The sequence below is a fragment of the Panthera pardus genome, unplaced genomic scaffold (genome assembly GCF_024362965.1).
Source record: "Panthera pardus isolate Hobbes unplaced genomic scaffold, ASM2436296v1 HiC_scaffold_3, whole genome shotgun sequence".
NCBI lineage: Eukaryota > Metazoa > Chordata > Mammalia > Carnivora > Felidae > Panthera > Panthera pardus.
This window is the reverse complement of record NW_026526876.1, coordinates 3,659,813-3,730,476: the sequence shown is the minus strand read 5'-3', so window position 1 is coordinate 3,730,476 and position 70,664 is coordinate 3,659,813. Positions and strand designations below refer to the sequence as shown.

Genomic DNA, 70,664 nt, shown 5'->3' with positions numbered 1-70,664 from the left:
TTCAGCCTGCCTTCCCTGCTCCTCTGGTAACCTGGCTGTTAAACTGAGAGGTTCTCTGAGGCCTTAACCCGAGACCTCCTCCTCTTCCCCACCTCTCTCTCTCTCTCTCTCTCTCTCTCTCTCTCTCTCTCTCTCTCTCTCTCTCCCTACGTGATTCACTCATTCCTAAGACTTCAGTTTCCGCTGGTGCAAATGACTCACAGGTTGATGTCTCCAGCCCAGACCTGAAATGTGAGATTCCATACGACATATGAGAACCTGGCTTTCTCACGGGCACCTCGAACCTAATGCATCCAAAGTTAAACTTTCCGGATCCCACCACAACAAAGCTGGCCCTCTTCACGGTTCTTTTCTCTGAGACGGCCACCAGCTCCCGGCCAGATGTGCAAACAGAATCGTGGGGGGGGGGGCGGGGGGGACATCCCTAACTCTTCCCTTTCCCTCATCCCCCATACCCATTCCATTACCATTTTACATCCCAGATATCTCCAGAACCTTTACCTTTCATGTTTTCCCTGCCATGACTGTAGTCCAAACCATCGCTGTCTCTTACCTGCATTATGGCCACAGCTCCAAACTAGGATTCCTACATTCGTCAGTTCTTCCCTCCAGTCCACTCTCCATATTGCATCCAGGGAAAGCTTTCTTAAAAATCACCGTCACTGATGGGTGCCTGGGTGGCTCAGTTGGTTGAGCGTCCCTCTCTTGATGTCAGCTGGGGTCGTGGTCTCAGTGTCATGGGATCAAGGCCCACATCAGCCTCCGTGTTGAGCATGGAGCCTGCCGAAGATTCTCTCTCTTTCTTTCTTCCTCTGCCCCTCTCCCCGGCTCACACACACTCTCTCTCTCTCTCTAAAATAAAATGACATAAATTTTAAAAATAAATAAAATCTTTAAAATAAGATAAAATGAGCCTCTTGTAGGCATCATATAAGTATTATTTTTTAATCCAGTTTAATGACCTCTGCCTTTGGCAATGCGGGGGAAGGAGTAGAGTGGGGGGGGGAGGAAGAAAGCTAGTGGATTTCATTAATGGGTTAAGTATAATAAGCATAAAATATGTGTAAGGACTTGCCTTCATCTTCCAGAAACTCTGATGCCTGCCAGGAACCCAGTGGTTCCAAACGTGTGGTCTGGACTCCTGGGGCCCAGGGAGACCCTTTCAGGGAGTGTGTGAGGTCAAAATTATTTTCATGTTATTACTAGGATATTATTCACATTTTTCACTCTGTTGACATTGGCACTGGTGATGCAGAAGCAATAGTGGGTAAAACTATGGGGGGCTTAGCATAAATAAAGGCAATATTACCGAGTTGCACTAGCAGTCACAGGGCTCTCACGCACACAGAGATCTAAAAATAAATAAATAGGGGCGCCTGGGTGGCTCAGTCGGTTAAGCACCCAACTTTGGCTCAGGTCATGATCTCGTGGTTCATGAGCTCGAGCCCCACATCGGGCTCTGTGATACCAGCTCAGAGCCGGGAAACTGCTTCTAATTCTGTGTCTCCCTCTCGCTCTCTGCCCCTCCCCCACTCACACTCTGTCTCTCTCTTTCCCTCTCTCTCTAATATGAGTAAACATTAAAAACCGTTTTAAGGGGCGCCTGGGTGGCTTGGTCGGTTAAGCGTCCGACCTCGGCTCAGGTCACGATCTCGCGGTCCGTGAGTTCGAGCCCCGCATCAGGCTCTGGGCTGACGGCTCAGAGCCTGTAGCCTGCTTCCGGTTCTGTGCCTCCCTCTCTCTCTGCCCCTCCCCCGTTCATGCTCTGTCTCTCTCTGTCTCAAAAATAAATAAACGTTAAAAAAAAAAATTTTTTTTTTAAAAAAAGAAAATATTTTAAAGAGAGAAAACATAGTCTTTTGTATTTACCTACTTTTTTATCGTTTCTGGCGCTCTTCATTTTTTCCTGCAGTTCTGAGTTTCCACTTCATTATCATATCTCTCAAGCCTGAAGGACATTTATTATTTTTCATTGTGCAGTTCGTTTAGCAACAAATTCTCTCAGCTTTTATCTGAAAATTCCTTTATTTATTTATTTTTTTATTTTTATTTTTTCCTCACTTCCACAAACATTTTGTTTTTTAAGTAGGTTCTATACCCGGCATGGGGCCCGAACTCACGACCCTGAGATCAAGAACCACGTGCTCCATCGACTGAACCCGCCAAGCACCCCTCAAAGAATATTTTTTGATAGATACAGAATTCGAGGGTGGCCATTGCTTTTCCGAACTTTAAAAATATTTTACTGTTTTCCTCTGGCCTCCATAATCTCTGATGAGAAGGGAATGGGTCCTTCTTTTCCTAGTCCCTGAATATATATTTTCCTCTGGCTACTACAAAGGTCTTTTTATCTTCAGTTTTCAGAGGTTTATGATGTGCTGAAGTTAGATAGACAGGGAGGGAGGGAGAGAGAGAGAGAGATCTGTCTTACTGGCTTTACTGAGCTTCTTAGGTCCATAAGTTGGTGTTTTTCAGCAAATTTGGGGAGTTTTCAGTCATTGTTTCTTCAACTGCTTTTTTTCTGCCCACATTTCACTCACTTCTCCCTCCTCCTGGGCCTTGAAGTACATGCATATTAGATTGTTTGACATTGTCCCCCATGTCTCTGAGGCTCTGCTCAAATTTTCTTTAATCCCTTTTCTGTGGTTTCTCAAACTGATCTGTCTTTAAGTTTACTGGCTCCTTTATCATCTCTAATCTGCTGCTAAGCCTTTCCACTACATTTTTTGTTGCCATTATTTTTCTTTTCAATTCTAGAATAGAATTCTAGAATATCGAGAATATCAATAGATATCTAGAATATCGAGAATATCAATTCTAGAATATCTAGGGGCACCTGGGTGGCTCAGTCAGTGAAGTGTCTGACTCTTGATTTCAGCTCAGGTCATGATCCCAGGATCACGGGATTGAGCCCCGCATCAGGTTCCACATGGAGCATGGAGCCTGCTGAAGATTCTCCCTCTCTGCCTCTGTCCCCCTCTCCTGCTCATGCTCTCTCTCTAAAATAAAATTTTAAAACATCTCAGATAAAGCATTAATAAGCAAAATGTATAAAGAGCAACATCAAACTGATAAAAAAGAAAACTTGTATAAAAATGAGAAAGGGAGGAGCACTTGAGTGGCTCAGTTGGCTAAGCATCTGACTCTTGATTTGGGTTCAGGTCATGACCTTGCGGTTCGTGGGTTCAAGCCCCGCGTCAGGCTCGGCACTGACGGCACAGAGCCTACTTGGGGTTTTCTCTCTCCCTTTCTCTCTCTCTCTGCCCCTCCTCCACTCACTCTCACTCTGTCACAAAAATAAACAAATTTTTTTAAAAATGAGAAAAGGATGGGGCGCCTGGGTGGATCAGCTGGTGAAGCATCCCACTTCGGCTCAGGTCATTATCTCATAGTTCATGAGTTTGAGCCCCACTTCGGGCTCTGTGCTGACAGCTCAGAGCCTGCTTTGGATCCTCTGTCTCTCTCTCTCTCTCTCCCCCGCCCCTTTTTGCTCACTCTCTCTCTCTCTCTCTCAAAAATAAACATTTAAAAACAAACAAACAGGGGCGCCTGGGTGGCGCAGTCGGTTAAGCGTCCGACTTCAGCCAGGTCACAATCTCGCGGTCCGTGAGTTCAAGCCCCGCGTCAGGCTCTGGGCTGATGGCTCGGAGCCTGGAGCCTGTTTCCGATTCTGTGTCTCCCTCTCTCTCTGCCCCTCCCCCGTTCATGCTCTGTCTCTCTCTGTCCCAAAAATAAAAATTAAAAAAAAATAAATAAATAAATAAAAAATAAATAAAAACAAACAAAAACAAACACCATGTATCTTGAAAAAACAATGAGAAAAGGAAATGAATGGGCAATTCTTGGGCTGATGAATGTGAAAATAAACATATAAAATGATGAATGCCTAAGAATGCAGTATAATATAAAATACACATTAAAATAATAAAATATTGATAGTATAACGTAGGAAAGAGGACGGGGAAATAGGTACACTGTGAAAGTACAGATTAGTATTGCCAAGTCACCAAGATTCTAAACGTATGTATTCTAAATCCCAGCTCTCATCTTTCCAGGCATCTATCCTACAGAAATAACAGCAGGACCGCAAAACTGCTTGGATCGGCAAAAAAATCGGAAAGAACCCAAATGCTTATCAGTAAGAGTATATATAAATACAGTGCATGCATATATCAGAACACTAAGCATCCATTTAAAAAAAGGAAGTAGACTTCAATTGCTTACGTCCACAGGATAATGCTGAGAATTAAAAGTGAATTGCAAAACAAAAGAAACAGTAAAACACTAGCTACATGTGTGTGTGCATACACATATACATAAGAATCCGGTCAGTCAGGTACACATCAAACTTAATTCTAAAGGATAGGAATTGGGGCGCCTGGGTCGCTCAGGCGGTTCAGCACCCGACTCTTGATTTCAGCTCAGGTCGTGATCTCACGGTTGACGAGTTCAAGCCCTGATTCAGGCTCTACGCTGACAGTGTGGAGCCTGCTTGGGACTCCCTCTCTCCCTCTCACCTGCCTGTGCTCTTTCTCGCTCTCTCAAATAAATAAACATTTAAAAATAAATAAATAAAGAGTGGGAATTGAAGGGGGAACAGAAGAACGCTTACTTTTTATTTTATATACTTCTGTATTGTTTGAGTCTGTTGCAAAAAATATTTCCCTTTTGGGTTTCTTTTTAAATTTTTTTTAAATGTTATTTTGTTTTTGAGAGAAAGAGAAACAGAGTGAGCAGGGGAGGGGCAGAGAGAGAGGGAGACACAGAATCCAAAGCAGGCTCCAGGCTCTGAGCCATCAGCACAGAGCCCGATGCGGGGCTCGAACTCACGGACCATGAGATAGTGACCTGAGCTGAAGTCAGACGCTTAACCGACTGAGCCACCCAGGCGCCCCTTTTTTTTTAAATTTTTTTTAACATTTATTTATTTTTGAGACAGAGAGAGACAGAGCATGAACGGGGGAGGGGCAGAGAGAGAGGGAGACACAGAATCCAAAGCAGGCTCCAGGCTCTGAGCTGTCAGCACAGAGCCCGACGTGGGGCTCGAACCCACGAACTGTGAGATCGTGACCTGAGCTGAAGTCGGATGCTTAACCGACTGAGCCACCCAGGCACCCCCCAAAACATTACAGTTTTGTAACTTAACAACAATTTGTGTGGGGGCGCCTGGGTGGCCCAGTCGGTTAGGTGTCTGACTCTTGGTTTCAGCTCAGGTCATGATCTCGTGGTTTGTGGGTTTGAGCCCCACATGGGGCTCTGCGCTGACAGTGTGGAGCCTGCTTGGGATTCTCTTTCTCTCCTCTCTCTCTCTCTCTCTCTCTCTCTCCCTGCCCCTCCCCCAGCTCGTGCTCGCACGTGCATTTTCTCTCTCTCAAAATAAATAAATGCACTGAAAAATAAATACATAAATAAATAAATAATAAAACGATTTGTGTGTGTAAGATTAGATGGACTATTCCAATCTGCTACTACTGGTGAGGTCCTTTAACGTCTCAGCAGCGGGCATGACTGCCACCTGGTGGTCACCTACAGCCATGGTAAATTGCCTAGCTGAGGGTTTTTCAACCTCCATGCAATTGTCATTTGGAGCCAGATAAATGGAGGTGGGGGGCGGGGGGGGGGTGGTCTGTCCCGTGCATTGTAGGATGTTCAGTAGCATCCCTTGCCTCTGTGTTCTAGATGTCAGTGACACCCTGTCTCCAAGTTGTGACAACTGAAAAGGTCTCCAGACTAGTAATTGTCCCCCCCCCCCCCCCCAGGAGATAGGGCAAAAAAACCACCCTGGTTGAGAACTCCTGATCTAGAATGGAAGTCTCGTGAATATACAAAATGTGCTCATTCATTCACTCACAAAATCACAGTAGACAAAATGTCTTTCTGAGATACTTTGTTTTTTTTTTTTAAGTTTATTGATTTACTTTTGAGAGAGAATGAGAGAGCGGGGTAGGGGCAGAGAAAGAGGGAGGCAGAGAATCCCAAGCAAGCTCTGAGCTGTCAGCGCAGAGCCCGACGCGGGGCTTGAGCTCACGAACCGTGAGATCACGACCTGAACTGGAACCAACAGTCAGCCAGCCGCTCAATCACCTGACCCACCCGGGTGCCCCTCTGAGATACTTCCTAACGTCAGTTGGGATCAGTGATCTCTTACCCATGGTTGCTCTCACACAGAATTCTTTGCACAGCTTTGTGATATTCTGAGGTTTCAGTTCAGTAGCAGGAAAAGCGATTCTCACCCAGCGAATCCCCAAATGCCTCAGGCAAAGCCTGGCGCACACGTCCCGCACTCCACTCACAGACCTATGGCAGGAAATCACAGCAGCCCCAGCCCAGTGCTCCAGTCAGTAAGTGCCACCAAACAGTCAGTAAGCCGGTCCCCTCCTGTCCCTCACTCAGCCCACTGATTTCCTCCCTCTGGAATCATCTCTCTGTCCACTGTACCCATGGCATTACTCCCCTATGGTCTATATGTCACCCAGAAGTATTTGGGGGAAAAAACGTCTGTAGATGGGCTGCCTGGGTGGCTCAGTCGGTTGAGCATCTGACTTCGCTCAGGTCACGATCTCGCGGTCCGTGAGTTCCAGCCCCGCGTCGGGCTCTGGGCTGACAGCTCAGAGCCTGGAGCCTGCTTCAAATTCTGTGTCTCCCTCTCTTTCTCTCTGCCCCTCTGCCCCACTTACTCTCTGTCTCTCTCCCTCTCTCTCAACAACAAACATTATAATTTTTTTTAATTCAGCTCTATTGACTAACACCCCTCCCAAAAAAACACACACACAGAAACAAAAACATAAAGCAAACATGGCCTGAGCATATTATTAATCTCTCCAGACCTCTATCTCCTTGTTTATAAAACACAAGATCTATACTAGATATCTGAAGTTCGCTTTCAGTTCTAAAATCTATGCTTAGAGAGGACTGGAAATGAGCCACTATAGGCTTTGCTATTCCTACTGAAACAGAAGTATTTTCTCCAGTAAGGATTTTCCTGTATACAATTAGGCTGGTGTTACTGGAGTCTCTTGTATACTTACTTAAGTTCCAGGATTTGGTGTCCTATAAAATCCACAATGCTAAGCATAGAATTCCAGGCCATAGCTTCACAATACATTGATTGTATTTCTAGAGTTTGTTGTTTGTGCCAGTGTGCGTTATCACATAACAATAATCTATGGGTAGACATTGTCCCAAATATTCCCACTTTCATTATATTTATAGGTTCTGTTTTATTAACATCACACGTGCATTGTCTGATGCAGATTAAGGTGAACCGAACACAGAAGGCTTTGCTGTAGTTTTAGGATTTCCCTGGGGTGAATCTGCAGATGTAGAGCAAAAGCCTAGCGAGACGACACAACGGGTCCCCGCAAATTCACAGCCTTTTTAAAGTTTCTTTTCGGTGTGAATTCTCCCACCAAGAGTGAATGAAGCTAAGACCAGAGGCTTTGGCACCTTTGCTGAGTTCACATTCTTCTCTCTGGTGTGAGTGATGGAGTGAGGGGTAACAGGTGTGTCACAGCCAAGGGTCCTCCACTTTTAAGATATTCGCAGGGTTTCTTTGCCGTGTGGATTATCTTATATCAATTAGGTTTCAGTGATTACTGGGGGCTCTTCCATACTTACTACACTATATGGCTTCTCTCTAGCAAAAGTTTTTTTTAAGTTTTTTTTTTATGGGGGAGGGGGGCGGCGCTGGGGACCAGAGAGGGAGGGAGGGAGGGAGGGAGGGAGAGAGAGAGAATTCCAAGCAGGCTCTGCCCTGTTAGCGCAGAGCCGACGGGGGGGACTTGAGCTCACAAACCGTGAGCTCACTAACGGTGAGACCATGACCTGAGCCAAGATCAAGAGTCTGACACTCAATCCACTGAGCCACCCCGGCACCCCTAGCATGAGTTTTGGTGTAGAGTAAGATATCTGTCTATATCTATATCTAGACCTACATATATAAAACGGCTGAGAGCTATGCACATATATCATGGCTCGTACGTTATGCGCTATATAAAGAATATATAATGACCGAGCATTACCTTATATTTGGGAGCTAAGCAGCAGTACTGGATTTTAAACCTAACGTTAAAATTACAGTGCTAAAAACAAAAACAAAAACACATTACATTCCTAGCATTTGTGCAATTTGGGGCTTTCATGAGGACAACTGTTAATTGCCTGAAACCTCTCTTGAACAAACGACTTCTCTGCATCTTTCCTGAAGTGTTCCTATACATTTCTAACCAGTTCTTATTATCTTCACAGTCTTCTTCTTTTTTTCATTTAATGGACTTCTATTGAAAATGCCAGTAGAGTTAACATACAGTGTTATGTTAGTTTCAGGTGTTCACAGTCTTTTTCAAACATGGAGCCCAAAGAGACATTTCCCAGAATCTTTCCACTACTATTTTCTCCTCTATGGGACTCCAGGGGGGCACGATTCATAGAGATTATGGTGCGACTGCCACTTGGATCCTTTAACAGTGGTCCTGCTAACAGGATCAGCTGGAGTTAGAAAATAGAAGCTCTTTGAGAGTACGGGTTATGGAGACACTCGGGAAAATTTCAAAGTATTTGAAACGCCTACGAAATGCTGCCCTCTTTTTCCTCGTGGTAAGTAGATGGAACTGACAGAATGTGACTAATAACTATTTTTTTTAACATTTATTTTTGAGAGACAGAAAGAGATGGAGTGTGAGCAGGGGAGGGGCAGAGCGAGAGGGAGACACAGGATTTGAAGCAGGATCCAGGCTCTGAGCTGTCAGCACAGAGCTCGATGCGGGGCTTGAGCTCACGAACCATGAGATCATGACCGGAGCCAAAGTTGGATGCTCAACCGACTGAGCCAGCCAGGCACCCCATCTCTTTTTCTGATAAAATAGAAAAACCCCCCAGTGGTGTGTTAGAGCCATCGGCACCACTCCCAAGAGCCAATCACGCCCATTTCTTCCCAACTCAGCGCTATTGGTAACTTGAAATCAGGCATGAGGGGACTATTTGCACCGCAGAAAATGGCAAATACTACAAATCGGTCTCTCCCCACTATCCCTCCTGAGAGCTACTCATTGAAAATTTACCAGCACACCAGTGGGTATACAGAGTTCCACATGTGCCTCTCAGTGAGAGAGGCCACATCTTTGCAATGAAGAACATGTAAAATCAAGATCCCCCAGCTTATATGTGGAGTCTAAAAAACAAAACAAATGGGTGCCCGGGTGGCTCAGTCAGGTAAGTGCCCGATTCTTGATTTCGGCTCAGGTCATGATCCCACTGGTTCATGTGAGCCCTGCCTTGGGCTGTGTGCTGATAGCACGGAGCCTAGTTCTCTCTCTCCCTCTCTCTGTGTCCCTTCCCCACTCGCTCTCTCTCTCTCTCTCTCTCAAAATAAATAAATACACTTAAAAAAATACAAATCAATAGGGGTGCCTCCATGAGTTTGAGCCCCGCGTCGGGCTCTGTGCTGACAGCTCGGACCCTGGAGCTTGCTTCGGATTCGGTGTCTCCCTCTCTCTCTGCCCCTCCCCTGCTCATGCTCTGTCTCTCTCTCTCTCAAAAATAAATAAAAACATATGTTATTTAAAAACACAAATGTTTTTAAGTGGGGGAGGGGCAGAGAGAGAGGGAGACACAGAATCCGAAGCAGGTTCCAGGCTCCAAGCTGTCAGCACAGAGCCTGACGTGGGGGCTCGAACCCACGAACCGTGAGATCATGACCTGAGCCGAAGTCAGACGCTCAACTGACAGAGCCACCCAAAGTTTTTTAAAGTTTCCCTAGCTTCAAATCCTGTAAAATGGAAGCACGCTTGGTTTATTATGTTCCTAAAAAAATAATCAGGAAGTTTGTCCCCCAGGGTCTAAATAAGGTGAAAGAACATGGTCACTGAAATTATCCTAACTTGCCATTTCTGCCCTCTGTGAACAAGAAGAGATGAAAACACTCTTCCCCTTGGCCTAGATCCTACCCTCATGGTTGCCTGGCCTATCCACTGAGATACCCTTGTCACAACCAGTCCTTCCATTTTCTTCCCCCATGGCTAAGGGTGCAACACCAGCTGTGGGGGAAGGTAAACAGGTGACTTCTGGGTGGGCAACTTGACAACAGGTGTTCAAAATATGGGTACAATTTGACCAACAAATTCCATTTCTGGGGCGTTACCTTAAAGATACAATCAGTTAGGGGCACCTGGGTAGCTCGGTCAGTTAAGCATCCAACTCTTGATTTCAGCTCAGGTCATGATCTCACGGTTCAGGGGATCGAGCCCCGTGACATGCTCTGTGCTGACAGAGTGGAGCCTACTTGGGATTCTCTCTCTCCTTCTCCCTGCCCCTCCCCCACTCGTGTCACACAGGCTCTTTCTTTCTCTCTCTCAAAATAAACATGTAAAATGAAAAGATGCAATCCGTTATATCGCAAAGATGTACAGAAGTACCGGGCGGTTAACACTCCCAAAGCAAACCTCAACCAATGAGGAATGGAAATTGGTGAATATATATCCAGCTTCCTGGGCCCTCGTTGGGACAAGTCTGAGATGCGTTCTACACAATCTCTCAGGGGGTCCCCAGAGGCACTGAGCCTCAATGGTCATCTGCTCATTAACTGCCCTTTATAGACTTTTCTACCTGTTTCACTTCCCCAGTCCCTCACCATGCTTGTTAGGATCACCTCCAAATTAACTATTTACCTCCAAACACTTGTCCGAGTCAGCTTTGGGGGAAGTCCATGCTAATACTGTGTGTGTGTGCACATGTGTGTGTGTGTTTAAACCCAAACCACTAAGTTATTCATGGGTCCTCATACTGACTTATCTTTCTCCTCACCACACACACACCCAGGAAAAAAATAAGAAGGAAAAAAAATGGGGGGGGCCCCTGGGTGGCTCAGTTAGTTAAATGTCTGACTCTTGATCTCGGCTCAGGTCATGATCTCAGGGTTTGTGAGTTCGAGCCCCACGTCAGGCTACGCACTGTCCACCGTGTAGAACCTGCCTGGGATTCTCTCTCCCTCTCTCTCTCTGTCCTTCCCCACTCACACTCTTTCTCTCTCAAAAATAAATAAACTTTAAGGAAAAAAAAAAAGGAAGGAAGGAAAAAATGAGGGTTATTTTTTAAAGCATTACTCGATACAAACTAGTCTGTAAAGTTTTGTAAAGTTACAGACCAGACCCTATCCATCCCTGAGTGAGGCCCGCCGTGGGCTTAAGGCCAAGCTGGCATTCTTGGTAGACAGATCTTTAGGTTATTGTGCAAACCCAGCATGATTGTGGGGTGCAGGGGCTATTTGTCTTGGGGGCCGATTGCCTTCAAGAGACAAAACATTGGTAGCCTCGATGCTCATCATCTTAGGTTGATTTCTGCGGCCTAGAAAGGGTCTTTTTGGCTAGGGCCAGCCCACAGTGATCCCTGCAGTCTCTGAAGGCCTGCAGCCCACACAATGGCTAAAATATGGCATGTTATGCCAACTACTCACTTTGAAGTGGGCCAGGCTCCTAACAGGGCCTGGCGATCCAAACTGGCTAATCACTGGGAGAAGGGAAACTGAGGCAGGAGGCAGATACCTGGGTTTGCAGAGGGATAGGTTCAGCCCAGTCCCCAAACACCCCTACCCCAAGCTATCAAGGTGTGCAGCAGGAAGGAGCTACGCTGCCAGGGGGTGGGACACAACCCAGGCTCCCTCTGGGGTGTTGTTCCCTTCCCCTGTGTTGTAAGGATCCCTCCTGCCTGGGAGCTTGTTCTTCAAAGGGTGCTGGACCCAAAGTGGCCACGGTCAAGTGCTCCCACCCCAACGGCCTGTTACAGGGTCTTCCCTTGGAGGAAGGGGAACCATGCCCCACCTCCTTTCCCATCCCTCTGTCTCTGCAATGGGGGGACATTTACCCAGGAAGCAACTGTGTGGCTTCCTAGCCAATCAGCAGATGTAGTGTTTCCTCTCCGCCCCCTTCCTACCCTCCTAGTCCCCGTTTGGTCTCCATGACAACTCCCAAATGTCCCTCATTACCTGCCCCCCCCCCCTCGGTCAACTCAATGTCAAAGAGCAGCTATGCCAAAACAGGAAAGGCAGGAGAAAGGTGATTAATTTCTGTCTTTATCACCTAAACAGGTAGGGCTGTCTAAGGGGAAAAGGGTTTCACGCCTCCACCTGGTTCATGAACGAGAGATTACAGTGAGAAAGGTTGGGTTCGTCCAGAAACAGGAACAAGACGCCAGTGAACTAAGTGCGTGTGAGCATTCCCAAGAAAGAAAACCTGAGGACACATTTTAAAAGTGAAAAATAATCACCGGCAACTCTTTTTCGGGGTCCACGAGGAAAGCAGGCTAAAGGGATACAAAAAAGAAATCTCCTCCCCAAATAGCAGAGAAGTTGGACAACCTTTATAGCCAACGTAGAAAGCAAAGAGCCTTTCCTGAGAGGGAAGGGAACTAAAGCATTAAAAGACACTGCCTGCAACTTGGATCAGCTTTGGAGGAAAGGACTCCCCTAACTCATCTGTGATTTTCAAGCCTTTTCCTCCTCTGTTGGAGACCTTTCCCCTCCTCATGAGCAGGGGATAATGACATAAATCCACATAACACTGGATTAGGAATAATTTCGAAGCGTCACAGGAAGCACAGGCCATACTCTTAAAATGACGAGAAGTAAAAGGAAAACAAATCTCAAGGATTTCTGCGTTCTTTTCCTCATTTCTTGGAACTCATCTCTGGCCTCTTGAATTTACGCCACAGAGATGCCTCTGAATCCCTTCTCATGTGTGGTTATTGCTAGGTCAATCACCAAGTACAAAGGAGGGCTAGGGGGCACGATTCAGAAGGCTCTCTTCAGAAAGAACAATCAGTACTCTTTTTTTTTTTTTTTTTTTTTTGAAATGCAGGGCTTGAACTCACAATCCTGAGATCAAGACCTGAGCTGAGATCAAGAGCCCAATGCTTAACCAACTAAGCCACCCAGCCCCCTGCCTCTACTCTTAAGAGGCCCCTGACCTTGTCACAGTCATGAGTCGTAAGGACCACGTAGGAGCTGTCAAAAACGTTGGCCTCTCTAAAAAGGGCTAGTTAAGTAAATTTGGGCTGTTCTATCCAAGGAAAACCACTCTCTGATTTTCCAGTATGCTATTTAATACCTTATTACACTTACAGCAGTTGCCTAAGTAGGCATCATAACCTGGAGTATATTAGAGAGGGCACCTTGGTCCAGAACACTCTCTTTTGGAGCCTGGATAGGAAAAAATCCCAGACAACTGTCTCATCCAATAAGGCTCCCTTCGGATGGTATCTTTTTTTTTTTTTTTTTTAATGTTTATTTATTTCTGAGACAGAGAGAGAGACAGAGCATGAGTGGGGGAGGGCAGAGAGAGAGGGAGACGCAGAATCGGAAGCAGGCTCCAGGCTCTGAGCCATCAGCACAGAGCCCGACGCGGGGCTCGAACTCACGAACTGTGAGATCACGACCTGAGCCCAAGTCGGACGCTCAACCGACTGAGCCACCCAGGCGCCCCTGGATGGTATTCAATGTGAAGCGTACTCTCACTCCGAGCTTAGCCTCTAAGCCAATATAGAAGCTCTCTACTCTTGGCAGCTTGTCTTCCCTAAGGCTACCGGGTTGGGTAACATGGAGAAAAGCAAGTTCTGAGATCTGTGGTCCCACCCAGTCACTTATGCATCTGTCATCCTTACCTAGCAAGTAGTTCCATTCAGTTACCACATGCCCTGGTGACTGGCATGCCCAGCAGCCTTCCTCAACTGATCTCAGGGCCGCACATACATCCCACACGTGCAAAGAGGCAGCGTCGCCAAAGGGTTAAGAGTCTTGAGCCAGACTAGCTGAGTTTAAGTCTCAGCTCCACGCCGCTTCTGAGTAGGCCGGTGACTTTCCTTTTCTGAGCCGTGGTTGTCTCCTCTAGAAAACAGGGATAAGAGTACCTATCTAAGAGCACTGTTGGGAGAAATGAATGAGCTGGTGCGTAGAGGTGCCTGAACAGTGCACGGAGTATAAAAAATCTTCACAAGTATTAGCTATTACTGCCAGGGAAATCATCTGAAAGGGGTTTGGGGAGACCTAAATACAAACAAAAAACAAATGGCAGTTTGGTCATTGACTTCTACCTTACCTTATGCTTGTAAAAGGAAAAGAATGGATCTTTTTTTTAACTTTTTTTTTTCTTTTTGAGAGAGACAGAACGTGAGTGGGGGAGGGATAGAGAGAGAGGGAGACACAGAATCTGAAGCAGGCTCCAGGCTCCGAGCGGTCACCACAGAGCCCGACATGGGGCTCGAACTCTCAAACCATGAGATCATGACCTGAGCCAAAATCAAGAGTTGGACGCTTAACTGAGTGAGCCACCCAGGCACCCCAGTATATGAATTTTTAAAACCATGTGGGGGCACCTGGGTGGCTCAGTTGGTTGAGCACCCTACTCTTGATTTTGGCTCAGGTCATGATTCCAGGGCTGTGGGATCAAGCCCTGTGTCGGGCTCTGTGCTGAGCATGAAGCCTGCTTAAGATTCTGTCTCTCTGCCCTGTTCTTGTGCGCTCATGCTCTAAACTTAAAAATTTAAAAAAAAAAAAAAAAAAGTGTGCAGGTACTTTGCTTAAAGTCAACAACAAAAGACCTAACATGATAGTTACTTTCCTCACAGGGAGAACTGTGTTAAAGCCAGAGAGAAAGCCCAATACGAAGATCGAACTAAAAATAGATTTTATAGGCATATATGAGGGATATAATGAGTGGCACAGGTTTTCAGAACAGATTATTTTCAACTGTGGTGGTCAGGAACAAGGTGACACTTTAAGTTGGGTCTTAAAGAAGACTAACTTGCAAATTAAAGAGTGATAATGTAACAACTGCCTCTTTTTTTATTTTTTTAATGTTTATTTTTGAGAGAGAGAGACGGAGTGTGAACATGGGAGGGGCAGAGAGAGAGGAGACACAGAATCTGAAGCAGGCTCCAGGCTCTGAGTTGTCGGCACAGAGCCCAACATGCGGCTTGAACTCACAAACCGTGAGATCGTGACCTGAGCCGAAGCCGGACACTTAACCGACTGAGCCACCCAAGCGCCCCACAACTGCCTCTTGATTAAAAAAACAACAACCCTAAAAAATAGTAATGCCTCCTCAGAAAAGGCAGAAAGTCCTGCTTTAATCAACAAAGATCTGGTCCCGCAATCCTCAAATCAAACCTGGAGTCAACATACAATGAGCTCATCACAATAGTGAAATCTATCCAAGCTTCTTGGAGGAGTTTGAGATATAACATGTATATTCATTTTCCCCTTATTCAACACAAGTAAGTCAACCATGAGTAGTTTTAACCACATAAGTTTGTTTTAACAATATAAACTTGTTCTAAACATAGATAATCTTATCTATGATGAGGCCTCTGGAGGTAGGGCAAATGTTTCTCCACAATCCAAACCACTGGCTCCAAAGAAAAGCTTTTGAAAGGACCTTGCTACCTAAGGGGTTATTGAACATTATTTTAAGGGCTCGGTTTCTAATAACAGACACTGTTATGGAGGACTCTTTTCCCTCACCTGGAATTTCTGGAAGTACTAAAAAATTCATGTATTTCAATGATTATTTCCAGATGTCACCATTCCATCAGAGTATTTTGTCTTACAGTTTTTGGAACAAAAAATCCTTTTTTTTTTCTTCTCTATCTTCAGTTGTGCTTTTCAGCTCTGAAACTCAAGCCCTGTTGAACTTGAAGCTGTAGCTAACACTATATAAGCACTTTAAGTAGAAGGATAGGAAAGTCAGTGAGAAGGGAGAGTTCAAAGGAGCCCTTTTAGTGAGGACAGTATTGCTAGGGGTAGGAATAATTGTATAGTAAGGCAAAGATTCATAGAAAGGTCGCTGAATATACGATCCACCATGAGTCGACTGAACTTGGACACGGCAGTATTCCAGTCAGTACAAGGAAGAGCTATGGGCTCAATTCTGAACTAGAACTCCTTTGCGTGTTGGAACAGCCTATCCCTGGGGCCGGGGGGAAAAAAAAAATCACTTCCTGGTGACATTAGTCATTTTCAGGTACAGATGAAAATACACACATACACGCACACACAGAAAGTCTGATGGTTGGAGTCTCTTGGGCTACTCCAGGTTTCAGATCAGTGTTTCTTCCTGTGTATTTGTGGTATTCCGGCAGCTAATCCTTTGCAGGAGGAAACGGGAGCATTTTCAGCATTTGGAAAAAAAAAAAAAAGATCACAATTATAATAACCCACGAGAGTCTGATTCTTTGGTATTTAACAAAGTGAAGAGTCTGGATGACACGTTCAGAGTGATTCTCCACTATGAAGTCTTTGATGCCTAATGAGGGCTGAACTACACCTAAAAGCTCTCCCACATTCATTACACTCACAGGGCTTCTCTCCAGTGTGAATCCTCTGATGCTGAGTAAGATGGGCACTTCTGCTGAAGGCTTTCCCACACTCAGGACAACCAAACGGTTTCTCTCCAGTGTGAATCTTCTGATGCTGAGTAAGAGACGAACTCTGGCTGAACGCTTTCCCACAATCTTTACAGGTGTAAGGTTTCTCTCCTGTGTGGATTTTTGTATGTTTTATGAGAGTTGAGCTCTGACTGAAAGCTTTACCACATTCTCTACACGTGTAGGGTTTTTCTCCAGTATGAGTTCTCTGATGGCGAATAAGGGCCGATCGATCACTAAAGGCTTTCCCACAGACATTACAGGGGTAAGGTTTCTCTCCAGTGTGAGTTCTCTGATGTTGATAGAGGTGTGAGCTCTGACTGAAGACCTTGCCACATTCACTGCATTCGTAGGGTTTCTCTCCAGTGTGAATAAACTGATGGACGATAAGGGACGAGTTGTGGCTAAAGGCTTTCCCACATTTACTGCATTCATAGGGCTTCTCTCCAGTATGAATAAACTGATGTTCAATACGGGATGAATTGTGACTGAAGGCCTTACCACATTCGTTACATTCAAAAGGTTTCTCTCCAGTATGAATTCGCTGATGTTGAATAAAGTGCGTTGTCTTAATAAAAGCCTTCCCACATTCATTACATTCATGGGGCTTCTCTCCAGTATGGATTCTCTGGTGTTGAATAAGAGAGGCACTATGATTAAAGGCTCTCCCACATTCATTGCATTCATATGGTTTCTCTCCAGTATGAATTCTCTGATGTACTGTAAGGGCTGAATAATTACCAAAAGCTTTTCTACATTCACTACATTCATAAGGTTTCTCTCTGTATTGGGTTCTCTGATGCTGAATAAAAGGTGCATTCTGAATTAAGGCTCTTTCATGCGCATCATATTCCTTCCCACCATGAACACTCTGACGATGTTTGGTAAGGTACGAGTCCCAGATATAGCCTTTCCTATCTTCATAAGACTTCTCTCCAATATTGGTTTTCTCATGTTCAGTGTGGTGTATGCCATGGCCAAAGGTCTTCCCATATTGATTACATTCCAAATTTTTTTCTCCACTATGAGCTACACAATGTTGCACATATACTGAGCGATCACTGAGTAGTTTACTACATTCATTACACTGAAGAGCTTTCTCATTTGTGCTATCTTTCTGATGTCTTGCTAATTTTGAATTCTGTTTAAAGATCTTTCCCTGAGCATCACATATATACGGTCTCTCTTCTTTAGGATGTCTTGATTGTGTAACAAAGTCTGACTTTTGACTAACACGTCTGCCAGATTCAATACATTTGGGGTTACTCTCAGCTACAGAAGTTAGTTTCTTGAAGATAACCGTTGCTTCTTTCCGGAGTCTATCTTGAGCATCCTCTTTGAACTCTGTATACCCCCAGGCTTCTTTCAAACTTGCATCAACCTCTGTGTTTTTCTCCATACTTATCCCCTGGTATGATTCTTCTTCAGAAAATACATTCTTTGGGCTTAATTTTCTGGTCTCCAAATCTGCAGGGGAAAAGTAAAAATGTTCCCTGTACTAGAAGAAGGAAATGGCTACAGCATGAATGAGATAATAATTGCATAAATACTATTGGTCACGAATATAAGTCTAGTAGTCAAAAAATAATTTACAGTGGGCACTTGGGTGGCTCAGTCGGTTAAGCGTCCGACTTCAGCTCAGGCCGTGATCTCAAGGTTGGTGAATTCAAGCCAAGCCCCGTGTCGGGCTCTGTGCTGACAGTTCTGAGCCTGGAGCCTGATCCAGATTCTATGTCTCCCTCTCTCTCTGCCCTGCCCCCACTCACGCTGTCTCTCTCTCTCTCTCTCAAAACTAAACATTTTTTTTTAATTTATAAAATTATGAATTTTATTTATAAATAAATAGATAAATAAAATAATTTATTGAATACCTATTATGGGCTAGGACTCAGTGATGAACAAAGACATAGTACAAATCTCTTTTGAGATTTGTAGTCTATTGGGGAAGATAGGTGTTAATCAAATAATTTCAAGAATGATGACGCTGTAAAATAATGTGTTATGGAGATTTCAACTGTGAGGTGATCAGTGTAGGAATGATAGCTGCCCCTAGCCTCTGAACTGCTAGAACCTTCCCTTGCTTTTGCTACTATCACCACCAACAGTCCCCAGGCCCCTCATCTGGAGTTCACTACAGCTAGGGTCATTCTTCAGTGCTACATCTTCTGTGCCCACTGGTCTAGTTCCACAGTAACCCTCTTTGATGACGTCTGAGCTTGCTATCAGATTCAGTAAGATCATTTCCCATATTGTCCTTTGCTACCATGAATGTTACCATTTGCCAGAGATCTCCTTTAGCTTTCACTTTTTTCCTTCTCTCTGGGCCTCCAAAATACACACACACACACACACACACACACACAATCAAAGACAAAGAGGGTCAAAGCTCAGGAGAACGCAGAAATTTTAGGAGGATCAGGGATTAGGCTTACTACTGGTACTAGTTCAGCCTCCTCATAAACTACACATGACATACATTTTAATTGTAAAATTGGGGCTTCGTAGTTGGGGATCTTGTAAGTACTTTACCAAGGGTCAAACAGAGCATACATGTTTTGCAAGCTGGACCATTTTCAAAGTAATCTTGTATGTGGCTTATATAATGTACGAAAATGAAACTTAAAAGAAAGCAATGGAAGTGAAGCAGGGGACAAGAACAGTAGCAGGGGGGCTAATCCACTATCGGATTAGCCGAAAAGAAGGAATGACATATTAAGTCCAATGGACACTCTTCAGGTCTTCTTCTCTTGATCTCATAACGCTATGAGCACCTCCTCTCCTTGAAATGTTCTTTTCTGTTGGCTTCAGTGACAAAATCTGACCTGGTTTCCTCCTACTCTGGCCACCCTGTCTTAGTATCCTTTTTGGATTTTTTCATTTACATTGGATTTTCATTTACATTTGGATTTCCTTCATTTACATTGATAAAATTTGTATGACATATCTTTACTGCCATCGCCCATTATTAAAAATTATTACCATTTTATTATTTTGATACCATTTTCCTCCTGTGTTTATTTTTGAAAAATTACACAAGTGATATAGATGTATACATAGACAGACAGATAGCAGATACTTAAATGTGTATGTTCATTGGGCTTCTAGGTTCTCTTTCAATTTTTCATGCTCTATTTCTCTATTTTCATATTTCATCCACTCCCGCGACTTCAATTACCATCTATTATTCTCAGATGATTCTCAAATCTGTACAACCAGTTATGATCTCTTTCCTTCACCAAAATCCATTTGACATCTCTTTCTTATATTTATCTACTTTCCAGACACCCCTATTTAGGCCAGAGTTTCTCAACTGCAGCACTACCGGCATTTTGGCAAGACGAGTCTTTGTGTGAGAGGTTGTCTTGTGCATTATAGGATATTTAGAAGCATCTTTGGCCTCTACTCACTAGATGCCCATAGCACCCTCCCAGTCTTCAGACATGTCACCTGGGGGCAAAACTGCCAGTCTTTCAGAACTACTGGTGTAGACCTACCATTGACTCTTCAAACAGCTCAGAATAAACAGAACTTATCTTCCACGCCCATCCCCAAACTTGCCATTTCTCATGCGTTTTCCATCTCAGGGAAAAGAACTTCCATCCACCTACATCACCAAGCCAGAAACCTGGAAATCATCTTTGTCTGTTTCTCCCTCACCTCCCACATATACTCAGCAAATTCTATCAATTTTACAACCTTAAAATTGGATGTAAGATCACATTCCTTAAACTTACATTCAAACTCCTTCATACCCTTCATACTTTTTAGGGAGGACAAAAACCAGGTGCAATGAAAACAAAGTAAATGAAGGAGAGACTCCAGCAACTAGACAGGAAAAGGGAATGACCTCATACAATGCCTGGAGTGAGGCACAACAGTGATCTCTGCATCGAGTGTCAGGGCTATAACTTTAAGGAGGAAGTACACCATTCTTTGAGTCTGGGAAGAAGTAGAGTTAGGCTAACAAGACTCTGATCATGTCCAAATGAAGATGAGACTTGAGGAGGCCTCAACATTTTCTACAGGCCAGAGAATTTGGGGAAGAACCCCTAACTCATATTTCAAATGATGCTGTCTGCCTTGTTTCCACTTACATGTGCAGCTGCTTCTTAGTACCTCTCCCTCCTGCATCCGTGGATTTACTGCTTGTTCCAACTGGGAGATGATATCAGGTTTAGAAAATGGAAACCCTACTCAAGGAAAAGAAACGGAATGTGATGATCGGTTTCAAAGACCGAGGACCACCCCATTTCCAACCCTACTCTTGTATTTTTAAGAGCAGAAAACAAAATAACTAATTGCCAAAAGCAATTAAATATTTTCAACCAACGTGGGGTGAGAAACAGTTTAAGGATCTGCTCTGGAAACTGGAGGGAAAAGTTAACCAAAGCCTCCTTTGTGATCTTCCCCTAACAGGAGCAAGGGACTCTTTAGAAAGCAAGGGCATCCCAAAAGGCCTACCTGAGGTGAGGACCCAACCTTACCCAAGGAGACCAGGTTCCTGTAGTTCTCCAGCATTACATCCCTGTACAAGACTCTCTGCACAGGGTCTAGTTCTCTCCATTCTTCCTCAGTGAAGTTCACAGCCACATCCTTGAATGACACAAAGTCTTGAAACACCGGCAAGTGGTTCTGAAGGGATGGATGAATAAGGCAGAATTAGGGGAGGCTGAGGGAAATGGAGAGGAAATGGATCCAACCATGTTCACAGTGTCAAAAGCATACTGACTTGTAGGTTACGGAGTCTTAAAATGTATATACCCTTTTGACATGCCAATCGTATAACTAGAAATCAATTATAGGGGCGCCTGGGTGGCTCAGTCGGTTGGGCGTCCGACTTCGGCTCAGGGCATGATCTCACAGCTTGTGGGTTCGAGCCCCACATCGGGCTCTGTGCTGACAGCTCGGAGCCTGCCTCAGATTCTGTGTCTTCCTCTCTCTCTGCCCCTAACCCACTCGCATTCTGTCTCTGTCTCTCTCAAAAATAAATAAACATGAAAAAAAAATCTATTATAATAAAATGGTCAGAGACATGACAAAAGGGTTATAAACAGATTCTTATCTATTTATAACTTACGATAGCACAATAGTTCTAAATAACGTAAATGTCCGAGGAGAGTGGCAGAAACTGCTAGCTACACTTCCCCTCCTCACCTTTCTCAGTAGACAAACGTTCCCAATCTCCTTTGCAGTTAGATGGGGCCGTGTGACTGAGTTCAAGACAAGAGAACGCACCACACGCAGGCCTGACTCATACATTCCTCCATGCTGTTCTCCCCTTCTGGCTGGCTAGTATGGATGAACCCAAAAGTGAATTTGGGAGCCATGTGGTAGAGATATCAGAGCTTCGGGCAGCTCGTGGCCCTGAATGGCCACACTATCAACCCACTGACCCAGTCATGGTTGATGAAAGAAACCGATGAAAGAAACAAGAACAAGAAAGAAACTTCTGTCTTACCGCAGCCCTTATACATTTGGGGTCTATCGGTGACACCAGTTACAAGTTAGCCAATCCTAATTAATTCAGAAACTAGCACCTTGAAGCGGAAGGTGTCATAACAAAAACCTCAAATATACCGGGGCACTGGCTGACATTAAGGCAGCGAGTTTGAAAGAAATGGGTATTTAAGGCTGGAATGATGTAGACTCTTGATACACACTGGCAAAGTAATTAAGAGCCATGAAAGCAACACCAAAAGTTCACTGAGCCTGTAGCTCTGGGGGAAGAAGTAGGAAAGAGCCAGAATGCTAGTTTGTGCAGGAGGCTTCTGGATGTAATGGGCAAAGAAAACAAAGACTTGCGCTCTGGAAGGAATTTACTGACTTTCAAGCTAAAATAAAATGGAGTCCCAAAATTGGGGGCTTCACATGGTTGGAAAAGCAAACTGTTTCTACACCTCATACAAGAGGAAGTAAATCTCAGAAAGGCTTTGAGCGACAAAGGCCCATTAAAACTTCTCAGCTAAACAAAGTAACTTAACCCAAAAAAAAAGATTGAGTTAAGGATAGGGTGTTCCCATTCAAACCTACTGTTCAGCAAGCCTTAAGGTTATCTTCATTAAGAAAGAGACACAGTAGGGGCATTTGGGTGGCTCAGCTGGTTAAGGGTCTGACTTCGGCTCAGGTCATGAGGTCATGAGGTCATGATCTCCAGGCCCATGACTTCAAGCCCCGTGTCGGGCTCTGTGCTGACAGTTCAGAGTCTGGAGCCTGCTTTGGATTCTGTGTCTCCCTCTCTCTCTCTATTTCTTTCTCTTTCTTTCTCTCTCTTTTTCTCTCTCTCTCTCTCTCTCCCCCTCCCCTGCTCATCCTCTGTCTCCCAAAAATAAATAAAAACATTAAAAAAAATTTTTTTTTTTAAAGAGACACAGTAAGTAAGAAACAGAAGTATACCAAGCTTGAGAATTAAATCTAGGAAAGAACTTTGGGTGTGATTATCAGTACATGGCAAACAGATCAGAAGCTTCTTAAGTTCTTTAAGTTTTTATATCCATGATTTCAATGACTTCCTTTCTTCCTGTCTCAGAGGAAGCAGTACGTCTCCTCAGTTCTAAGCTGCCTATGTCACTGACTTCCCAAATATTTCTTCTCAAAAATCTACTCATCCTTCAGGGCCTATTTCAAATCTCACTGCTTCTATTAGCCGGGGGCTCCCTAAAAGGGCTTAAAAGTGCCGACTGAATGAATAAAGCCTTCCCCAATCTCTCTTAGCCAGACACGCTTGCTCACTCTCCTCTGAAATCATACATTTTCCCTAAAGCACTTGGAGGAGGCTCTCCATAAATTTACTGATCTGTGCCACACAGATTTGTGTTCATGTCTTTTTACCCCACAGAGAACATTCTAAGCAGGTGGATACCATAGATATTTCATGGGTCTTTGCTGATCTAAGCCAAATGCCTCAAGGGGACAAAAGGAGGCCTGACTCTCACCCAACCATGCTCCCAGACCTCTCCCTCCCCATGTCCTCTATTGCCAACTGATGGGAGTTGGCGGTCCATCCCACCCTCTTGATGCTATCTTTTAAAACTACTGATGCGGACAGGGCTGACGAGCTTCATGTGAAGAGAGAGAAACTTATTTGCTTCAGGAATTAAAACGAAGTTTCAGGGAGGACAGGAAAACCCCCGACTCACCTGAGACGTTGCTGCCCCAACAGCAGCCATATTCTCCTCAAGAGACCTCTTTTAGAAAAGGGCAGAGTCCCAAGATGGCAGAACTGGAAGGAAAGTATGAAAAAGTAATACAGTTTATTTTTTTAACTTTACTCATTTATTTGGGGGGGCGGGGGGTGGGGAGAGAATCCCAAGCAGGCTCCGCACTGACAGTGAAGAGCCGGACAAGGGACTGGAACCCACGGACCAGGAGATCATGACCTGGGCCGAAACTAAGAGTCAGACGCTTAAGGGACTGAGCCACCCAGGTGCCCCAGGATCCCATTTATTAATATGTATCTCAGACCTCTTATTTTGGAAATAGCCTCTTCTGACAAAAAGTACCTCTGACCTTGGCCTGTCACATGGTTTGAAGGATTCCCGCAGACATCCACATTATGAGGCTTCCCAGATAACCTTAGAGAGTGGACTGAATGTAAACTTGGGGAACGGTATGATCATTAACTGGGTTCAGGACATACCTGAGCCTGTTCCCGGAGAATGAGGATCCCCGTGACACACACCAAAAAAAGCACATACTGTTAGGCTTGGCAGGAAGCTAGCTTACAGATCTCCTGCCTCCTTTATTCATGAACAGAGAAACTTTCCAACTTCACAGAACAAGAAAAAGGGGCCGCAGAGGAAAAGGGCAATGGTACCCAAGCTGGTGGTCAAGGGCACCGGAAGCATCAGCTGCCAGATCGTGAGTGTTCCAGGCCCCCACCAAGTCTACAGCCATCCTAGGTTCGTTCCATCGCACAGGTGACCCACTAAATCGTCGTCTGTCATCTCAGCCTCCCCTGCATCCCAAGCACCCAACATAGTATACCAGACGGCAACAGGCCCAAAGTGTTGGGAATGAATTAATGATCCCCTAACTTCTTTGTCGGACCCCATGCCCATCAAGCACCTTCCTGTTCGCGACTGCCTTCCCCATTTTGATTTTTTGCCTACTGGGAGAAAACCAATAATGTTAACTTTGAGCACTTCTTTGAGCTTGTCTCTGGATGGGACGGTTGCACACCATTTATTTTACTCCGTATATAATTCGGTTGTCCTAATACTCTACAGTTTATTATTCAGCTCTCACCCTCCACCACCACCAGAAAGGAATACGTAAAGCCCCTTGTGGATTTGTTTGGGGAAGAAATAGGAATTTTAAGCCCTTATCAAAAACAGTTTAGAGTTTCATGATTTAAAAAAAAAAGAAAAAAAGAAGTATGCCCGCCCCTAAATGTTTTCTCACTAGAACACTGCCTCTGGAGGCCGCCTGCCAGCTTTAAATCCTGGGCTCTGCACAGCTACAGGCAGGTTTCTTCTGTGCTTCAGTTTCCTCATGTGAAAAATGGGAATAATAATAGTATCCGCCGTGAAGCATTGTGCATTAACGTATATAAAGGGTTCAAATCAGTAAGCATTCAGTAAAGGTCATTTGTCAGTTAATTCTTATTACTATTTTCTGCATATCACCACTAACCAAAATTTTATGGGATTTTCTTTCTAGCCTTTGTTTTATGAAAACAGAAGGCACAATCAATGTATTTGGTCATACCCCAAACCCCGACTTCCCCACAAGATGCCTGTCCCCTCCCTGTGCTGAACGCTGAAAGATAGGGTAGAGACAGGAACCGGTAAGTTTCAGGGCCTTGAGGGGCACCTGGGTGGCTCCAGGGGGTTAGGCGTCCGACTTCGGCTCAGGTCGTGATCCCACAGTTCGTGAATTCAAGCCCCACGTCGGGTTCTGTGCTGACAGCTCGGAGCCTGGGGTCTGCTCTGGATTCTGTGTCTCCCTCTCTCTGCCCCTCCCTCGCTTGCACTCTTCTCTCTCTCTATTTCTCAAAAATAAATAAACATTTTAAAAAAAAAATGTTTCAGGGCCTTGAGAAACCAGAGGGGTTGCAGGCAGGATGTCTGAGAAAACCAGACCACAGATAGACCGCAGAATCCCCTTCTAACCTGGGCCATCCCTTTGTATCTCCCTCCTTAAGAGAGAATACTTCAGAGAGTCTGAAAGGAGTCCTACCAGAGCGGGCAATGGGCCCTGTAGACACAAGCCCCTGAGCTCCCCCAAGTGGTAGAATGCCAAATCAACTCATCAGCCTCTCCCTGCCCATTTCCTTCTCTCCATCCAAGGAGTCTGGCACGCCCCCTTGTCCTCCTTCGGAGAGGCATCTGGTATAACAGAAAGAGGACGGAGGGTGAGAGGTCTTACCCTTTGGAGCTTCAGGTAAAAAGGGAATGATGTTAGTAAAATTACTACTACTCACGGCACTCACCATGTACCGGACGCTTTCCATAAATCACTTGTTACAAATGGGGAAGTTGATGACGCGTGTCAGACCTGCCCACACACATTTTACAAGGCTGCTGTAAAGACAAACCAAAATGAGGTTATGTGCGCACCCTGAAGGGGCCCAGCTAACAGCAGAAGCCTGTCTCCCTTGCAGATCTTACCTCTGTTCTGGGGTTTGCGGATCTGCTGCTCCTGAACCACAGCCTCCACACCACCATCTCCGTAGAGCGACCTCACCCAAATCCTCCATGCGTCCTCCTGGGGATTTACCAACATTCTCCCAGAAACTCCGGCAAGAGATTCTGGACTGAATTCTTCTTTTTCATGCTCTGAGACCCCCCCCCCCCCCTCGTCACAGTAATCAGGGAGTCTGAAGCAGTCTATTTTGAGCAAAGACTAAAGCCAAGAAGTTCAGCCGTCACTCAGGCTTCAGGAAGCCCTATTCACAGGGGAGTCTCAATGTAACTTTTACCCCAGGGCCCTGCAGAGACAGACACCCAGGAACATAGATCATCACAGACGAGTGAAGATACCGTTACCAACGTGCCTTTAGGACACACAAGTGCAGGCCACGATGGCAAGCGGCCCTCCGGGAGTGAAGGCACCCGGGTTCTCATTTCTACTATGGACCAGCTGGCTCGGTGACCCAGAGCAAGTAACTTTTCCTCCCTGGGTTTCTGTTTCTTTTTATGTACAAGTGGGAAGGGGGATACCGACTATTAATAATGGCTACTACTGATCCAGCCCTTACTTAGTGCCTGGCGCTGTCTCAACTGTCCCATATCAAATTTCCATCTAACCGTCACAATCACCACTTAAAAGGTAGGAACAGTAAACTTCGCTTGACGGATACGACACGGGGGATGCGACGTTCGGTATGCTTACGGTTCCATCACTATGCAATAACCGCTTTCTCGAGCTGTAGACACACAGATCCCTTACGTCCACAGCGTCTCACGTCAATACTGAGTCTACGCAATGGTTCCACCACGCCGTGGGTTGCAAAGGCACAAGGGCAGGCGCGCGTTGGTCTCCGACCTGGCAGCACGGAGAGCCTTGGGCCCTACCTGCCTCGCCTTCCAGCCAAGCGCTTCAGGCTATGCGGGCGCGCAGCCCGTTTCCCAACAAAGGACCTGAGGTATCCCAGACGTTAAGCACACGTACACACCACCGTCACGTACACACAAAAGCCAGAGCAGAGGGGCAGGGTCGAGGTGGCCGAGCCCAGACAGACGGCACCCCGACTCCAGAAGAAGGGATTATGGTCAGGTCAGCAGGCCCTGGGAGAACCCCAGTGGGACGCGGTGAGACCCCCCCCCCCCACGCCTGACAACCCACTGCTGGACACACACACCCCCGTCCAGCGTCTGCTCCTCCCCGGTCCAGACACCGAGCAGGTCACTTTAAGGGAGCACCGCTAGGACAGAGCTGCCGCGAGTAAAGCCCGTCCAGACAAAAGAGCCGGAAGCGGAAGTGTGCGCGGAGGCTTCTGGGAAATGTAGTCCCTCCCTGCCCCGTGCTGGGACGCCCTGCCTCGGCCGTGGCCTCCCCGGCTCCCGCGTGTTCTGCGCTCAGAGACGAGCCGTCGCACGGCCCTAAGAAGGGAGGTTAACGTTGGCGGCCCCGGGAAAAAGTGGACAGGAACCATTGCGGGCGTCTACTAAGCCATCTATGACTGTCGAGAGTATTTGGGGGCGGGGCGGGGTGCATCCGGAGAGCAGAGGTCTCGTCCGGTGGGCTGGTCCCTTTGGTCACTTGTCATAGAATGAGTGGAGCTGCAGCCCTGCTTCAGAAAACCCGACACAGCAGTCCCACGCGTGAGGTTCCGCGTCATTACCGGAATCCGGGCGGATACCCTGTGCTCTCACATTCTGTGGCCAGATCTTCAGTGGTTCCGACGCTCCCACATCCTCAGCCCAGAGCACGCGGTCGTTTGACGGCCTTTAGGGTTCCTGTCACCCAAGTGTAGTATTCTGATACGTGGAGAAATGGGACCCTCCCCGGGCGAGGAACAAATCTAACGTGTAAGGCTGTTCTTAGCACCATGACGTTTACATGTCCCTGTCCAGAGATGTGCAGCATTGTCCCCGTTAGTTCCTGTTTGCTAGCCACTTTCATAGGCATGACAGTCCTCTGGATCCGTTGGTTGATTGATTTGATATGTATACAGATGCAGTTAATTTAGTTTCTTGGGGGTAAATTCTACAGCCAACCTCTCCATGATAGGCCCATCAGAATGTGCTTCTACTCGGTGCTACTGGGACAAGACTGAAGCTGGTTGAGCTGTTGGTGTCTTCGTTGTCACTTCCAGAAGCAGAAGGTGCTGAGAAGGTGAATACTCCAACTTCTAGAACAAACCCTCAGGCTTACCACCGCCTTTACCACCCACCCCGCTTCCACAGAGGAGGAGAATCTCTATGTAAATACAGCCTATTCGGTCTTCATATCTATGCCCTGGATCCTGTCTTTCTAAGCTCTTTTCTACCCAGAATACAGTGGGAATCCACAAAAATCCTGTAAAAAAAGCAAACCATGACATACTTGTGCTGGGATTTCAGAAGAAATGCTGAGGCCTCTATTATTTTGGGGGAGGGTTGTTTTTTTAATGTTGGTTTACTTTGAGAGAAAGACAGGGAGAGAGTAGGGGAAGGGCAGAGAGAGAGAGAGAGAGAGAAAGAGAGAATCCCAAGCAGGCTCAGCACTGTCAGCACAGAGCCGGACGTGGGGCTCAAACCCATGAACCGTGAGATCATGACCTGTGCCAAAACCAAGAGCCAGATGCTTTACCAACTGAGCGACCCAGGCACCCCTACAATTTGGGATTCAGTAGGGAGATCCCACAGAACACTCTACCAGCTGGACTCTCCCATCCCCACACTATCTCCACCCCCCAAATCCCAAAGCCCCCGGTTGTCTAATGGTCCGTTTTAAACGTGTGAGCTAATGGATGCAACAAGAATGGAAAATTGTTGAAAATTGTTGACAGTGGATGACAGATAAATGAGGGCTTATTAAGCTATTGCCTCAACTTTCGTGTGTTTGAAATTTCCATAAATTTTAACAGTATAAATTAAGTTAAAAAATAAAGCGGGTTTGATCATATCTCTCCTATACTCAGAGAATTTTTAGTCGGCTTCCCGTTGCAGAATAAAATCCAAAGTTCGTACTACTAAGGGTTCTTGTAATCAGTTTAGTGCCACACCACCAGCATTTTTAGAGAGTGATATAGAACACAAAAGAAGAAAAACACTAGAGTCCATTACGTGTAGTGAGAATATGTCTTGTTCGATGCAGTGTTCTGTGTACGTGCGTATTTGATTATGATGGTGTGTGTGTGCGTGTGTGTGTGCGTGTGTGTGTGTGTGTGTGTGTGTTCTGTGGGTCATATCAATAAAGTTTCAAATTATTGCTGTCGTGATCCAATCTCCAACCTCACATCTCTCTCCCGTGTCTCTTATCACTACTTTACCCTCCACCCCCGTCCTCAATGCACGCCAGCCTCCTGGCTATTCATTAACATGCCACACTTAGCCCCAGATACCCACATAGCTCCCACTCCCTCACCTTTTGCAAATCCTGTTTGAACGTCCCCTTTAACACCAGTTAAAGGGGAGCCCTAGAATCTCATTCACTATCTCCCTGATCTACCTTTATAATTCCTTTTTTTTTTTTAAGTTTATTTATTTTGAGAGAGAGAGAGAGAGAAAGCCTGCGTGGGGGAGGGGCAGAGAGAGAGAATCCCAAGTAGGCTCCCTGCCACCAGCACAGAGCCCGACTCGGGGCTGGGACTCACAAACTTTGAGCTCATGACCTGAGCTGAAATCAAGTCGGTCGCTCAACCAACTGAGCCACCCAGGTGACCCCGTTATACTTTCTTGATGATACTTATCTCTACTTGACATACATTTATGGTTATCTGTTTACTACCTTCCTCTCTCCTCTCCAAAGGGAAGCTCCTCCGTTTTGACCAATGTTGTATCTGAAGTAGACACTTAAGAAATATCTGTATTGTCCTGGGCATTCTTTATTAGGTTAACACCTAGGTATTTTTGTTGAGCTTGTGACAGGCATCGTACAACATTGGCCCCTTCCACCATGTGAGGACACAGCAAGAAGTCCACAGTCTGCAGCCTGGAAGAGGACTGTCACCAGAACTCAACCACACCAGCACCCTGATCATGAACTTCCAGCCTCCAGAACCGTGAGAAATCAATTTCTATTGTCCGTAAGTGACCTGTTGTATCCTGTTACAGCAAAACAGGCTAAGTTTATTAGAATTTGAGAAGTAGGCATTATATCAAACATTTAAAAATGATACTTGGTTGGGGGGGGGGGTGCACCTGGGTGGTTCATTCGGTTAAGCGTCCGACTTTGGCTCAGGTCATGATCTCACAGTTTGTGGGTTCAAGCCCCATGTTGGGCTCTGTGCTGACAGCTCAGAGTCTGGAGCCTGCTTCAAATTCTGTGTCTCCCTCTCACCCACTAGTGTGCTCTCTCTCTCTCTCTCTCTCTCTGTCTTTCAAAAATAAATAAATGTTAAAAAAAATTCTTTTAAATGATATTTGGGAGTGCCTGGGTGGTTCAGTCGGTGAAGCATCTGACTCGATTTCAGCTCAGGTCGTGATCTCACGGTCATGAGATCGAGCCCCATGTTGGGCTCCACGCTGGGCATGGAGGCTGCTGAAGATTCTCTCTCTTCCTCTCCCTCTCAAAAAGTATAAATGAAGTATACATTAAGTTAAAAAATAAAGCAGGTCTGATCATCTCTCTCCGATACTCGGAGAATTTTTAGTTGGCTTCCCATTGCAGAATAAAATGCAGAGTTCATACCACTAAGGGTTCTTGTAATCAGTTTAGTGCCACCCCGCCAGCCTTTTTAGAGAGTGATATAGAACACAAAAGAAGAAAAACACTAGAGTGCATTACGTGTAGGAAGAATCTGTCCTGGTCTCTCCCTTCTCAAAAAGAAAAATATTTCAAATATGGTCATGGTACGAATATTATTAAGAAAATATAATATATTTTAATACAGCTACACAAAAATCATTACATAAATTATAGAGCCCTCGGCAGCAGCTTTTAGTATTTTCCCAAAGGGAAGTATTGTATTTCATTGTAGATTATTTTTGTGTTCTACAGAGCACCTGTGCATACACACTCCAGGAGGAAAAACAATCCGTATTGCAAGTTGCAACTAGCATAGCATGGAATTGTTTGTTTTTTTTTTTTAATTTTCACTGGTAGTTTACAGCCGAAAATTGTTTTATTAGGAACAACATACAGAGTCTTGGGTAAGACTATCTTCATCATCCTGAGTCCTATTTTACAAAAGAAATCTATCTGGAAGAAATATAGTGACGTATAGTAGCTTACGGTTTACTTATTTCCCAGATAGGAAAAGAAGAAAGAAATTAATACTTAATGGCTGCTTTCCAAGTGCTCAGTTCACCATGCTATATATATATATATTATCTTATTGCTATATATATATATATATATATATATATATCTATATATATATATATATATATAATCTTATTTACTCTAAGAAGAATGTTCCTTTTTTTTTTTTAAGTTTTATTTATTTGAATAATCTCTACACCCTATATGGGGCTCAAACTCACAACCCTGAGATCAAGAGTCACATGCTCTTCCAACCAAGCCAGCTGGGTGCCCTGGAACGTTCCCATTTTAAAGATAGGGCTGAGGTGCCTGGGTGGCTCAGTCGGTTAAGTGCCTGATTTGGCTCAGGTCAAGAGCTCACAGTTTGTGGATTCAGGGCGGTATCGGGCTCCGTGCTGACAGCTCAGAGCCTGGAGCCTGCTTCGGATTCTGTGTCTCCGTCTCTCTCTGCCCCTTCCCCACTAGTACTCTGTCTCTCTTTCTCTCAAAAATAAATAAACATTACAAAATTTTAAAAAATAAAGATAGGAAATATTTCCTTTTTTTTTTTTTTTTTTAATGTTTATTTTTGAGAGAGAGCACAAGCAAGGGAGAGGCAGAGGGACAGGGGGACAGGGGATCTGAAGCTGGCTCCATGCTACAAGACAGCCCGTTATGGGGCTCGGACTCCAGAACCATGAGATCATGAAATCAAGACTCAGACACTTAACTGACTGAGCCACCCAGGGGCCCCTCATCATCTCCTTTTAAAGACAAAAAAAGTGGAGGCTCAGGGAGTTACAGTAAATAGTCCAAAGTCACACCAGTGGAAAAAGACATTCAAGCCAAGAACCAGGTACCATTTAATCCACAAATCCTGTGATATGTTCACTATGTTCTGCCTAAATGAGAAGAGATTATCATTTTCTGATGAAGATATAATTATATAGACTATTAAAATATCAAAGCACTTGGTCTGGTTGAGCTATAGCTCATGTAGAGTCCCCTTCAGCTGCCTCCCAGAGACTATTATTGGGAATAGAGGCACTACTGAGTCTTTAAGAGCCGGGGTTGTAGAATCTGAAAGCTTGCATTTGAATGTGGGCCGCTACCATTAATAAATCTTTCTACGTCTGGGTTTTCTCATCTGTAAGACGGAGATAATAGCATCCAACTTAGCCGTTTGTTATTAGGAATGAATGCAATAAGACAGAGCTCTTAGCATGATTCCTGGCATGTAAAAAATGTTCAGTAAATATTAGCTAAATTGATTTGTGTAGGAAATTTTATTTTCCAACAGTAAAGGGAAGGAGAAAGCTTTGGGAAGAGAGGAACCTGAATAAAATGCAGTGGGATAGAATGGTCCCTGGGATTTAGCGATTAGATGGTAAAGGCCAGGAGTCAAAATACCGTTCTGGGGCACCTGGGTGGCTTAATCAGTTAGGCATCTGACTCTTAATTTCAGAGCAGGTGAAGATTTCACAGGCGTGAGATCAACCCCTGCATCAGGCTCTGTGCTGGCAGGGAGCCTGCTTGGGTCTCTCTCTCTCTCTCTCTCTCTCTCTCTCTCTCTCTCTCCCCCCCCCCCCCAGCTTATGCTCATGCACTCTCTTTCTCTCTCAAAATAAATATATATGGGGAAAAAAAAGGTTTCTCTATCTTAAAAAAAAAAGAAAACCTGTCTTGTTGAGAGGCTTTATATAAAATCAATCAGCAGGAGAACCCCTCCACATCCAGCTGACCGGCAAAGAAAAAGCCATCCTTCCCCACCTCTTCATGAACTTAGTACCTTCTAAACACTGTGAAGATTGGCAACTTGGGAGTACCAAGAGGTAGAATAGTAGAATGGTCCGTGGTTTTCTTTACTACTGGCAATAATGAGTCTCCTTCAACATTTGAGCAGGACGTGAATGTTCTCCAGGGGAGCCAGAGCATGAACAGGAGAATGAGGTGAACCCCCAAGTCTGGTTTATGCCCATGTAGCTTCTAGAACCTCACTGTGCACTCCCAGAAATGCCTGGGGTGACCTTGAAGGAGGGAATACAAGAACAGAAGGCAAGAGCAGCAATTCAGGATTATCAATTGTAACATGGTATAATAGCATATCTTCATGGTGTAAAATCTGACACTTTTGGTAGATTTTAATATTTATATTATATACACACATAGGTTTATATAGATGGATATATTGGCATCATGATCTCTTTCTTCTGCAAATTCATTAATTACCCCCCCCCACCAAATAAATGTAATATAAATGTATAATGCATTGGGAAAGCAAATTTTGTAGAGCAAAGATTTATCTAAATGACAGAACCCCTGACTTCCACAAATTATTTTTAGGTTGTTAGAAAATAGGAGAAAAAAGAACTCCCTTTAAAAAAAATTTTTTTTTAATGTTTTTCTTTATTTTTGCGACAGAGAGAGACAGAGCATGAGCAGGGGAGGGACAGAGAGAGAGGGAGACACAGAATCGGAAGCAGGCTCCAGGCTCTGAGCTGTCAGCACAGAGCCCGACGCGGGGCTTGAACCCACAGACTGTGAGATCATGACCTGAGCCGAAGTCGGATGCTCAACTGACTGAGCCACCCAGGCGCCCCAAGAACTCCCTTTTAAAAGCTTATGATATAAATATGACACATGCACACGAATGCATACTGCTTCAAATAATAGTAAAACATGCCCGTGTACCTACTACCCAGCTTGACATTCTGTGACCGGTATGTTACTTTCTGTGACAGTTGGTGTAGAGGAATGTTACTGGTATCAGTAAACCAACTGAATCTAGAAACTTGGCTAACCGATTTTTTACGGTTTTAAGGATTTGTTGCTTCTTTCAGGTTTTCTCTGTAGATATTCGTATCCTACTACATCATCCGCAAAGAACTAAATAAAATACATATGAACCCATTTAACCCTCCACCTGTATAACTCATTTATCTTCACAACCATCAGGGAAGTACATATTATTTATTGTCCTCACTTTACAAAAAGAGAAATGAGGTATAGAGAGGTTAAGTAATGTGCCTGAGGTCAGACAGTATGCAGCAGAGTCAAGATTTTAAATTTAAAACCTGGCAGTCTGGCTCTAGGGTCTGTGATTTTAACTTCTATGTATATAAGTAATTTGCCATTCAAATTTTGTCTCTTCCAGCATCCTAACCAGCCCCTCCCCCCCCTCCCCCCCCCCCTGCCCTTCCTATACTGGAGAGTACTGTACTCTCTCTTCAACTATATTTAACATCAACAGTGCTAACATTCTCGTCTCATTCCCTCCCAGGCTGAAGGGACTACTCCTAAGCATCTGTGTTAAATTCACATTTGCTCTGGGCTTTTGGTAAATAGATTTTACCAAGTTAAGGAAGCTTATCTGAGTTTTTAACCTAATCATTTATAGATAATGAACTTCACCAAATGAAGTTTCGGCTTCTGTTGATTTCATCGTTTTATTTAATCATGTAATCATTTTATTCTTATCCTTTAGAGTCCATTAATGTAGCAAATGGCATAGCTAGATTTCCTGATGTTAAACTCTATTTGATCATGGTACCAGCCAAATTCAGTTGCCTTAAGTTACTATAGATATAGGATTTTTGCATCTCTATCGAAAAGTTGAATTAGTTTATAATTTTTGTGTTCCACATAGTGTCCTTATCCATTTTAAGAACGAAGGTGATCCTGAGTCACTAAAACAAATACGGCAGCTTTGTCTCTTTATTTTCCTGTTTTTAGAACATCTTGTACAAGATAGAGATTTGTTCCTTGAGAGTTGGGTAGAATTTGCAGTATGGTCTCTTATTTCAATTTCTTTCATGGTAATTGATTTCCTAAAGTTTCCAATTTAATTGTGTACTGATATTTTTTCATTTTATACTTTCCTAAATTTATCTACTTTATGTTTTCAAATGTATCGTTTAATAATTTCTGTTGTGTCTCTATTTCTGCTGCTTAATTTCATCTGTCTGCTTTCTTTTTTATTCCTTTTTTTAAAGTTTGTTTGTTTGTTTATTTAGAGAGACAGAGCATGTGCACAAAACCGGGGGAGGGGCAGAGAGAGAATCCCAAGCAGGCTCCGCATTGTCAGCTCTCAGCCCTACACAGGGCTCAATCTCACAATGAGATCATGACTCAGCTGAAATAGAGCTGGACGTTTAACAGATTGAACCACCCAGGCACCCCCGCTTTCTTTTTTTAGATTCATCGTTCTCTCTGGAGATTTGTGTAACTTATTAATGTATTCACCAAACCAGTTTTAGGGGTTTTTTTTTTTATTAATTAATTGTTTTTAAGTAATCGCTACAGCCAACATGGGGCCATAATTCACAACCCTGAGATCAAGAGTTGCACACTCTTTGAACTGAGTCAGGTAGGCACCCTACCAGCTTCAGGTTTTGATAATTTTCACTACTGGTTTTGGGGTCTAGTAGTTCATTTATTTTAACTCTTTATTATTTCTATATTTCTTATTTCTTTGGCTTAATCCATCCTTCTTTTTAGCTCCTGGAACACACTCCTTAGCCCACTTGTTTCTAAGTTTTCTAAAATGTGTTGAAAATTATATGTGTATCTCTGGGGGTTCCTGACTGACTCAGTTGGTAGAGCTTGCAACTCTTGGTCTCGGGTTTGTGAGTTCAAACCCCACGTTGGGTGTAGAGATTACTTTAAAAAAAATCTCTAAAAAAATTATATGTGTATCCTTTCAAGTATCCTTCTAGTTATGTCCTCCAATATTTGAATGAAAATTTTCAGTGTGATTCAGTTCTATGTATTTCTTTATTTTTTCCATTATTTTCTCTTTAACCCAAAATTTATTAGTAGTATATTTTATTTTGCTCTTAATATTCAGAAGTAGAGAATTTTTAGCTCCCTTTTCAATTTTTATTTCTATTTTATCACATACAAAGAAGATGGATCTGTGCTATCCAATATGATAGCCAACAGCCACATGTGGGTACAGAGAACTTAAAATGTGCTTAATCTAAATTGAGGCATGCTCTCAGCATACAATACACAACAGATTTAGAAGACTTAGGACAAAAATGTGAAGTGTCTTATTAATAAGTTTGATACTGATTAAAAGTTAAATATAGTGGATATGTTGAATTATTTAAAAAAAAAATTTTTATTTATGTTTTGAGAGAGAGAGCGTAAGTGGGGAAAGGACAGAGGGGGGGGGGACAGATGATCCAAAGCAGGCTCTGCGCTGACAGGCCGACAGTAGCGAGCCCAATGTGGGGCATGAATTCATGAACCGCGAGACCATGACCTGAGTTGAAGTCGGATGCTCAACCCACTGAGCCACCCAGGTGCCCCTGGATATATTGAATTAAATAAGTATATTTATTTAATGCATTTTGCCTCTTAAAAAAAAACCTTAAAAAATATGACTATTAGAAAATTTTCAATTACATATGTGTCTTGCATTCTATTTCAATTATCTATAATATATGTAGTGACATAGATATCTGATACTCATTTTGTTTATTTATTTATTTTGAATTTTTTTTTTTTTTAAGGAGACTCCACACCCAGCATGGAGCCCAAATCAGGGCTTGAACTCACGAGTCTGAGATCAAAACCTGAGTTGAGGTCAAGAGTCAGGTGGCTCAGTTGGTTAAGCATCTGACTCTTGGTTTTGGCTCAGGTCATGATCTCACGGTTTCATGAGTTTGAACCCCGCATCCGGCTCCATGCTGATGGTGCAGAGCCTGCTTGGGATTCTCTCTCTCTCTGCCCCTCCCCCACTCACGCTATCTCTGTCTCTCTCAAAACAAATAAACTTAAAAATATATATATTAAAAAAAAAAAAAAGAGCCAGATGCTTAACTGACTGAGCCACCCAGGCATCCCTGATACCTAATTTCATTGAGGCATCTTCTGTATTTGAGCATATAGTTAGTTTTTCTGAATAATGCATGTATGCTAGAATAGAATGTGTATCTGTTTGTTGCATGACAAGTTGCTGTAAATCTATTATCTTGGGCTTCTTAATCCTGTTATTAAAACTTCTATAGCTCTCCTTCCTCTTGTCTGCTCGGTGTATACTTTCTCAGGGGTTATGTAAAACTTTCCTACTACCATTACTGACTTTTCTGTCAGTCATTCTATCTACTTGATCTCTCATTCATTTTTTATAGGTATATAATGGGTTCAGACAAGAGGATACGTAGACTGATTTCTCCCTGATCCTTCCTGCTGAGTTCATTATAAGTGCTAGAAATAACAAACGAGAGCTCTGATAGGTAGAAAGAGGAGGATGGACTGGGTAGAGAGACAGACCTCAGGACTAGAGGAACCCCACCGTGGCAGAGCAACTCACAACCCAAACCTAGCATGAGAAGGTGGCCCAGGTAGGCTCATTCTTCTCCCCAATCAAATAGAGGCCCTACCTACAATACCAGAGGAGCCTGATAGCACTGGAGAGGGAACTTATTGGAAGGCCCACTGACAATAAGAACCAGGGAAAGCATTCTCTTTGCCTATAAGCCTGACCCTCCTCACCCATCCAGAACACCAGCTGTATGGGGAACACCTGCAAGTGGGGAGGGGGGAGGCCTGTCACAATCACACAGCCAGGAAGCCTCTTTGTCCCTTGGACCTGAAACTCCCCTCCCCCGCCTAGAGCTGAAGTAGGAGGGAAGTGTCACTTAGAAGAAATGGCACTGACAAGGGGGATCCCACCACTACAACTGATTGAGAAGCTTCCATGTTCCCCCAAGCCTGAGACCCCTCTCATGCACAGAGAGAAAACAGGCTTTAATCTGCACATCCTGGGGGATCTGACCAAGACAATCAGCTGGCCCAGAAAGCACTCTCTGTCCCAGCCAGCCCTGGGAATCTCCACCTCCACACCCAACACACGTCCACACTCACATCTGGAGACACCAGGTGGTTGGACCAGCAGGGGAATGCCACCACATGAAGGGCCCAAACTAGGAAGCACTCTTTTCCCCCGTGAGCTGGAGACCCCTTTCCCCACCTTAGCCCAGCCTGCGGAAGCTCTTTCTACCCACTCGGGCAGCACCAGCAAGGACCAGCGGGAGCCCCAGTCGGATCCGATAAACCAAGCAGACCGAAATAGTATCACAAAGGCTCTGAATGTTAAATGCTTATTGAAATCACAGCCCACAAAAGTAGGCCGAGACTTGTATGCTAAACCTAAACAGGGTGACAGCGGTCTAAAACAGAAGATTTAAATAGGACCCAGAGTCTCCTAACGTAATCGACAGAATATCCAGGAATCAATACAAAATCACTCATCATACCAAGAACCAGGACAATCACAACCTGAAGGAGAAGAGACAGTTGACAATGTCAGCGCTGAGAAGAATCAGATGTTTGATTCATCCAACAGGGATTTAAAGGAGCCATCATTTGAAAAAAATGTTTCAGTAAGAATTTACAAATTCTCTCAAAACAAATTTAAAAATTTTAAATCGTAGCAAAGAAAAGAGGTTATACAGAAACAAATGAACATTATAAAACTAAAAAATACAAATACTGAAATAAAAACCTCACTGGATAGGCTCAATAGTAGAGTGGAGATGAGAGATGATAGGATCTATGAACTTAGGTACAGATCAATAGAATGAACTCAATCTGAAAAACAGAAAAATACACTGAAAAAAAAAAAAAAATGAACAGAGCCTCAGGGACCTGTTGGGATAATGACAAAAGATTAAGCAATGTTAACATGAGTCCCCAAAGAAGAGGAAAGACAGAGTGAAGCTGAAAGAGTAGTTAAGGAAATAATGGCAGACAAGTTCCAAAACCTGGTAAAAGACATAAATTTACAGATTCAAGGAGCTGAACAAATCCCAAATAAATAAACATAAATAAATCTTGAACAAGACACATCATAATTAGAATTCTGCAAACTAAATGCACAGAAGAAATCTTGAAAGCAGCAGAGAAATGTCACATTACCTATAGGGGCACACCACTGAATGACAGCAGGTTTCTCATATTTGAAACCATAAAAGCCAGAAGGAAATGGTACATTTTCAAGTGTGTCAATTTGAAGGGAAAGAATTGCCAACCATGAGTTGAATACCCAAAGAAACTATCCTTCAGGAATGAAGAGGCATTCCAGACATTCTCAGATGAATGGTAACAATGAGAATTTGTCACTTAGCAGACCTACCCTTAAAGAATGGCTAAGAGAATTTCTAACAACAACAACAACAAAAACAACAACAAAAAAGACATGATAAAGGAAGGACTCACGGAGCATCAGAAAAGAAGAAAGAACAATGGAAAGAGTAGAAATCTAGGCCAATACAATAGATTATACTTCTCGTGAGCTTTATAAGTATATAAGGTCCCTCTTTTGTCCATTATGTTGTTTTTACCTTGAGTCTAATTTTATTAATAATAACATTTTATCTAGGTATTCTTTTAGTTCTTTGCCTGGTATATCCTTTGCCATCACTTTGTTTTTAATACTTCTCTGTTGTTTAGTTTCCAGTGTATCTTTTGTAAAAAATATATTGCTGCATCTTGGGGTTCATGTTAGGTTTTTGTTTGTTTTTAATTCAGAGATTCTCTGCCTTTTGACGGATGGGTGTGACTCATTTACATTTATTGTGATAAATTCTATAATAAGTCTTATTCAATGTTTTCCCTTGATCATACTTTATTGTTGTTTCTTGTTTTCCTCTTGTCTGGGTTTCCATTAAATAATCAATTATTTTCTTCTGGTTTGAATGTTACATCTACTTTTACTCTCATGGTACTTGTACCTAACTTATTAAAACTCACACCTATGTTTTTCCCCCAACTCCATCCATTTATTAAGCTTGTGAATATGTGTATTCTCCCTCTAATCAAGACAAGTAACTTAATTACCTCACTTTTGCATTTCTACTTCCCACCCTCATCCCCAATGGTATTAAAATTTTAGTACTGGATCGTTGGGTACACGTAGTTGGTGTCACCCTGTCTTACTACCTCTGTTCCTTGGTTAAGATAATGATAAACTCTTTACTAAATTCTTTCCAAGATGATGATAAACTCTTGGCTAATTATTTCTCTTTATTTATATCTTGAAGCATTTGCTTGAATTTTTTCTTCTTGCAGAAATACTTCATCCAAGAATATTTCCAAGGTCCTGTATGCATAAGAGCATCTTTATTTTGCCTCAATTACATGGTACTTAACTAAAATTCTAAGTTTTATATTTTCCAATTTGAAAACACCATTATACTTTCTTCTTCAGTCAGTACTACGATTGAACAATCAGATTTATTTACGCAATTATTATTTACTGAAGGGCCACACAATTCCAGGTGCTGTTTTTGACACTGGGGATTTAGCATCGAACTTTGTTTTGTAGGTGATCTGTTTTGTCTCTGGGAGTTTTTAGAGTTTCTTGTTATTTATTGTGGAAGAGATAATCAAGAGTGACTGCCAGTCGAGCTGTGAGTTAGACCCAAACAATGGGAGGCTCCTTGCCCCCTCCCTTGTCCTTGGAAATATATATTCTGCCCACCATTGCCACAGTAAGGGTCATTTTGGGGATGCAGCCTTTAGAGAGTGATGTGTTATTGAGACCATGTGGACTGAATATGTGACTGAACCCAGTTAAAGCCTCTTTATAAACTTTAAAGATTCTGGTGGGTGGGTGCAGAGATAAACTTGTCTTGCAGCACTCAAGACAAGCTGGTATATAAGTTCCTTTGCTTATTAAAATTGCTGCTTATTGGGGCACCTGGGTGGTTGTCGGTTAAGCATCCAACACTTGATTTCTGCTTTATATGTTATAAATTGATCAGTTTATTTTCTTTTTATAGCAATAAAATTCTTCAGATATCTCCCCCCCCCCCCCCCCACCCCCGTGGGCCCAACAGGTTATAAGCCGATAATAACAGGGAGGGAAAAGAACCAAGCCCTGGAGTGTTTCCTTTATCCTCTTCAACTTACCAGGAAGGGCACAAGCTGTAGATCATATGTTTGTCTGTGGAGATGGCAAGGGGCACTTAGGGGGATTTGAGTTATTTTTAAAGCAGAGAATCTATTGCGGTAACATTTGGGCAAGATCACTCCCCATATACCACCCTCTCCCTAACAGATTACCTTATCCCTCAGAGGACCTATCTCTACCTCTTTTTTTACAATAATCAGCTGGCTCACTGTGTGTGTGTGTGTGTGTGTGTGTGTGTGTGTGTGTGTGTGTGTGTGTCGGGCTGGGAGAAAGCTGAATAAAATCCTTTGAGATGAATATACTTGCATCTATCAGTATCCACTCTTCTCCCAGCCCAGCTCTAAGGCTACGCTGTGAAATGGTGAAGGAGTAGGCAAGGAATTACCCAGCTCAATGTGAGAGTAGATGGAAAGGACCAGAAAACAAAAAACAAAAAACTAAAAAAAAACTAAAAAGCAGCCCCACTCCCTATAGCACCTACCTGCAGTCTCCTTTTGGCATCTGTCTTCCACTGCTGCTGCCATTCTGTCCCCACCTACACACACACACACACACACACACACACACACACACACCCCCTAGGACCAACTGTAGCCATTAGTCTTCCAATCAATTTTTCAGTAGTCTCTCAATCCAACAACTTCCCTCCTGCCACAGGATATCCAGGTTGGGTTTGGGGAAAGGAGCGAGACATTTAAGTTAGGATGCTGTATTAGTTAGCTTTTCTTTGCATGACAACATTGCTATACATTTAGTGGCTCAAAACAGCATGCATTTATCATCTCATACTGTCTTCAGGTGAGGTCTGAGCACAGCTTAACTGGGTCCTCAGCAGCCAGCTATTAAGGTGTCAGCCAGGGCTAGGTTCTCGTGTGAAGACTATCCTAGAAATGATCCACTTCCAAGCACCAGGGGGTTGTTGGCAGCGTTTGGGTTCTTGCTGGCCACCCACAGTTCCTTGTCATGTGGGTCCCCCCCCAACATCAATCCTTTTTATATCAAAGCCAGCAAGGAGTCTCCTAGCAAGAAGCATTAGAATCACGTCACCTTTGTCATGTGCAATTGCTTAACAGTGAGTCACCGGTTCTACCCACACTCAAGACGGATTACACAAGGGTGTGAATGATGGGAGCTACGCCGGATAACGGGGGCCAGAGAAGGGGTGCCTTCTTGTGGGGACTAAAAATCATTTTTCCCCAAAGTTTTTGAAAACCATTTCAAAAGATTTTGGCAGTAAAGTAACGTTATATTCTTGCTTTAGAATGATCCCTGACCAGCAAGTGAGCAGAATACACTGGTGGGAAAGAAAACTTGAGTTAGGGACTTGGAGATAGACCGTGAAAAAGAAGAGTTGAGCATATTCTGGTTCTGGCTTTTGCAGAGGGGTTTGTGGGCAAACGACGAATGAAAGTCATTCGTCGAGATGAGGAAAGGCAGTTTAGAGGCTTTAGAGTTTGGTTAGTTAGAGGTTAGTGAAAGAATACAGTCAAAGACTAACCACCCTCCCTTGGGCAAACAACCTCTTTTGATAAATTTCAATTAATTGTTATGGCTGCAAAGAATCTGCTGCTCCCACTTGTTGAAACTGGCCGAGTCTTTTCAACTCATCTATCTCACAGAAGTCAGTGTTCTGCATCACAAGCCGTCTATGGATGCACGAACAGCGGTTTGGGGATACAACCCGCTGTTCCCCAAAATACACTTTTCACATTGTTTGAAGGCAAAGGAGGAGTTTGGGAGGACAAAAATACGGGGAAAGCCACATGCCCTCATATAATCTGACAGCTGAGTCGTCAGGGTTGAAGTCCTCAGCGGCCCTAAGCACTGCGCGGCGGTCCCACGAGGAGACAAAGCTCGGGTACCCGCGGACGCGGCTCCGTCTCTCGGCTTCCGCGCTCTCCCCGGGGTGAATCCGACACGAGCGTTGCTGCCCGATACTCTCGCGAGAGGAAAGGAGACCACAGCTCCTTCGAGTCTCCCAGCCGCGCCACGTGTGCTCCCACCTGCTGAGAAAAGGAGTCCGGCAGCGCCCAGAGGCTTCTGGGATTCGTAGTTCCGGGGCTGGCTGAGGCCTGCCAGCCTTGCCCCCCCCCCCCCCCCCCCCGCTCCTTCTTACGCATGCGCGACTCCGAGCTGGCCCAAGAAGTTCGTAGCCTTTGTCAGGCCCGGGATGGGAGGTGAGTTGGACGTTCGCCTGCCGCTCTTCTCCGCCCAGCCTAGATGGTGGCCCCTGGGGCATCCTTTCGTGCCGAGTCGGGGCTGGAGTGCGCGTTTGTGGAAGGGGCCTCGAGGGAGGATCATGAGCCCCATCCCTTCGCGCTCCGGCCCGAATGCCTCCCGCGGTGCCGCCTCCCCGGGACGCGGGTGCGAGCGCGGTGCGGGCGGGGGCGCGACGGGCGGGGCGCGGGGCAGTCGCGGGGCTTCGGGGAGAGGCCGGAGCGTGGCGGGGTTTGTCTGCGCGCCTGCTACCTTGGCTGGACCCGTGCAGCCGCTCGGTGCCCCCAGGGACAGCTGCGAGCTGCAGGGACAGGCACCTGGCACCCAGCCTCAGGGATGCTCTCCCCGGGTTTCCAGGTTCCAGCCTCGCGGTACCGAGCCAGGCTCGAGAGTGAGGATCGACCCGACCAGATCGAAACCTTTCAGCGGAGCCCCCCGAGGGAAGGCAGGAGGGAGGACGACGAGGCCACGGAGGCTTCTCACTGTTCGGCCCGGAGAAGTCTGAACTGGCGGGGGAGATCGGAACCGGGAGCAGGTGGTGATCATGGAGACCGATGTGCACGAGAAGAGAGGTGAGAGTTGCAGAAGTATTTGAACTTGTGTTGTGGAAGGGCCAAATTCCTTCCTCCTGAAGGGAAATCAGTTGGCCTTACAGGAGGTGGCTCTTGGTTGAGAGTGCTGTCCGTCTCCTTTGTCTGGGGGACGGATGGCCTCTTTGAGTGAGCAGGGAGGGCTTGGTGTGGGATCCATCCCCCTTTCCTCTCCAGCTGGGCGCACAATGGACCCTTCAAAGCCACCCCCAAAGTCCGAGCGGAATGTTAGCTTCTAAGGCGTGAACATAGCCTCGATTACTTTTTCTCCCACCTTCTTCTCCCACCTTCTTCTTCCCAGATGATTATGCCATCCTAGCCTCAATCATCGGTCTGAGAACTTAGCTTTCTGCTTGGCAAAAGTATTTCCCATACCTTTTATGCCTTTTTGTCTGGACAACAGCCCTATGATTTCAAAAAGCAAGGGATTTTTGTGTTATACAGGAGAAAACAGGCCTAGAAGTCCGTGACTGACTTCCAGTGCTACCAGAACAGTCTTTGTTGAAGTTTGGCTTCCTACATCAGAATTACATGCCCGGGTGCTTGTTAGATTTCTAGATCTCACCGCAGACTCAACTAAACGATAATTATTTGGAGATGGGATACAGCAGTCTCCGGTTTTCAAGTAAGCTTGCAGGATGCTTTTTGAAAACCGGTTGAGTCTGTTTTTCTGATAGGGACGTTCGGCTCAGGGATCAAACGGACTTATTTTGCTTTCCAGATCAGAGAGTGCCATCTTCCAGAATGTGTTATAATTGTAGCAATGCTTCTGGACATTGGCCGTGACGCTGGGATCCTGGGTTGTTTGGGGCTCCCTTCTGTTACGGTGCTGGTAGGGAGCTTCATTCGTATGGTGGGGGTGGGGGGGAATTTGGCTGATCGGAGTCACAAGATGGATCCAGGCCCCATCATCACTGCTTTCTTGCCCTTAGCTCTGTCTTCCCAGGATGCTCCCCTTTCCCAAGAGCGGAGCACAGAAGAGGGGGAAGTGGCAGCTCTGCGACTCACAGCTAGATCCCAGGTGAGTGGGAGTCCCTACCGATTATTGAAAACGCCGCCTGATTTCTCAGAGTACACACGTACCCCCTTGTTTTTAGGGTGGGCTTTTGTTGTCCGCTAGAGCTCGAGTAGAGACCTGGGTTCCAGTTCTAAGAGACTTGCTTGGGTATCTAATGCACTCCGTAGAAAATGTCTTCTAGTTACCCCGAGTACCCTCTCCAGCTAGTATTTATTGTCATTCAACAGGCATAGGAGGAGCATTGTCCTTCTTGGACTGTTTATGCTCTTTTCTGTGCTTGGTAACTTAGGGAACTTATTTTATTTTTAAACGTTTATTTATATCTGAGAGAGAGAGAGAGACAAAGTGTGAGCGGGGTAGGGGCAGAGAGAGAGAGAGAGAGGGAGACAGAGAATCCGAAGCAGGCTCCAGGCTCTGAGCTGACAGCACAGAGCCCCACCGTGAGATCATGACCTGAGTCAAGGTCGGTTGCTCAACGGACTGAGCCACCCAGGCACCCCCTGAAGGCTTAATTTATTTTTTTTTTTAATTTTTTTTAACGTTTATTTATTTTTGAGACAGAGAGAAAGAGAGCATGAATGGGGGAGGGTCAGAGAGAGAGGGAGACACAGAATCTGAAACAGGCTCCAGGCTCTGAGCCGTCAGCACAGAGCCTGACGCGGGGCTTGAACTCATAGACCACGTGATCATGACCTGCGCTGAAGTCGGACACTTAACCGACTGAGCCACCCAGGCGCCCCTGAAGGCTTAATTTAAAGAATTAGAATCCAGCCCTCCAAATTGATGAATGTTGAAGTATTTTAGAGGTGAAGTGTTACGTCTGCAGCTTACTTCCCCATCCGCCCCCCTTCACTAGGGAAAATACTAAGAATTGTTGAATTCGAGTGGTGGTTGGACTGTGTGGGCAAACAGTGTATTAGTCTCTTAACTATTTGTATTTTGAAAAGTTGGGGAGAAGACAGAGCTCCCCATGATGTGTGTGGCATACCTCAATTAGCCTTTCTTTTTGCTACTATAATCCGAAGCGAAAAAGTAGACACTGGCACATTCGTACTGTTTGAAAAGTGACTTCTCAGGATCCTTTTTTTTTTTTTTCCTTAAAGTTTTTTAGTTTTTTATTTATCTAAGCAATCTCTACACCAAACATGGGTCTCGAACTCACTACCCCGAGATCAAGAGTCACACGCTCTTCGGGCTGAGCACCCCTTCTCACGATCCTTCTATATACTTGCTTGTCTCCCTTGGTTTCTCCACTGCCTTACATGAATCTCAAAGCGTGTATTAGTCAAGAAGTTTTAAGATGAAAAAATTAAAAAAAATTTAAAAAATAAAAAAAGTTTTAAGATGCAGCTCATGAAAACTCAAAACTGGCTTAAGCAAAAAGAGTTATTGACTAACATAAGTGAAACATCCAAGCTTGGTATACAGTTCAAACAGTATTATTAGAACTTACTCTATCCATTTCAGTGACCTTTTTTTCCCTCTCTCATTGGGTTTCGCTGTCAAGCAGACTTTTTTTCCTAGTGCTGGCTCCTAACATATTTAGGCTTACATCTTCCCGTGTTGAAGACCAGAGAAAAAAAAGGCATTTTCTCTCCTACTCGTTCCAACAAGTCCTGGAATTAACTCTTTAATGGGCACTAGGCACATTCTGGCATCGTTATTGGCCAGATCTGATGGTAATTTTCCAACTGATTAGACCTAGGGGATATACCTGCACATACCCTTATAAATATATGTCCCACCCATGAGTCAGGGATGGAATTAATACCACCTGAACTATACTAAAAGTAGCCAAGCATAGCAGCCAGAGGAAAATCGGGGTATAGGTACCAAGGGAAAGGTGAGCGCTTTATATATTTCAACACTTTGATAATGGATTCAGGATTGTTATTGCTTCCGGGTGGATTAAACCTTTTATGGAATTTTTTTTTTTTTTTAAATGTCTTTTGCAATGCATTAGATTTTGCTTGATGCCAACTTTGCAACTTTCTTACTAGAATTTTCCTGGGCTATTTTTTGTCTTTAACTTACTAGATTTCTTAAAAGATTAAAGTTTTAATTCTTGCTCGCTGTAACCAGGTGAACAGCACAGACATTTATAAAGATAAAGGTAATATTACTTTCCCCGATTCAGTCCCCCACTTCTCCCTGCTGAGGATAACAGTGTGGTGTATATTTCACTTCCCTCTCATCCCAACTTTGGATTTTTTTTTTTTTTTTGAGAGCCCTTTCTGTCAAGAGGATGCAACATTTAAAAACAACAAAAACAAAAAAAACCCCACCTTTTTATGAGGTAAATTAACTAATTCGTATTAATTACTTGTTATGTTTCAGATTTTTACCACGTGATTTTTATAATTCTGTTTGCTATGCTTTGTTCTTTTGTATTGTTTCCTGCCTTTTGTGCAATAGTTGGCATTTTTCTGGTTTTTTTTTTCTTTTAATCTGGAAATTAATTCCCGTTGAGTGTCATTTCAGCTATATATATGCAGATTATAGGACCAGGTTCATTTTTTACTCATAATATCTTGTCTGTTTAGTGGCTACTTAATGATTTTTTTATATTTCATTTTATTTTTCAAGGACGATTCTTGTTATTTTTTTTTTTAATTCTTGTTATTTAAATCTCAGATCATTTCCACTTTGGAAATGTTATTTTGAAATAATTTTAGACTTAAAGAAATGTTGTAAAAAGAGTTTTCATATACTCTCTATTCAGATTCTCTGAAAGTTAACATTTATCTCACTTATAATAATTTATTACAGCTTTTATATATTTTGTGTTATATAAACTTAATCCTATGATATTTACAACGTTTATAAGTTATATCTGTGCCTTCAGTTGTTGCTGGTAGTTTCCAATTTAATGCTTTTTGCCTTGAATTCCATGCCTACCTGGATTTGGTGCCTTTTGCCAATCTTTTCATTCCATAACTTCTTCCTTTGCAAGTTTTGCATTTCAATTCATCTTCTGATTGGCTAGGTTAATTCTTTGAGTTTTTATTGAGGACTCACCAGGAGAATTATGCAGACATGCATCATTTTTCCTCTGCTCTTTTTTTGTTTACTCTGCCAAATTGCATTGTTGACTCACTGGTTCATGTTTCAGCTCTTCATTTCCCAGAAGAACTGTGGTCTCAATGGACAAACCACAGTCTGTCTTCTTTCGGTTCTCATATTGAATCCAGGACATAGGTGATACCCAGTGACTTTGGAGTATTCCGAATTTGAATACATGACAAGGCTTGTCCTTTATCACAACCGTTTCCCTCACGCATGTATTTTACACATCTACTCTGGGGCCATCAGAAATTGGGGGGTGAAATTGAGTCTGTTGAGTGAAAGATGTGAACAAAAGTATGTTTGTGTCTTAGGCATCAGTGACATTCAAGGATGTGGCCATGGACTTTACCCCAGAGGAGTGGGGGAAGCTGGATCCTGCCCAAAGGGAGGTGATGCTGGAGAACTATAGGAACCTGGTGTCGCTTTGTAAGGATGGGTTCTCATTGTGACTCGAATCTGCTTTGGGGACGTCATTACTTTATTGAAAGTGAACTCGCTTAACAAAGCATTCACTTTTGCATTCAGAAATCACGAAGTATTGATCCCTTTGGGCCCAGAGAAAATCTATTTCTGCCCTTGGTTCTTGGTGAAATGTCTGTGCTGGTTTTGTATCAAAATTCTTCGGATTCAAATGACAGGAACCTATTTCACACTAACTTAAAGGGCATAAGAATGTTGGTTCAGGAAATTATAAATATTGTCAGATATCTCCTTTATTTTGTTTTAATCACGTGGCTTGGCTTTGCCCTATATTAGCTTTATTCTCAGGCTCTCCCCATGCGGCAAAGATGGCCATCGGCAGCTCCAAGGTGGCATAAGTCTCTCAGAGAGAGAAATTACTCTCTGGCCAGTGTGGATCTCACGCTCACTTCCGTGAAGGGCGTGTGGGTGTGGGAATGTGCGAATGGGTTCTCCCCCATGTATGTGTTCTTTCGGGGGTAGAAGGAACTATGTTATCGTCTCCCAGTGATATTTACACATGAACATTCAGAAGTTCTATTTGTATCAATAATTTGTTGCCATCATTTTCTAATTTAATACTTTTTGCCTTGAATTAATTTTGCGCTTGTGTAATAAATTCCCTAAGAAAGTGGGTTCTGATAAATGAAGAAGGAAGAAAGGGGAAAACTATTAAAAAGGAGACAAAAACTCTAGTCGCCACAGGGCACAACTTTTTGGTGCTGCCACTGAGGTCCCACTTTCTCTACCTCTTCCCTAAGCTAAGGACTCACCTGCGGTGTCTCTCTGGAACTTCCTCAATAGAAAAATAAAGAGAAATTGTCTTCTTTTTTAAGTAAGCGCTACACCCAACGTGGGGCTTGAACTCATGACCCTCAGATCAAGAGTCATGTGCTTTCCCCACTGAGCCAGCCAGCCAGCCAGCCAGGTGCCCTGAGAAATTCTCTTCTTTCTGACCGGCAGATACATTTGCCTTTTCCAGTGCATGTAAACTCCTTACCAGACCCAGACTCTTGCTGCAGATATTTTGAGTTCCATTCAAGGTCCATCCTCCCTTATTTCTGATCTTCTTTTAATATCCTATCTTTGTAGATCAAGGGGTTGGGACTGTGCTCTAGAATAGACCTTTGTGCCCATCACAAATAGTTAAGTCCTGTTTCTTTTTGTTGTTCTTTCTTTCCCTTTCCTTTCCCTTTCCCTTTCCCTTCTTTCCTTCCTTCCTCTCGTTCTCTCTCTCTCTTTCTTTCTGTGAGCAGGGCTTCCAGTTTCCAAATCTGAGAACTACAATTTGGAGAGCGGAAAAGAACCACTGATGCTTGAGAGAAAAGCCCCCAAAAGCAGCTATTCAGGTGAGTCAGATGTATGGGAGTCTTCAGAAACAGTAACGCCAAAGGACAGCGAAAAAGTGACACTTTTCTGTGCTTAAAAAAGAATACTGGCAATACCTACACGCTTTTGTTTTTTTAATATCTTATTTTAAATTATACAGCTTTTTAAATAATATAACAGTTGAGAAAATAAAATAACACACGTGTTCACGGTCAAAACCAGACATGTGCCAATACTTTGCTTCTTTGGCCTTTGTTTCTTTATTTTGCAATGCAAAATAAAAATATAACTGTACAGTTCTTTGAATTTTCGCAAATGAACACATTCATGTGACTACTGCCCAGATGAAGAAGCAACCTCACCAGCCCGGAAGCACCCTTGTCCCTTCATTCCTTCCAAGGGTGACCTTATCCCAACTTCTAACACCATAGAACTTGTTCTTGAACTTCATTTAGACAGAATCCTACTGTATATTCCAATGTCCGGCTTTCTTCACTGAACACGACCGTGAGATACATCCATGTTCTCGCGTGTACTTATAGTTCATTCTCTTTGTTGTGCCGTCTTTCATTATGTCAATATACCAGTTTATCTGTTCTCTTGAGATGGGCGTGTGGGTAGTTTCCAGGTTGGGGCTAAATGAAGAAGACCGCCCTGTATATTCTTTTACATGTCTTCCGGTGAACCCATGCAGGCATGTCTTGGAGATACTGTGGGTTTGGTTCCAGACCACCAGAGTAAAGCAAGTGTTGCAGCAGAGGAAGTGAAATGAATTTTTTGGTTTCCCGTTGCATGTAAAAGCTATGTTTATATTACGCTACAGGGTACAATAGCATTATGTCTAAAAACCAAACAACACGCATACCTTAATTAAAAAATGTTGTCTAAAACTCCTGTCATATGAGCCTTCAGCAAACCGTAATCACTGATCGCAGATCGCCATAACAAATACAACACTAATGAGAAAGTTTGAAATACCGCAAGAATTACCAAAATGTGACCCAGCGGCACCAAGTGGGCAAATGCTGCTGGAAAAATGGCGTTGATGTACTTGTTTGATGCAGGGTTGCTACAAACCTTCCATCTGTAAAAAGCAAAACACAAGGCAGTATCTGCGAAGCACAATTAAGTGGAATGAAACAAGGTATGTCGGTATATGCATTTCTGTTGGACAAACACACAGGTAGAATTGTTGGATCCTGGGGCCGGTATTTTGGTAGATGGCACCAAATAGGCTTCCAAAGTCATTGTCTTAATTATAGTTACCCTCCCACTAGCAGAGGATGTGAGTTGCCCCACATCCTCACCAGCACTTAATATTGTCTGTCTGCTTCATTTTAGCCATTCTTACAGGTGTGTGATATCTTTTTAAGAAATAAAAAATGGGACAGATTTAAAGTCCTTTTATTTGCTCTGTCCCTAGAAGTAACTAGTTGGGGTGAATCATTCTAGTGTGTGTGTGTGTGTGTGTGTGTAGTTACTCACATATATACATATACACGACAAAGAACAATTGTAGGGGTGCCTGGGTGGCTCAGTCAGTTAAGCGTCTCAGTCTTGACTTTGGTTTAGGTCACGATCCCAGAGTCATGGGATCCAGCCCCGTGTCAGACTCTGTTGAGTGTTTCCTCTCTCCTACTCTGTCCCTCTCCCCCGCTCACACACTCTCTCTCTCCCTAAGATTAAAAAAAAAAAAAAATAGTAATAATTATGTGTGCATAGTATTATGTTGTACTTTTTATTTTGTAATCCAATTCTCTTACAGCTTCACACTGTATTTTGATAGTACCTATGTTAATACATGTGAATTGTGTTCATTTGAACTGCTGTGGAGTAAGTCCATTGTGTACGTGAACTGAACAGTTTAATTTCTCTGCTGTTAACAAGAGAGTTGCAATGATCATCCTTTTATTGAGTCTTTATATTCGTCTTGAGATTTGGTTTAGGTACGTAACCAGGATAAGATGGACTGAATCTTCAAGTATCACATGTTTGGCTTCGTTAGGAACTGCCAAGGTCCTACCTTCATCCGGGCCAACAGGTGATGCTATCAGATGTAGTAATTTGTGTCAGTCTGATGGGTGTGAAATGAAATTTCATGTTTTTTAATTTATGGTTCTCTGGTTACGAGTTTTAGTAATTCGTATGTTTCATTAGCTACTCAGGTTTCCTCTTTTGTAAATTACCTACTTACATTCTTTGCCTTATTTTTTTTTTTTTTTGAAATTGGGCCATTCACACCTTTTTCTTGATTTGTTGGAGTTCTTTACATATTTTAGATACTGATATATGACAGGTACCATTATGAATCAGTGAGAAAAAAAATATTGGTTCTTTTTCTCTGCGGCTTATTCTATTTTATGGTGTCTTATGCGTGCAGAATTTTAAAATTTTAATGTTAACAGATTTATCTTTTTTTTAAGTTTATTTATTTATTTTGAGGGAGGGGTGCAGAGAGTGAGGGAGAGAAAGGGAATCCCAAGCAGGCTCCACGCTGTCAGCACGGAGCCAGCCGTGGAGCTCAAACTCACAAACCACGAGATCGTAACCTAAGCCGAAATCAAGCCTCAGGCACTTAACCAACTGAGCCACCCAGGTGCCCTATCTTTTTTTTTTTTTTTTTTTTTATATACTTTATGCTTTTTCTGAATTCTTATTCCAGCGCCAGGAAGATAATCTATACTTTATTCTAAAATGTTCAAGTTTTATCTTGCAGGTAGATACTCGGGGTTTGCATACTGTGTGAATAAGGAACTACTTTTATCTTTTCCCATGTTTAAAACTGATAATTCAGCATCTTTTTATTGAAAAATCTATATTTTGTCACAGATTTGTAACCCTAACTCTGGTAAACTCTGGTCCCGTATATACTTGGGTCTGTTTCTAGGATCTCTGGTCTTACTTATCTGTCCATGCTGCAATAATATGTTTTAATTATCACAATAATTATTTTAATTATACTTGATAGTGTGTATATCTCCAAAAGGAAATCTTGTCTTAATATCCTTTTTTAAATCCTCTTATTCTTTGGAATACTGAGAGTTCTAAAATCTTCCCCTGTGATTATAGATTCATCTTTTCCCCATGTAGGCATATCACTTTTTGAGCCTTGCTTATTTGTAACCCTTCTCCCTTTTTTTACAGGAGATCTTGCCATTTTCTAAATGAGCTACAAGAACTCTTCATACATGAGGCATTTAATCCTTGTCAGACGTTTTTTCTAGGTTTTGTTCTTCAGTTTTGGGTGCTTTTTAATGTACAAATTTAATGTATTACAATCTTCTAAATATTCCAGTTTTTTTTAAGTTTATTTATCTTTGAGATGGAATAAGCAGGGGAGGGGCAGAGAGAGAGCGGGGGAGACACAGAATGCAAAGCAGGCTCCAGGCTCTGAACTGTCAGCACAGAGCCTGATGAGGGGCTCGAACCTACGAGCCTTGAGATCACGACCCAAGCTGAAGTCAGATGTTTAACTGACTGAGCCACCCAGGTGCTCCTAAATTTTCCAATTTTTGATTAGTGCTTGGAAAGATCTCTCTCTGGCGTGCTTGGGTGGCTCAGTCGGTTAAAATCAATCCAAGTCTTGGGGAACGTGGGTGGCTCAGTTGGTTAAGCGTCTGACTTCGGTTCATGATCTCGCGATTTGGGAGTTCGAGCCCTGAGTCAAGCTCTGTGCTGACAGCTCAGAGCCTAGACCCTTCTTCAGATTCTGTGTCTCCCTCTCTCTCTGCCCCTCCCCTGCTCTCTCTCTCTCTCTCTCACTCTCTCTCAAAAGTAAATAAAACATTAAAAAAAAAGATCAACTCTTGGGGCACCTAGGTGGCTCAGTTGGTTAAACATCTGACTTCAGCTCAGGTCATGATCTCAGGGTTTTTGAGTTCGAGCCCCACGTTGGGCTCTGTGTTGACAGGTCAGAGCCTGGAGCCTGTTTGGAATTCTGTGTCTACCTCTCTGCCCCTCCCCCGCTCACTTGTGCTCGCTCTCTCTCTCTCAAAAGTAAATAAAACATTAAAAAAAAGTCTATCGAACTCTTGGGGCGTCTAGGTGGTTCAGTCGGTTAGGTGTTCGACTTTAGCTCAGGTCATGATCTTGTGGTTTACACGTATGAGCCCCATTTTGGGCTCTGTGCTGACAGCTCGGAGCCTGGAGCCTGCTTCAGATTCTGTGACTCCCTCTCTCTCTCTCTGTCCTTCCCATGTTTGTGCGCTCTCTCTCTCTCAAAAATAAATAAAAACATTTAAAAAGAATTTGAAGTCAATCCAACTCTTGATTTTGACTCAAGTCATGATCTTGCAGTTCGTGAGTTCAATCCCCGCTTGTTAGGGTCTGTGCTGACAGTCTGGAGCCTGCTTGGGATTCTGTCTCTCTGTCCTTCTCTCTGCCCCTCCCTCCCACTCTCTCTAAAAATAAATACATAAAACTTAAAAAAATCTGTATAAATAGGGTGGGCCAAATACAGTAAGTCTGAGGGTCAGATTTGTCCCACTGGCCACCTGTTTGCAGCCTCTATTTTCTCCCACAACCAAATGATATCACTATCTAGATGAATCCCAAATTTGTATTTCCAGCCTAGACCTCTCCTTGGGCCAACTGTTCTAAACATTTGTGTAACTATTTGATGTCTTTATTTGCTTATGTTTAAGACGCCTCAATACAGCACGTTTGAAACTGGTTGCCTGATATATGCCCAAATTCTCCATCCACCCAGGAGAATCCTTTTCCAATCATTGTCTTAACGACACCCGCTGTCTTATCAAATTGCACAAGCCAGAAATCTGTGAACGGTTTCTACCCTTCCCTCTCTCTCCTTTTCCAATTTGTCACTGCATTGATCTAATTTTATTGTAAATATTTCTTCATTCTTAGCATCCCTCCATCTCTCTTTTGTTTGCCTGGACTACCCAGATAATCTCAGTTCTACCTTTGCCCCCATAGATTTCCACCATTCTTTATATTACAGTGAGAGTGATGTTTTCAAAATACAAATCTGATGGTGTCATCTTTTTGCTTGAAACATTGAAGTGTCTTCCTGTTGCTCTTAGAAAACAATCAAATTCCTTGAGGTCGACAAAGTCTTGTAAAGTCTGGCTTTTCGTCATCATTCCAACCTTATCTCACACATACTCTCCCTGTTTCTGTACTCTTAGCAGTTCTTAGTTAGGTACTCTGGCATCAAAGGATCCAGTTTAAGATTATTGACGACCCTCACGAGCTTTTGTTTATGTGGTTTATATTTACCAATACTTCCTGTATTAGAAATGAAACTGAAAGCAATTTAAACTATTAAGTTATTCATTTAAAAATAACAAAAATAGGGGACGCCTGGGTGGCTCAGTCAGTTAAGCGTTCGACTCTTGGTTTTGGCTTAGGTCATGATCTCACAGTTTCGTGAGTTCAAGCCCCGCATCAGGTCCTGCGCAGCAAGCAGGGCAGAGCCTGCTTGGGATTCTCTCTCGCTCTCTCTCGCTCTCTCTCTGCCCCTCCCCCACTCACACTGTCTCTGTCTCTCTCAAAATAAATAAACTTTAGGGAAAAAAAATAGGGGCACTTCGGTGGCTCAGTGGGTTAAGCGTCTGACTTTAGCTCAGGTCACGATTTCACAGTTTTTGGGTTTGAGCCCCACATCAGGCTCTGTGCTGATAGCTCGGAGCCTGGAGCCTGCTTCAGATTGTGTGTCTCCCTCTCTTCCTGTCCCTCCCCCACTCGCGCTCTGTCTCTCTCAAAAATAAATACTAAAAAAAATTATATGTAAAAAAGCAATCATAGGGGCGCCTGGGTGGCTCAGTCGGTTGAGCGTCCGACTTCGGCTCAGGTCACGATCTCGCGGTCCGTGAGTTCGGGCCCAGCGTTGGGCTCTGGGCTTATGGCTCAGAGCCTGGAACCTGCTTCCGATTCTGTGTCTCCCGCTCTCTCTGACCCTCCCCCGTTCATGCTCTGGTCTCTCTCTGTCTCAAAAATAAAAATAAACTTAAAAAAAAAAAAAAAAAAAGCAATTATAAACCCATTACATGTTAATGCAAATGATATAATTTTTATGAAAACAACTATTTGCTGAAAAAAAAAGTACTGAAAACACACTTTTACATTTTTGTAAATCTGTATTTTCCTGCTTCTGAATGCAGTTTGTTGTGATACGTTGTTCTGGTTGATTTGTGTGAAAGAAATCCAGCCTCACTCCAATATATAGTTGGAAAAGAGAGGAGTATTTTATAGGTGTTTTCAGATAAGTGTGGCTGTTCTGATCCACACTGAAACTGGACAAGCGGTAACTCTTGTTAAAATCTACTGATCTTTTCGAAAATAGTGGTTCATTGAGTTATGCAGATCTTCTGAGTATTGAGACATTACATTATACAATTATTTTTTAAACCATAACTTAAAAAAAATTTTTTTTAATGTTTCTTTTTGAGAGAGAAAGCGTAAGCAGGGGAGGAGGGGCAGAGAGAGAGGGAGACAGAATCTGAAGCAGGCTTCAGGCTCTGAGCTGTCAGCACAGAACCTGATGCCGGGCTCAAACCCACGAGCCGTGAGATCACGACCTGAGCCAAAGTCGGACACTTAACCACCTGATCCACCCAGGCGCCCTTAACTTAATTTTCTTCTAAATGTTTAATCAGTTGTCATAGCACCATTTGTTGGAAAACAAATTACCTTTTACTGACTGACTGAAATATCACCTTTGTATTGTTTTTAGCCGCACATCCTTGACTCTTTCGGAAGTTGCTCTCCTGTTTGATTGACCAATCTATTCCTTTGACGCACACTCTTTAAATTATTTTAGTTTTATGAAGTAGTTTTACATTGGATATAAAAATTCTAATATGTTTAAAGAGATCTAGGGGTGCCTGGGTGGCTCAGTCGGTTAAGCCTCCAACTTCAGCTCAGGTCACGATCTCACGGTCCGTGAGTTCGAGCCCCGCGTCGGGCTCTGGGCTGACGGCTCAGAGCCTGGAGCCTGCTTCCGATTCTGTGTCTCCCTCTCTTTCTGCCCCTCCCCCGTTCATGCTCTGTCTCTCTCTGTCTCAAAAATAAATACACATTAAAAAATAAAATAAAATAAAGAGATCTAGTTTCCATCCCTGCCCTCTTCTATTCTGATACTTTCCCCATAGGCAACCATTTTTACTAGTATTTCATTAATCTGTCCTTGGTTTTTGAAGATATAGCTAAATATGTATGTATATTTGTATCTCCCTCCCCCCCCCCCCTTTTCTCCTACACAAAAAGTAGGAAACTATACACCCTTACTTGCAGCCTGCTGGTTTTTTTTTAAAATTATTTACTCTATCCTGGAGAGAACTTCATACCTATATATGGAAACCTTTCTGACTTTTTAAAAGAGTTGCCTAGTACTCCATTTTATGCCTACATCATAGTGTATTTAATGAGTTCTCTACAGTAGAATATTAAGATTTTCCAGTTGTATGTCTACATCATCATGTGTTTAATGAGTTCTCTGTTGTATAGGTAGGATATTAAGATTTACCAGTCTTTTGCTGTCTCAACTAGTGTTATAATGAGGAGTCTTGTGTAAGTATAATTTCATATATTTGCCATTATATCTTTGGCGATCATAGATTTTTGATCAGAGGTGTATTATAAAAGCGTTGTTAGGGAAGATTAGACTGGAAATGGGACGCGTATTTGGACACGAGTAGGACTGGGTGTCTGGAAACCTAGGCGTCATGACCGTCCTCTACACTGAAGTGATAACCGTGTATTTATTACAGAAGTCGATGTTCAGTAAGAATTTTTCTCCCCTCTGCTGATCTAGTGTGCTCAGTACCTGCTCATCCAGTGACGTATTATTGCTCCATATCTGAATCTCTCCTTCTCCTGTATTTCCGGTCATCTTTATCCCCTTTGACTGTCCTGGATAAGGTCTCCTCATTCTCTCCACGTCTGTGCATTTGTTTCCTTTCATTTGCTTCTCTTTGCAAATCATCTTATGAAAGTCAAATCCACCTACTCCTCGAAAGCATGCGTTTCATCTTCATTAGCTATTACAGAACTGCTTTTTGTTGAGCACTGAAAACGAAGGAAATTTGCATTTCCAATTTCTTTCAGACCTGGAGGCTAAACCCGAGGGCAAAGATTCAACTTCAGCGCAAGATATTTCCAAAGAAGAATCATGCCAAGCCACAGTAATAGACAGACTGACAGGAAACGGTGTCTATGACTCCAGCTTGGAAACAACTCTTGAATGTGAAAATTGGTTAGAGAATCAGCAAGGAAATCAGGAGAGACCCTTGAGAGAAATGTTCACCCACGTGAATTCACTCCCCGAAGAAGGAGCTCATGAGCATGACGTATATTGGAAAAACTTTGGTCAGAAGTCTGTTCTTCTCACTCAAGACAGAGTTCCCAAAGGATCCTATGCCTTCCATACACTTGGAAAGAGGTTGAAACCGAAATCAAACTTAATGAAAAAGCAAAGAACCTGTAAAGAGAAAAAACCTCATAAATGTAACGATTGCGGGGAGCTCTTCACTTACCATTCGGTGCTTATTCGACACCAGAGAGTCCATACTGGAGAGAAACCCTATAGCTGTAATGAATGTGGGAAATCTTTTAGCCACAGAGCTAATTTAACTAAACATCAGAGAACTCATACCAGAATTCTCTTTGAATGCAGTGAATGCAAGAAGGCCTTCACAGAAAGCTCATCCCTCGCGATACATCAGAGAATTCACATTGGGGAGAGACCGTATGAATGCAATGAATGCGGAAAAGGTTTTAATCGAAGTACACATCTGGTACAGCATCAGTTGATTCATACTGGAGTGAAGCCGTATGAATGTAATGAATGTGATAAAGCTTTCATTCATTCCTCAGCTCTTATTAAACATCAAAGAACTCATACTGGAGAGAAACCCTACAAATGTCAGGAATGTGGGAAAGCCTTTAGCCACTGCTCATCCCTTACTAAACATCAGAGAGTTCATACTGGAGAAAAGCCATATGAATGTAGCGAATGTGGAAAAACCTTTAGTCAGAGCACACATCTTGTTCAGCATCAGAGAATCCATACTGGAGAGAAACCCTATGAGTGTAACGAATGTGGGAAAACCTTCAGCCGGAGCTCAAATTTTGCTAAACATCAAAGAATTCATATTGGAAAGAAACCGTACAAATGTAATGAATGTGGGAAAGCCTTCATTCATTCATCAGCTCTTATTCAGCACCAGAGAACTCATACTGGAGAGAAGCCTTACAGATGTGACGAATGTGGGAAAAGCTTTAAGTGCAGTTCATCCCTCATCAGACATCAAAGAATTCATACTGAAGAGCAACTCTGAAAAATTACTGAATGTGAAGAAATGTAAGTTGGTTTTATCACTGTGTTGAATACCTGAGCATTTAGGTGGAATACCCATAAAATGCTGCTGGAGGACCAATCGTGTATGCATCTGATTTTACTTGCATAATACATAGTTTTGAGCCATAAACAGAATGTTCCTTCTATCTACTGATTGAATCAGTATGAAAGCTTCTAGCTAGGGATCTCAAATTTTGATCCCCTTCCCCCCACCCCCACCCCCACCAAATACCCTTTCGTGGAAATTCAAGAAATCCTTGGGAGTGGATAGCAATATAATTGTGGTGAGATCTGGGCCCTCCCTCTCTTTGTCACATCAAAGCCCTGTTTATAGCTTCTCATTCTGTACGGAAATTCTTGTTTGTTAACTTAGGCAGAGGACCCATATCTTTATCATCAGGAAGGCACAGAGTTGTTCCTCTTTGGATCCAAAGTAGATCTCCAGATAATACAGGTAGTGTCATTTCTCCAGAGAGGGTCATTTCTTTTATATTAGCTATAAAACTTAAAGGTTAAAAGTTGAAATATGCTTTGGATCCTCTCCTTGCCCCAAAGGCTACGGTCTCATTCGATGCACATAAATAGAATATTTACAGCAGGTTCCAAGTCACATTCATTTAAGATTATGCTGGTCATCAGTTTAGATAATTGTTGCCCTCTACTGTGTAGATCTTCTTTTTCTACTTCCTTGGAATTACCCTGAAATTGAGAATGGGTCAACCTCTTAACTGTAGTTTTCAGTCAAATGCCTCTTTTCTCATCTTTGGCATTGAAGGAATCCTGGTTTGTTTGTTTGTTTGTTTGTTTGTTTGTTTGTTTTTATACTCACGTGAAGATTTCATTTCTTTACATTATTCTGCTTTCTGTAAACTATGTCGCATTGAGAAAAGGCCCCTGGGATGTTGAGGGTCTGAAAAGTTGATGAGTTCGATGTGTTATTATATTTAGGGTCCCAGTCAAGAAGAATAATTGAAGCAACTGTGAGACACAAGGACACACCTTCCTGTCAGATATGGAAATTAGTTCACAAGGCAGTGACTCATTGGAGGATAAGCAGCCTCCCTCCATGAAGAAGAGGTTGCCATTTCTCTGGCTCTTAAAAGTCTGTCCACACTTTTTGTTGTTATTACTGTTCTCCCGATATGTGTGTTGGTCTTTGCTACATCCCAGAGCCCCAAAGAAGGTAGAGGGGTGCCTGAGTGGGTCAGTCGGTTAAGCGTCCGACTTCGGCTCAGGTCACGATCTCACGGTCCGTGAGTTCGAGCCCCGCGTCGGGCTCTGGGCTGACGGCTCAGAGCCTGGAGCCCGCTTCGGATTCTGTGTCTCCCTCTGTCTGCCCCTCTGCTGCTTGCACTCTGTCTCTCGCATTGTCTCAAAAATAAACATACATTAAAAAAAAATTTTTTTTAAAGAAAGTAGAAAAGACATGAAACCACAATGATAACATAAGTTACTTGGGTGACCAAAAACCAGCAGTGGGATTGGAAAAGCAAAAGTTGAAATAAATATTTAGCCAAACGCTATGCAAATGTCAGTTTTTATTGTTACTCTATTGTATGACAAGAAAATCATAGAAAAGGTAGAAGGAAAGTAGTGACAGATTTCTTTTCTCTTCTAAATTCTATCCTTTATGAACATTTCAGCAACCAGTCCGTGCTCTTGCCTTCTCCACCCTATCCTTGTTACTGTAATTCCTTCTCTGTAAACCTTTGTTGTATTATTGAAAAAAGGTAGAGGAATAGAGTTTAAAGAAGTGATAGTGGAGAGCAAACAAGATGGTTAAGGATGAAGGAGTTAAATCCAGCAGCAATGAAAATCAAAACAATAGGCTATGGGGCCGAAAGGGCTGGAAAGAGGTTTTGGAAAGAACAAAAGATACGTTGAAAGGGTGGAGGCTCCCTGTTTCCGATTCTGTGTCTCCCTCTCTCTGACCCTCCCCTGTTCATGCTCTGTCTCTCCCTGTCTCAAAAATAAATTAAAAAACGTTAAAAAAAAAAATTAAAAAAAAAAAAAAGGGTGGAGGCTCATGGGAAGGCTCAAGGTCTGAGAGGTCAGAATAGGGGGCTGGCACAGGAACAAGGGAAAGGCGCTTAATCTTTTCACCACCTCGGTGCTCCATATTCATGGTCTAAAGTAGGAACTGACAGAGTGTGGCCTGGACCCGTGGACCAAGTCCAGCCTTCTGCCTATTTCTCCAAACACAAGGCTTAGTTGGATCTTGACCACACTCGTTTGTTTATGTTTGTTGGTGCTACAACAGCAGAGTCAAGCAGTTGCCGTAGAGATTGTATGTCCCCCACAAGCCTAAAATGCCTAATATTTCTCAGCGTGCCCAACACTTGAGTGAAAATAAGGTCCTAATTTGGGGGCCTAAATTTGACTAACAAAATAAGACCCACGTGGGATTTTCAAAGTTGGGATTGAATTCTGCCACCTTCACTTAGCATTTATGTGACCTTACTGAGTCTCAGTGTCTTTATCTGTAAAATGGGAATAAGTCGTCCTTCTCTCATAAGATTGTGAGGATTAGACAAGAATGCATGTAAAAGACCTGGCACATGATAAATTATGTGGAAAACCTCTATATGTATATGTATGTTTGTAAATATATATATATATACACACGTATGTATATATATGTGCGTATATATACGCATATGTATATATATATGTGTGTATATATATATATTTACTTTTTATTTTTTTTAATGAAATGTCAGTCCATTTGGGCTGCTAACCAAATAACTCGCCGTAGACTGAGTGGCTTATAAACAACATTCTCACAGTCCTGGAGACTGGGAAGTCCAAGATCAAGGCCTCAGCACGTTCAATGTCCAGCGAGGGCCTCCTTCCTGGTTCTGGGACAACCATCTTTTTGCTGTGTTTTCTGGTAAAAGGGCAAGAGGGCTCTCTGGGGCCTCTTTTCTAAGGGCACTAACCCTATTCAGAAGAATTCTGCCCTCATGACCTTCCAAAGACCCCACCTCCTAATACTATCACTCTGGGGATTAGGTTTCAAGATAAATTTGGGGAGATAAAAACTCAGTCTATATAATAAGTGGCTAAGCATCAATCAAGCAGAAATTACTTAAGAATGAATGTATCTGACACCTCTTGTTTACCGGTCAAGAACTGTGACCATCCTACTGTCTAGCTCATCATAGAGAAGGGGCTTCTCTATTCTTCCTTCCATCTGGTGCTGCTGCCTACAGAGCCTCCTTGAGACCTTGGGGAATCTGCTTTTTTCCCTTCTGCATACCACTCTATTGGGAACTATCTGACAGTTCCAAAGACTCAAGTTTGTAATCTATTTACAGTTTCAACAGCATTGAGAGACATGCTCTAAGTTCGTTTTGCTGAGAACTCTGATCCTTTACATTTCAGTATTTGTTCTGTTTATGCTCGATGTTCGACCTGTGTTGTTTGTACTCCAGTGTGATTGTTGGAAGTTTTAATGTTCCATTTTTCAAGTGTTTTTGGTTACGTATAAAACCAAATTGACTGCTCTTACCAGTCCACTGTCAATAAAGATGTTGTTTATATATATACATATATTGTCAGAAACTTTTGTAAATTGCTTCTAAGTTTTCCTAATTTAAGCATATTTTAAGAGGCAAAGAAAGACCTACCGTAAAATCCTTCAGGAAACCGATCACACTTCTAATTGTTCATCTGGGCTCCACCACTTGTCAGACAGGGGATGGGGGAATTCCCTCCACGGCCCATGGATCTGCAAGAAGGTTAAAGAGTAGAGAAAGGTCGTTTCTACCAACTGGTGTTGAGTCCTCAAGCCAAGTGCAGGCTCCACTCACTTAGCAGGGGGTAATGGAGAAAAAAGGGACCACTCATTTAGCAAGAGTACCTATAGAAAGTACAGTTACAACTAGACAAGATCAGATAGACCGATTTAGCATAAATCTTAAACTATGTCTGGCTTTTGGGAGGAGAGTGTAACCACCCAAAGAATAAAAACAATAGTACTTTATAAGAACACCAAACAGTACTCAAATTCGTTGGCAATTAACCAGTTCAATTGTCTATTGAAAGTTTCTAATAACTTTGTTTTCCTAGGTGAGTTTTTACTTTTTAATATTGCAACAGGACTCACCAGGAAGCTCTTTGTTCCTGCTTTGTCCTTTCCTTTACCTGATTCTTTTTAGGCCCCAACAGGGCAGTCTTGGAATCCAGAACCACATGAGCTATCTCTCACCATAGGCTTTATTGGCAAGGGGAAAGCGTGTGCCCCTCTGGTAATACGTATAAAATGACATCTGTGGATTACCTTCTAGTTCCAATTAACGCCCTCAAAAAATCAGATGTTTTCATTGAATTGTTCTTTACATTTTTCACAGTGGTAGCCTCTGTTAGTCCATAAAACAGATAGTCTGCCCTTAGATTGAGTAGACTGTACATAAAATGTGCATACTTTACTCTCCCCCACTCCTGCCAATTCACCCATAAACGTTACTACCATGTCAGAAAAGTTCCCGTGTCTGGGGAATTGAAGGGTTGAAACCAGAGACTCAGGCATTGCTTGGTCAAAGACTCCCATCTCTGCTCTGTTTTTGTTTTTTGTTTTTTTTTTTCTGTGTGGACTATATTCTATCTTCTCCGGTGATGACAAATACATCTACTGGAAATCCCAAGTTAGTATGGTTCAAAACATTTGCAGTCCCAAGAGGAATACTTCTAAATAGCTCCAGCAAAATCCACAAGGCTACTTCTCGGCTTTGCTTGAGATCATGCTGATTGATCACCGAGCCATTTGCTGCTTTGAATTGCAATCTTGTCATTGAGCAGGCCGAGTCCCTGTAAAACCGCGGAGCAGGGGAGGGTGAGGCCCATCCCACTCAACTTGCACTGCGGTGGGAAAGGGCTGCTTCCCTAAGAGAAATCCAAGGATGGTAAAACAAACAGGTCCACTGCAATTGGTAGCAACCTTCAGTATGAACAAGTCTCCATCTGTGTCCCCAAAAGAGCTGTTCTTCAAAGATCAGTAACACACTGATAAAAAAAGGCCAAAACCTAAGAATATTTACAACATTGACTTCATAGGATTTCTGTGAGTGTTGAATATGTGAAAATGCTTTGTAAGCTATAAACGTGTTGCAGAGTTACATTGTTATGAAAATGGTCTATTCTTTGATGTCAGGCTCTGATATATATACAGTAAGCATGGACTTCTCACCAGAGTGCCAATTCTGGTGTTTTTTTTTTTTGTTTTTGTTTTTGTTTTTTTTTTTAATTTTTTTTTTTTTTCAACGTTTATTTATTTTTGGGACAGAGAGAGACAGAGCATGAACGGGGGAGGGACAGAGAGAGAGGGAGACACAGAATCGGAAACAGGCTCCAGGCTCTGAGCCATCAGCCCAGAGCCTGACGCGGGGCTCGAACTCACAGACCGTGAGATCGTGACCTGGCTGAAGTCGGACGCTTAACCGACTGCGCCACCCAGGCGCCCCTGTTTTTTTTTTTTTTTTTTTAATGTTTGTTTATTTTTGAGAGACAGAGACAGAGCACGAGTGGAGGAGGAGCAGAGAGAGAGGGAGACACAGAATCCGAAGCAGGCTCCAGGCTCTGAGCTGTCAGCACACAGCCCGATGTGGGGCTCGAACCCACAAACTGTGAGATTGTGACCTGAACCGAAGTCAGATGCCCAACCAACCGAGGCACCCAAGTGCCCTGCTAATTCTGTTTTTTTTTTTTAATGTTTATTATTTTGAGATAGAATCCCAAGCAGGCTCCATGGTGTCAGTACAGAGACCTACTTGGGGCTTGATCCCATGAACTATGAGATCATGACCTTAGCTGAAATCAAGAGTCAGATGCTTAACCGACTGAGCTGCCCAGGTGCCCCCAGAGTGCCAGTTCTTTTTTTTTTTTTTTAACGTTTATTTATTTTTGAGAGAGAGCACAAGCAGGGGAGGGACAGACAGAGGAAGACAGAGAATCCAAAGCAGGCTCCAGGCTCCGAGCTGTCTGCATGGACCTGAGCCACCCAGGCACCCCCAGAGTGCCAATTTTTAATGCTAACTTGTCCTATCTGTCTATCGTGGGTTGGCAAAGAGTCTTTGCTCATCAATAGTTATGTTCCCGAGGTGATATGTTACTTTTGCCATAGCAAAAATGTGGTTATTTTACGTGGAGTGGAACTCAATTCCCAATTTTATTGACCCATGCAACTCATGTTATAGTGACTTAAACCTACTGAACTATCCAGGACTCTAATCAGTGAAAACCCATTTCAAGCAAGCATAAACAAAAGGGCTACCATGATTAATGAGTTTAAGGGCTAGACATAAGATATGACTGCATCCAGGGGTTCAAAGATGTCATCAGATCGTGCTCCAGATTCGTTTTATTCTCAGGCAGACAGAACGGCAGAGATGGCCATTGGCAGCTTTTGGCTTGAGTTACCCTGGCAGCTGTTGATGCCAAAGAAAATATTTTATTGTCTGTGGGGCCATTCAAAGTTGCAAGGTAGATTATGGTTGAATGGCTTGGATCACGAACCCATTGAACCAATCACTATGGCCAAAAGAATTGGGTATTCTGACATGGGGCGAGGTAGGGTGGAATTTAGCCTTATCCAAAATGGTAGCATGGGTTTCCCACAAGGTCCCTGTTACCAGAAGGGGAGAAGGGAATGTGTGCTGAGCAGAAAATAAAATCCACTATCTCAGGATCTAGGCCCACCCAGTCCAGGGACATGGGCTTAACTTACTAAGTACAGGATGAGGGCATTATGCCTACTATAGACCTGGAAGGAGGTAGAGCGAGAAAACAAGTAGTGTGAACATGGATTTGTCCTCTTCGGGATCTGTAGTTTCCCTCAAATTTATGGCATCTCAGAAGGGTGGAAGAACTTGGCTTTTTACCTCCAGGGATCTTATTTCAAAGGACCTCATGTACACGTGGACATAAATATTGAAACAAAAATTTTTCATGCCCCCACAGAAAAGGACAGATTTAAGTGGATTTTAGCCTCTTAGTTTGTAAGTCCTTAATTACATCTCCTTTTATGTTTAGAGCCATGTATATGTAACAACTCAGCTTAAGTCCCATTCTATCGTATGTGACAGGCACAACTGAGGGAGAGGGAAATCTAAGGTTTACCTGGTGGGGGTAGAGACTGACTACATCTACTTCCAGACACTCTCAAGCAGTAGGAATGCTAAGAAGAGAGAGAGAGGATGTGGTATGTGATATTGTCCCCCTGCACTGAGATCAGAGAAAGCTCTCCCCGATTCCCCCCCTCCCCATCGTATAACTGGATTGTGAGGTTAGCAAACCACAGCAGTATCATTGTTTTCGCCTACTCACTAGAACACCCATTCTCGATGCTTGCTTGTGTGACCTATTCAGTGTGGGCTGGCAGGAAGGTTCTCCTCATTATAATCATTCAGAAAGCCAAGCTGATGAAGCAGCCATCATCTCAAACACTGCTTTTGCCATGCTAGAAGCAGAGGAAGGATCTAAAGGGTCTTGCACTGACACATTTCACTTCCACTCACATTTTATTTCCCTGAACAGGTCATGTACCCCAATCCAACCTCAAGTGAGGACCAGGAAAAACTATCTCCTTTGCAACACTTTCCTGGAAAGGAAGCCCACTCTCCTGCTCTCCACTCGTCGTAGGATTAGTAGAAGGTGGCATGGCATCCTTGTGTGTTTTAAGCCTTCCTCATCACCCCTCATATGTAAACACCTTCTCTGAGCCTCTGACTATGTACCATTTCTTACCTTTTGCTGCCATCTCTGACTCCCTGCTCACTTCCCCATGTTCATTGAGCCTTTGGTCTCCTATCTTTTACCATTGCTCCCAATATCTACACCCAGGATTGTTCAGCAAGGACTTTGGAGCAACTGTTCTAGGTGCCAGGTACTATATGCTAGGCCTAGTATGTGCTAGGTGTCAGGGATAAAATGAGGAGTCAGACACAGACTCTGCTTTTAGCTAAGAGACTTGGCCAAGTCAACAAGCGATCAGAAAGTGGTGTGATAAGAGCTGTCATACAGACGTGTGTAAGAGACCCAGCCTTTCTTGGTCGGAGAAGTTGGCATCCAAAAAGCCAGGAAGATGTCACCGCAGCTGAATCTCAAGGAAAGGGAATCACATGCTGAAGAAGTTAAGTGGGAAGGCATGACATTGCAGGCAGAGGGAGCCATGTGTGAGGTGGAGAATGGCGTATTTCAGGAACTATGTGTGGTTTAGCACGTTGTGCCTAGAGCTTAGAGTAGCACTGGCGGTAACTGAGGACGTAATGACCATCAACAGGCAGATCTTGAAGGGTCTTGTAAGTTCATTTGGAGTTGATTCTGGAGTATGGATATGGAAGGGAGGGAAGAGGCTTTCAGTTGCTATGTTTAGCAAGTGAGAGTTCATATGTGAGAGATTCCCATGACTGTGGTGTGGCCAATGCACTGGAGAGGGGTGAAATTGATGGCCAGGAGCAAGTTCAGAGGTTGTGCAGCGGTAATGTGGGAAAGAGACAGTGACTCTAGATTAAGCTTTCTCCCTGTCCCACCCTTCTGAGTAGGGTTATTCATGTTCTTCCATTGCTCGTCTAGGTTTCAAAGCTACGATTAAGGGCTCTTAAAGATACAGATACACACACACTCCTTTAGACATTATTTGTATTTTTATTATCCCACTCTTGGAACAAAACCGGTGTACGTTATCCAGTACAGAAATAGAAGCATTACATTTTGCTCTTTTCTTCCTCCTGGGAGACAGGATATGTTAAATTTTTGTTTTTAAGTTAAAAGTATGACTGTTCTATAGTAAGCCTGTGACAAAGATTTATTGGACTCATTAATGAGGGAACTACCTGGCTAATAATGCTGGTTCAAAGATGGATACCAGAGACTGTGCATAAACGGTCAGTGAAGGAAAGCATGCTGGGATAAGCTTGCTAAATGAGATACAAAACTGGCCAGTGTCGTACAGGGCAATAAAACCACAAACTCTGAGGTCATCTTTTCTACCAAGTAGAAATCCTTTGCAACTTATCCAGGGTTTTGCTTTAGTTTTTAACAGGGCAGCAAATGGCTTCACAGAGTTAGGCCCTAATCAATAGTAAATAGTAAGTCAAACAAAGTTATACTACCCCAAGGAGTCAGATAGCCTTTTCTTTTTTTAATGTTTGTTTATTTTTGAGAGAGAGAGAGCATGAGCAGGTGAGGGACAGAGAGAAAGGGGGACAGAGGATCTGAAGCGGGCTCTGCACTGACAGCAGTGAGCCCGATGTGCGGCTTGATCTCACCAACCTCAAGATCATGACCTGAGCCAAAGTCAGACATTCAACCAACTGAGCCATCCAGGCGCCCCCTGAAGAGCCAAATCACCTTTAAATGGGCTTTTCAGATAAAGTTGCATTTTGATGTTCACATGTAACCAGACTTTTGCCTTGTTTCCAAGTTTTGGATAAAATTTTCTTAACAGTCTGCCCTGTGTTCATAGATGTTCTCTACAGATTTTTTTTATTAAAAAAAAAAAAAAACAGATTCATTGTGGTTTTGTTACTTGGTTTCATTTACATGGTACAGCTATAGGGCACTTTGTTATGATGCCAGCAAGTCTCAGGCCGTCTGGTTCTGAGCAACTAAGGCCAGAAAACACATTTCTCACTGGAGACTTTATAAGGAATTTTGGGTTCCATCTTCAATGGTTTCCATCATTCTAGAGATTTTTCTAATGTTTTTAAATGTTTGTTTATTTTTGAGAGAGAAAGAGAGACAGAGTGAGTAAGGGAAAGGCAGAGAGAGAGGGAGACAGAATCGGGAGCAGGGTCCAGGCTCTGAGCTGTCAGCACCGAGCCCAACGCGGGGCTCGAACCCGCAAACCTTGAGATCATGACCTGAGGCGAAGTCAGATGCTTAACCGACTGAGCCACCCAGGTGCCCCTGGAGATTTTTTAAAGATTGCTTTTATTTGTTCTTCTGTTCCAGGGCTAGAAAACTAAACCCAATGGATTCATCTCCACCAAGTTCCACCTGTAATACCTGTAAATATGGATGAATTTCTCTCCTTTTGCGGTTCCCCAGATCTGTTACAGCTCCTGTTCTACTGGAGAGTGACCTTCTTTTTGACTTGTAGGGCTGGGATCTTGAAAGCCATAGCATAGGTACCATAGACATTTCCTAGACGGCTTCTCTAGGTAATTGATTCTATATATGAAATAAAACATTCTTCCTTAATGGTGGACTGCTCATGGCTGAGCAGGATAGATTCTTAAATATAACTCCAAAGCTGTATTTACATAATTGATTTGTTCAGTTTTATCTTGGTAAAAAGGAGGACAAATGCTTTTTGTTGTTACTCTATACAAATAACTGCATTGTTATGAAAAGAAAATAGACTCCATAAAAGTATATGCTCCTTAATTCTGAGTGATAATGAGAACAAAATCCCATTTAAGCTTTAAATTTTCACACTTTAAGGGATATTTTATTTCCATTTGCAAAGGCAGTCTACTAAATTGAGCGTTAGAGACAGATCAAGAAGAGAAAGGGCTTCCTCATATGTCTATCAGATAGAATATTTTTTAAATTACCAAAATGCTCTAAACAGATAATCACAAGTATATTTCATCTAACAGGTCATTCATTCCTCCTCAATTAACTCTTTGTCCTCCACTGAATCGTCGGTTAACAGTCTGATCTCATGAAGTAATCTGCTTCCAGACAAAAAAAAAACCAAAAAAACAGAATCCCGGAAATCTGACAGTTCTCTAAGCAATGTCAGCTTTGGCTTGGAAGTGTGCACCCACCCATGAGTCTGTTCTTTGAAGCAGCGATAGCTGATATCCGGTGAGGTTATTTCCACCGAATGTTTACATCTTCCTTCTTTTTTTAAAGACTCCGTTCCTGGCTTGCAGCTTATAGAAGAACCTTCAGACAAGGAAGAAAGGAAAACATAAACCACTTATTCAGAATCAGACTGGCTAGCCCTGCTTAATTTATTACAGTAACCAACAATATCTCAATAGAGGAGAATAAAATCCTTTCTTGGTGTATAATACATGAGTCTTTCAAGGAGTTGATCAGTGTTTCCCCAGAGGTTAAGAACATATTAAGGGCCATGAGGACCATCTCCAGGGACTTCAACCATAAATAAAGTGTACAACCTCTGAAATATACTTACCTTAATAATATATTTGTATCAAGTTAGTCTCAAGAAGGCTTATATTCTCTTTTATTTGGTATCTCTTCCCATAAGCTGAGCAGCTGTCAACAATAATTCTCAGCTAATTAATAAATATGAAACATACCAAACAAACCTAACTATTTCTCGCATTTCTCCTTTTGTGGGTGCCATATCACAGGCTCCTAGGTAAGGGACTATTTGGGGCCTGTTTATTTTTTTTTAAATCAAGAGTATGACAAAGTTAGCACAAAGCACAAAACATAATTCTGGTGAGAGACTGAATCTGTAGTACGTGGACAGATTATGCAGAAAGTTAAGAATGATTTTTCACCTCCTCTTGTTAAGAGTGGACTATC

The 70,664-nt window shown here is 43.2% G+C and overlaps 3 protein-coding genes across 13 annotated transcripts in view; 1 reads left to right on the top strand and 2 right to left on the bottom strand.

Annotated features, from left to right (window-relative positions):
* TRIM16 (tripartite motif containing 16) overlaps positions 1–871 on the bottom strand; it is a 41,730-nt gene extending 40,859 nt beyond the window's left edge. Inside the window, exon 1 of one of the 2 annotated variants that reach the window (XM_019413385.2) lies at positions 554–871. The gene's annotated coding sequence lies outside the window, so the exon portion shown is untranslated. The remainder of the gene's footprint in view (positions 1–553) is intronic. The other variant, XM_019413386.2, reaches the window with a different exon arrangement.
* Positions 872–14,657: 13,786 nt separating this feature from the next.
* On the bottom strand, positions 14,658–27,308 carry LOC109245828 (zinc finger protein 883-like). Of its 5 annotated transcripts, none has more exons than XM_053893108.1 (8): positions 27,212–27,308; positions 26,019–26,338; positions 25,841–25,931; positions 25,588–25,736; positions 23,547–23,629; positions 20,895–21,042; positions 20,505–20,600; positions 14,658–17,877 (listed from the first exon to the last, which is right to left on the bottom strand). In XM_053893108.1, the coding sequence occupies exons 5-8, from the start codon at positions 23,574–23,576 to the stop codon at positions 16,256–16,258; spliced, it is 1,896 nt and encodes a 631-aa protein (XP_053749083.1). In that variant the 5' UTR covers positions 23,577–23,629; positions 25,588–25,736; positions 25,841–25,931; positions 26,019–26,338; positions 27,212–27,308; the 3' UTR covers positions 14,658–16,255. The 5 variants fall into 5 exon arrangements, with proteins under 5 accessions (XP_053749083.1, XP_019268925.2, XP_053749082.1 ...); XM_019413380.2 differs by having other exon boundaries at positions 27,039–27,302; XM_053893107.1 differs by having other exon boundaries at positions 26,019–27,302.
* A 15,957-nt stretch (positions 27,309–43,265) lies between these two features.
* ZNF286A (zinc finger protein 286A) lies at positions 43,266–70,101 on the top strand. Of its 6 annotated transcripts, XR_008418671.1 has the most exons (8): positions 43,372–43,525; positions 43,736–43,950; positions 44,901–44,989; positions 48,364–48,478; positions 49,768–49,860; positions 57,908–59,162; positions 69,111–69,286; positions 69,761–70,101. XR_008418671.1 is itself a non-coding variant. In XM_053892625.1 (7 exons), the coding sequence occupies exons 2-6, from the start codon at positions 43,923–43,925 to the stop codon at positions 59,137–59,139; spliced, it is 1,557 nt and encodes a 518-aa protein (XP_053748600.1). In that variant the 5' UTR covers positions 43,372–43,525; positions 43,736–43,922; the 3' UTR covers positions 59,140–59,162; positions 69,111–70,101. The 6 variants fall into 6 exon arrangements, 5 of the variants coding, with proteins under 5 accessions (XP_053748599.1, XP_053748600.1, XP_053748598.1 ...); XM_053892625.1 differs by having other exon boundaries at positions 69,111–70,101; XM_053892624.1 differs by lacking the exons at positions 43,372–43,525; positions 69,111–69,286; positions 69,761–70,101 and adding an exon at positions 43,266–43,338 and having other exon boundaries at positions 57,908–59,238.
* Positions 70,102–70,664: the final 563 nt, after the last annotated feature.

Excerpts from the sequence above, each read along its gene's own strand:
- LOC109245828 (XM_053893108.1), bottom strand. The coding sequence starts at position 23,576 with ATGGCTGCTGTTGGGGCAGCAACGTCTCAG. Across the intron at positions 21,043-23,546 it reads TTGGGGCAGCAACGTCTCAG|AACCACTTGCCGGTGTTTCA; the intron begins GTGAGTCGGGGG and ends CCATCCCTTCAG. Across the intron at positions 20,601-20,894 it reads CAGGAACCTGGTCTCCTTGG|GGTTTCCATTTTCTAAACCT; the intron begins GTAAGGTTGGGT and ends TTCCTTGAGTAG.
- ZNF286A (XM_053892625.1), top strand. The coding sequence starts at position 43,923 with ATGGAGACCGATGTGCACGAGAAGAGAG. Across the intron at positions 48,479-49,767 it reads TAGGAACCTGGTGTCGCTTT|GGCTTCCAGTTTCCAAATCT; the intron begins GTAAGGATGGGT and ends TTCTGTGAGCAG. Across the intron at positions 49,861-57,907 it reads CCCCAAAAGCAGCTATTCAG|ACCTGGAGGCTAAACCCGAG; the intron begins GTGAGTCAGATG and ends AATTTCTTTCAG.